Below are 72,089 nucleotides of genomic sequence, written 5' to 3'. Positions count from 1 at the left end.
TTTCCTGAATCAATTATAGTTGGAAAACGAAAACCCCTCGATTTTCAGCGATTATGTTGATTAAGAAATATTACAGTCTAACTGTTTGTTGATTTGCCAGAGCCTATCGAGGATAAATCGGAAGAGGGTTCTGTCCATAGAGGTAATATTAGTAATCTAAACAGAATCCGATTTTGGTTTTGATTTTGAAAAGTTGAAAGAGATTAATTAATCGATTACTTCTTCAGATGCTGTTCTTGCTAGAGTTTCAACAGAGAAGAAAGACGCACTAATCAGAGCATGGGAAGAAAGCGAGAAATCAAAAGCAGAGAACAAGTAAGAACACCACCCAAAAAAAAATACAAAATTTGATCTTTAATTGATTTCATTTTCAACTTGTGAACTTGAATAGAGCTCAACAAAAGCTATCTTCGATTGGAGCATGGGAGAACAGCAAGAAAGCAGACTTAGAAGCTGAACTGAAGAAGATTGAGGTAAAATTTACATCATATCATCGATAATCGATCATGAAATATGTTGAAAGAAAATCGTTTAATTGAAAAGCAATTATGAGCAGGAGAATTTGGAGAAGAAGAAGTCTAAGTATATCGAGAAGATGAAGAACCAGATAGCTCTTCTTCATAAGAAAGCAGAAGAGAAAAGGGCGATGACGGAAGCCAAAAGAGGAGAAGCTCTTTTGAAAGCAGAGGAGACGGCGGCTAAGTGCAGAGCCACCGGAGAAACCCCAAAGAAAGGGTGGTTTTCGAGCTAGATGTTCATGTTTCTCATCGGAATTCAGGTATGCTGGATTTGTAAAGTGGCATTTTCGGGGTTTCTTTTCATCTTTTGTTTTATGTTTTTGTTTTTTTAGATGTGTGGTTATGTGATTTATGTGGCGAAATATTTGTTTAATGCTTCATTATTTGGTGTGTATAGTAATGCAATTATGTGTATATAAACCATTTGTAAAAAAAAAACAAGTTTGAATGTGATTGTTTTATGTTTTAGTTAAATTTTGAAGATATAGACTAAGTGTTTGATGAAATGCTCTAAAAAATGTGTGCTTTTAGAAGTAAATGTCAAAAATTCATGTCACGTAAAAGTCTTATGCTACAAGATTGATGATCAAATTATCCTAATTCTTTCATTGATTCATCCACACATTTATTCATCAGTTGGTTAATACATGTTATTAGATATGAAAGGATAATACATGTCTTGTTTTTGTGGTTGTCGTGACAGGTAACAAAAAACCATAAGTTGGTACACACATGTTTTTAGATATAATAACAAAAAAGTAAATAAATTAAGATAACATAAGGGGCTTATTGTACACACATATGTTTTAGAGATGATAGTAAATAAGTTAAGATAACATGAAGGGTACACGACAAATTTAGTTGGTACATACATGTTCAATAATGGGTGACAAAAAGGAAGTGGTACTTCAAAAAGACTTATGCAATTAAACAAAGAAATCCTAGTCGTTTTGCTTCTCAAAACTCGTAATAACATGTTATATGGACCTCTTAAGAGCATAGTCACTAGCATTCTCTTGTGTAAGATAAAAGAATGCCAAATCCCTTACTCGAGTAGGATGAGTCTTGTGTAGATCCTTAAACACTTTGTCCCTACTTTCTTTGTTTGAAGAAAAGCTATTTCATTTTCCAAAATTGATTTGTTTTTAGTGGCCTTCTTAATCTCCTATGCAGAAAACATCCCCATTTGAGTAATATACTTTTCATGGGCCAACTTCAGTTTGTTATTCTTGGATGTGCACCTAGTTGATGAAAAAAACATTGTGAGATCCAAGAAATGTGTGTGTTTATTATGGCTATGAATGTGATCATATATATATATATATATATATATATATATATATATATATATATATATATATATATATATATATATATATATATATATATATATATTTGTTTATTATATTTATTGTGTGTTAGAATGCACCAATAGAAATTTAGTAAATTAAATAATTAATTAATTAAATAAATATAGATATTAAATGATTTCCATAATTATATATATATATATATATATATATATATATATATATATATATATATATTAAATGATATCCATAATTATAATTCTCTTTTTATGGAAACTAATTAAATCTGTTATTAATGTCAACAATAACATTCTTCCAGAATAAATTCGCATCTTGGTTTTTATATATGAGTTCGTATTTTGTTTAAGGACTCACTCATTTAAAATATAATAAAGTTGCATGAAATATGAAGAATGTGAGTGTATTATACTAGAATATACTCTCATTCTGTTAAAATACACTCTCAATCTTCTAGATATGAATTAATTCTGAAAGAATATTATTGTTGACGTTAATGACGAATTTAATTGGTTTCTATAAAAATTAGTTACAAGTATGGATAGCATTTAATATACATATAATTAATACTAAAATCCTATAGGTGCATTCTAGCACATAATAGATGTGAGAAACATTTGAACCTACCTAAGCTTAGGTATAGAATCTTTTAAACGACGTAGTTTTAAACAAAAAAAATTCAATTTCATTTTCTCTTTGTTTTCTTTGAATAGAATACAATTGAATTAAGTTCAATTATGGAATGAAAAAGATCAATTATATATATTTTTATTGCAAATAATTATTGAAGTTTATAGAGAAAATAAAAAACCAATATTTTTTTAAAGAATATAACTCAAACATTTTGTCTTTCAATTGAAAAATCATATCCAATGATTTTGTGAAAAAATTGATTGAGTTATGACATGTTCTTCTGTCATTAACCAAACAAGAAAAACTTATTGGAAACAAATCATTTCTGGTACTTTGGTTTAGTTTCGATTTCATCTCAAAGTTATGGTTAACTACTAAAGTCAAAGGTTGTTTTATTCATTGTTCATCGATTCCTAATATGACCAACATCTTGTTCAGACAATAATCCTTTGATTTTAACAAATTTTGAATTGCAGTGATTAAGTGAACCAATATTCCTAAAAATTAGTGTTTAGTTCATATTAAGCAAGATTTGATCATTATTAATCCTAATGGTTATAAGAATTAAATTATGCATAGAATGATCATCTAATACTATATACACATTAAATTTCATAACTTTATCAACCTAGTCCAATGTTTTTATCAAACTCTAGTCATAATTACAATTGATGATGGAAAACTATGATTCAAATTAACACATCTGGATTGGTCATCTAAACTCTATTAGTTCAGTAATAGGCAATAAAATAGCGATCTTTAATACATATGGATCTTCAGTCAAACTTAACAAAATAAATTATCCGGTGTTGCCCTCCCTCCTTGAGGTCGAGGGTTCAAGTCTCGTGAGGGACATAGGTGGAGAATTAGGAGTAGTGTAGTGTAGGAGTAGAATAGATTTGCCGTTCCAAAAAAAACCATTTCAACAATTAATCTTCTTTAAACACAAAGCAAAAGGGTTTTTAGAGTCCTAAATCAGAAAGTAAAGGCAATTGGAAAATAATTGGATTACTAATCATGGTCAGAACAGCAAACAAAATGATTCATGTCATGACTCAACTCTCGGATCCTTCCGATCTTCACACCATATCAGCTTAACAGTCCTTCGTCCGCCTTTTAGATCCTAAAAATAGCAGTTCTGAGTTGTATTGTCGCACAAGTTGAAGTGAATTATCATATCTCTCTTTAGGGTTAATTTCCGCATCTATTTATAAATTTCAGCAACACCATGACGTGATAGTGTGTTTGCCACACCGTGGTAACGAGAATCCATATCATACTAAATCTCGTAAATCAACACAAGAACAAAACGTGAAAATATTAGATTCAAGCAAGGCGCGGGGTACTTAGTATGGTGCACTTTTCAGTAGCCTTCTTGATTATTATCCTTTTTCATCATTTTCAGCTCTATTTTCTTCTTCATTCTGCATAACAGCTACATTTTACCTATGATTATCCATTTCAAAGCATATTAAGTATTATATATTTAAAATATAATAAATAATTCAAATATATACATATAATACCCTGAATAGTTAAATAAGGCCATATCAAAATACCCATCACTATTATTTTGATTGTCCCATAGACAAACAAATTTTATTATAATTTCATTCTAATACCACACATGAAAACCTTGTTCACCAACATCACACAGAATAACCGAATTTGAACCTACCAATCATGTCCATCCTCAATCCATATATTTGTGTCTAAATCCTAATTACTTCCCGAACTCTAAATACTCACACTCCACATAAACGTTCTCCACTTATTTTTCAACAATATTCATTTATGCATCCCTTTGAATACATCCCCAAAACATTCCTTATTTTGAAGGTGTTTTTCCCAAGCATACATAAGATAAAATAACATAGAAATAAAAATACAACTTTGAAGTTGTTGGAATTTATAACTTTTTGGAACTTTGCAACTTTGATTTTTGCATTTCTTTATGATTTCTTGATCTTTATACTTTGTAAGCTTTTATTCACTCAATAACTTTTAACAACCATTTTTGTTTTTCAAAACTTTTTTTTTTCACTTTTTCTTATACTCACGTTTTTCTCTTTACTAAAATCCAACAAAAATTATGTGTAAGCTTGGATACTTAACTTCAACATTTATTGTCAAATGATATAGTCTAATTTGTTTTTGCTTCTCCCTGTCAGTGATTGCACACATGACCATCGGTGTTGTCCCATACTACCTCTAGTACTGCCCCAACTTTTCTCCAATTCACTATCGACTCGTATTCATGCGACCAAGAAGAAGAAAAACCCTAACATATTTCTTCCTCATTCGGCTGCCTCCATGGTTATTATCTCCATTTCTAATTTCACTTTGGTCATTTCAATATTAAAACCCTAGTTAGATTCGATTTGACTTCTCTTTCATTGTTATCAATTCTCATAGGAAGTAGAGGAACACTATCTCATGATTAAGTTGGATGACATTCAATGAGGACCCATAAGTTTTCAAATTGAAAGGCTTGACGCTTTTTAAATAACCCAAAGCTTTTTGATTACCTTCTATATGATGGAGATACAGTCCAAAGAGAAGCATGATAGATGAAGGAGATACAGTCCAAAGTAAGAGTGTAGTCCCCTTTGGAAACCTAGAAATGATAGAGAAAGAAGAATATAATCCTGAGATAAGAAGGGAGATGCACATATCAAATCGATTAGTTACTGAACTCCTTCCTTTATGATTTTATCGACTTTGTTGTTTGGTAATTTAAGGTTTCAAATATGTGGCCATATGTTGATGTTGTTCTTGATTTGGATTTACATCAAAGCAAGAGCAACACCAAAATTTGTTGCAGCTTTGCTAAGTAAGGGGAGTTTGAAACATATTATGATTTACTCTAAGCAGGTAGTTGCAACTTTTACTTCAATAATTTTAGGTGCTTTGGTAGATGTTTACTTCAAGTGGATGCCATAGTACACTTCTTATTGCCATATGTTATCCTATAATTATGCTTGATCTTGTGCATGTTGGGTATACAAATGATTATTTATTCCTTTTGCAAACAATTATTTGATAGATCCTCAGGTAATATAACTTATTTAATGAATAATAAATTTACATGTTATTTTAATTCTCAAGTTGTCTTTCTTAATGTTTAAGAATTGGAATTGGTTTTGTGTAATTATGATTAATTACTTTGCATTGCTTTCTGTGGGTGCTATATGTATTGATGCTGTACCAAATGGAAGAGGTTGTCCAGTTTATTACAACACAATAATAGAGAAACCTACTCAGTTTGTGTAAGCATAACCAGAATATATGGATTCCAAAGAAACTTGCTCCAACTATTGGTATTGTTGTAGGTCATGGATGTAGGAATAGGTTTTTGGAAGGTCTACAAGAAAATGTTCTGAGGCTAAAAACTTTTAATGCTAAGCTTTTAATTTTCCCATGATGTGTAAGGAAAACATTATCTGGTGGTATTATGGTCCTTTAGTTGCCTTTCTTTTTGTTTGTTTTTGACATTTTTCCTGCTTATTACTTGTTTTTAGGTTTGGAATCTTGAAAATTTGTAGTGTTTACAAACCTTGGTAACTCATACTTCTATAATGATGCTGGTTCTTTGTTGGTATCAGTTTCTTTTATCATGTTCACTTGACAAAACAATAAAGATTTTGACACCATTTCTTTATAACATGATCTATGAAGAAGAGGATTATGCTTTTTCACCTACAATTATTTATTATGCTTAATTGTGTGTAGGTGTGGGTGGCTACAAATAGTGATAACTTGGAAGTAACTTGTGTGTATCTTATTCTAACTATTATAGGATAAACAATAAGCTATATGCAAGAAATAACAATGTACTCTCATTTATTTAAAAGTACAATGCTCTAATAAGAAATGAACTGAAAGAAGGACCATTTTATGTTTTATTTGTTGAATAATATAGAATCATATTCTCAATATTATAATTGAAATAGAGGCTATATGCAAGAAATTGCGATGTATTTTCATTTACAATGCTCTAATAAGAAAGGAATTGAAAAAAGGATGATTTTAAGTTTATTTGTTGAATAATATTGCATAATGTTCTCACTATTATAATTGAAATGTTATATGAAATTTTTTCACAGGTTGGGTCGACAAAGTTGAGTACACAAATTCTGATATTGATGGAATTATTGAAAAATGGTCGTCTTTTTGTTGTAGGTTTTATGTTTGTATGATATTTTGTATCAACAAACAACCCTTTGTTAACTTTAAAATGTTTGTTAACTAGCATTTGACGTCTAGTGTACAATATATTCGATAACTTGTTTGAGCTGATGTTATTATATGAAATGGATGGTTTTGTTATATATGTATTTATATATATTTCTGTCTTATGTGACAGTAACTGTGTGTCCTCTTTCTTTTGTGTGACTGAAAGTAACCAATGAGCATGATTAAAGACAAAACATGTCACTAAAAGTCATCAATAGTAATGAAAATCGAAAAAATATGTGACTAAAAGTTGGCAGTATTCATGAAAAACGAAAACATTTTTGGTTAATAGTTAATAATAGTCATGACAAACAAAAAAAATATTTTAATTGAAATTAAGCAATAGTCTTGAACACAAAATAACAAGTGACGAAAAGTAACTTATCGTGATGTTTAGCAAAAGTCGATTTAAACAACTACAAAAATTGCTACCGTATAGTAATAGTTTTTACCTCTACTGTCGGTTTGTATGGGTTATAGTCACTACATTTAAACATCACTATAACTTATCATCAATGACGTTACATTTCCTCACACATTGAATGAAAAAAACGTCATAAAATGTCTATATTGACGGGTTTCTAAGTGGCCAAAATGCAGTTTTGTACTAGTGAAAAGTTCATATTTTTGTCTCATGATTTCATTAGAGTCGGGAAGCCACAAATATATTATAACATTTAAGCCTAACAAAACCTTAGAATTCACCCTACGTTATCCCACATAACACTAACAAACTCAATTTCAATGCAATAACATCAAAACAAAATTTTAAATTTTCTAGATTTTCTATTTAGACCAATTTTCAAATCTTAATTTTTTTTCAATCTAGCATATTCACCATTTTAAAATCTAGCATGCTTGTTTTCCTTTATTCGACCCCTACCCCACACTTACTTCAAAAAATGACCGAATTGTATACATAATAAAAATAAAGAACATAAAAGTTAAAATGGAGAAAAAGGAACAGACTCCCTTAGGATAGTAGTCGCGAGATCCAATCCAAATGTAGGTAGGTTACTTCTAAATGTGTGTTGAAGAGATTTTGCTTCTGATTTTGTTGGAAACTACAAACTGGATTTGCTCATTTCTTGTCACAAATAGGAAATTTTAGACCCAACAGAGCCTAAACCCTAACCTAGTACAAGCGAAACCACATTGCATTACTTGTTGCATTGTATCCTCTATATCCTTTAGGGCCTGTTTATAAACTAGTAACTATGTATGTATTGAAAGCTAAGCTAACTTAAGGTAGTATAAATGAACATAAGTTAAAAGATTAAGGGTTTAAACCATAAATAACCCTCATATATGTGTTTTCGCCCAAAGTAATTAAGGGGAAAAAGGGTTTACGGTTGGAAATTGATTCAAGAAAGTGTTCACGGTTTGGATTTAATTCAAAATGGTGTTTTCGGTTTGCCTTGATCCGAAAACACTTGCTTTTAGGATGATAGATCTGAAAACTCATTTCTAGAACATGTTATGTCCGAAAACGCCTCTTTATATATATATATATATATATATATATATATATATATATATATATATATATAATGCATACGTAAACACCCATAATATCTATATATTTTGCTAATTCAGTTTTCCAATACGATATGGTCAGTTACCATCGAAAACTTCAAATCACCTCCTCATATTACTTCCTATTTAAGATATAAGCATTGAGATACTTATTCATTTGTCACTTCCAGAGAACAAAAACCCTCACAAAGTCCTCTCAATATATCAAACCTCTCTTAAACTCAAGATTTACAATTCCTAGAGAGCTTCCTTTTTCAAGTTAATTCCTTAGCATCATTGTAAGTTCTTTCATCATGTGTTTATTCAACAATTTAGCTATTAGTTCACATATTCACACATTAATAAGTGTATAAAACCATTAGAATTACGACATCCTTCTCGTATACTAGCTCGAAGTCACCGCTTTAGCTCGTTATCTAAACCGCGGCCACACACAAGGTAAGTTCATACCCTTACGCTTTTCAATAACCTTTTCCATGTTTTTAGGGGGGAATACAAGTAAAACACAAGAAACTTGTGTTAATATACAAATCATTGTTTTATGTTTTATTACGTTTAAATATCTTTTACGTAAAAATTCCAAATATGTAAACGGTTACATGCAAAATACGTTAAAACAAAACGGGTATCATTGTCAACGAAATAATACATGTTAAACTATAATAGGTATAGTTTGGAAAACATTCACATTATTTTACCCTTTCGGGACCAAGAAACGATTATATAAAAATACGATTATTTTTATATTTATAACTATTACGAAAAATGTAACAATTTTTACATACGAACGCTTTCATTTCAAATATACGTAAACTCGTTGGAAATTTTTGAGACATCGTCTTCGTTATACCTACCAAGGTATACATGAAAGTCCTATTTTATAACCCGAGTCTCCTCCCAGAGATCGTGATACTTGTGTATAGATCTATATGAGATTGATGACCCCGCACCCTGGCTGTTAGCTACAGCACGAGCGACAGGTTATGGGTGACAAATATCAAACATAACAATGCTTGAAGAACGCCGCGACATGCCAATCATTTGTTAGCACGGTTATGAGAACTCACATGATAAACGACAATACATTATTTTAAGTGAAATTAACAATACACTTATTTTAACGTGAAAACACAGGTCTTCAAAGGGTTTTATAAACAAATAAAACTACATGCCATTAACTTAAGTATGGTAATTTACTTACACTTTTCGGTCTTGGTTCATATCAGACTACAGTTCAGTTACAGTTTACAGTTCAGTTACAGTTTACAGTTCAATTTACAGTTCACAGTTCAGTACAATTTACAGTTCAGTTTACAGCTCATAGTTCAGTTTACAGTTTACAATTCAGTTTTATGGAAAATATAGGATTTTCTGGGATAAACATAATCAATTTACAAGTAAACAGTTCATAGTTCAGTTTACAGTTTACAATTTAGTTTTATGGAAAATATAAGATTTTCCGGGATAAATATAATCATTTTACAAGCAAACAGTTCACGATTCAGTTTATAGTTCACAACTCAGTTTTATAGAAAATATTGTATTTTCTGGATAAACTCACTTACATTTTCAAAGAACAAAGAACATACTTTTACATAGCAAATGCTTATGAACTCACCAACTTAAATGTTGATATTTTTTCAAAACTATTTGTATTCTTAGGAAAATATTAGGCAGGTACACACAGAAGGTCCGAGAAGATGGAGCATAGTAGCTTCAAGTCTTTGTTTTGCTATTTACTTTTGGAGTTAATCAAGTTGTGATTCGAATACAATGTAAACACTTTATTATTAATACAATGGTTGTTGTTGATTTGATTACTATTATTCATTGTTATGATATTGTACATGATGTCCTCCGTTGCCGAACGTTTCCGCCGTTCCGGTTTGGGGGTGTGACATTTCTGGACTTTGTGCATGAAATGATTGGCGAAAACATGGAATAACAAAAAAAACGTAAATTTGAGAACCGCAAGGGCGCAGTGCGCTGTATGGTGGGCGTGGTGCGCTTTTCGAATATTGGGAATACTCGTCGCGTAAAAATGTAATGTCATGATGTGGTTGTGCATGGGCTATGGTATGGTTACTAAAAAGTACAATTTTTCGTGAATAAAAATCAACTCTAGTTGTGTCGGCCTAACACTTGTCTTGTATTTTGTATATGTTCTTCATTCTAGTAATGGATTTTAATAAAGCCCCGATTCCTCTCTTGTGTGGGTAAGTGACTCCACACTTATTTGATGTGACACATGTCGTATAATATCTCTCGTGACGAAATTACCCTCGGTCCTAATCGTTGAACTTACTTCCAACATCTTAAGCGTAAAAATTCTGCAATGATCTAAAACATCAAAGTCATAAACATGGAAAATAAAATAAAAACGAACCACACTACATAATTTAAACAAACTAAAACACACCAAAATAAAAGTAACAAAATACCAGTCTAGCAGAGTAAATTCAAAAATAAACTAACAACGATAACAACAGCCACTCATCATCGTCATCAGCACACGTCCCCGATGTCCTAACTACATCGCCATCCTAGGGGAATGGTGGAAAATCAAATCTCTAAATTTGCAAGAACACATAAATAACACTCCCTATCCATTGTACTTTGCTAATCAATTGCTACACCTGTTATGATAGAAATCGCATGTTGATCTTTGCATTTGGGCGATGTTGTGCGGTTGCTGGAGCATGTCTACGTCCCTACTATCTATGTGGCACAAGCTCTAGTGCTAACTGATGTAGTGGATTAAGAGGATCATCAGTTGCAACCCTCCAGATATCATCTAGGCCTTGTTGACTCAAATGCATCTGCTCCAAGGCTCTAAATTCAAAATGTCCGAGGAGTGAGTTGAATCATCCTCCGAGCATCAATATCTTATGAACTACCCAACCTGCTAATAAAATGTCCTCTACATATCTTGCTCCCTATGGACGACCCTGTAGCAATACATGCTAAAAGTAAATGTAGACTGGTCCCCTCAATCTCGAGATGTGCCATCATAGTGAACAGTCGAGTAGAATTCCCAACAATGTTCCTATGAAAATAGTCTCTTGAACTCCAATGATACAATTCCACCCAAGACATGTAAATAAGTCCACCCCGGCATCGACATAATATATCCATGAAAGGTAAGGCTCTAATCACTCTGCCAACCCAAGCTCCTCAGCTAAGCTTCACTGTAATACACGAGGCACACTTATTTTTTTTGGATAATAATTTAACAATATCTATAATATATCGGTTTTAGGTTGATTGATGGATTCGCCTCCAAAAACTAAAGATTTGGATGTCTCGGTCAATTGTGTGGAAATTGCTCGGGATATTGTCTACGAACTCTAGGTCCCATGGATCTTGAAAACAATCAAAAAGTAAACCAAACAGTTTCAAAAATTAGCAAGAAACTAGTATTCTGTTTCCATACGTCTTGTTCTCCACATTTTGAATCGAGACATCCTAAAAGTCCGAAAAACAATAGTTTAATAATTTTCCAGAACACCTAGATAATACCCATCATTTCATATTCAAAAAATATAAAAAACGAATAGTTTTCTGGTTTTCTTTGCGGCGCCGAGCATCAGTTAAGGGCGTTAGGTGCCTAATGAATGTTGATCCCAAATCAACCCAAAATCAATCACTAAATTTGATAACTTGTAACACCCTCGTTCCTAGATGATATGAAGTCTATTAAAAAGATAGACATTGTCCCAATGATCTAAAAACTCTAAAACTTTTACTATAATATCAAAGGGTGCTTTATCGAAAGCGATATAGCTAAAAATATATTGGGAAAATGACTTAAAAGCCCAACGAAGTTTCCAAACCGTTCAAAAAACCCCACTCATGTTTTGTCTGTTCAAAAAAACCCAACAAACTTAACATTTTGTCTAAAAAGCCTAACTAAGTTACATTTTCCTGAAAGTCAAATAAGAGAAATAGATGATGTGACTTATTACCGTATCGATAAAATGACTTGTTAGACCAACGAAGTTTCCAAACCGTTTAAAAAACTCCAATCATGTTTTGACTGTTCAAAAAAAACCTAACGAACTTAAACAAAACAAAATTGAAATTTTCTGAACGGTTTGGAACATTGTTGGACTTTTTAGACAAAAGGTTAAGTTCGTTGGGTTTTTTTGAACAGACAAAACATGATTGAGATTTTTTGAACGGTTTGGAAACTTCGTTGGGCTTTTAAGTCATTTTCCCAAATATATTTAGCTGCATAAGCCTACAAACAAGGGCATTACTTTAACTCGACATAATACTATCTTCCAGCAAGTATCCATCTTCCAAATGTTTATATATGACCTATAGAATCTAATCTTTACTCTCGCTAATCCCCCTCCCTCCCGCCAAATATCTCTTTAACATGGATATATGTTGTTTTAAAAAATAAACGGTCAGGCTTTATACCCGATGAGCTCATGAGTTTATGAAATAATAAAATATTTGAAGTCCATAATCAAATGACTTAAGAGTAAATTTTGGTAACATAAAATACGGCTTAACTTGTAGTTTAAGAAAAACCAATTTCATTATCACCCCTTAGCATGTTCTTGTTATATTACCAGTAGATCACAAACTCATTTCCTCTTCATCCATAACCCTTGGCAAACTTTCTGTTAGAATATCTGGTATATAAACGAAACAACACAAAGCAATTTCATTCACCGTTAGGCTAATTCCAGCATCCCCCGGATACCTCTAGGACTCTAGATTTATGGCTCACAACTATAATCATGATATCATTGTTGATATTATATGTGCGATATCCATGTAGCTTACTTCCCATGGTCGGAAACCTTCGGTAGGATATATGTTGTCAAACATATCTTCTTGTAGCATTTGGGTGACAGCCCCATTCTTTTTAATCAATTGCATTTGGGTGACAGCCTCATTATCTTTAATTAATAACTGCATACAATGGAAATAACATTTATTTCAAATAAAATCTTTTATAGAAACTTTCCCTATATGCGTATTGTTGAATAAATATATTATATCAATATTTTATTACGAGTTCTTTCTTTAAATCATAAAATATTAGGTGTGAGATCCATGTATTACACGGATTGATTTAAAAAAAATTAAACATTAAATTAAAATGTACACAAAAAATATTTTTTAATGTACAACTTTAAAATAAGAAAAGAAAAATATATTTATTGTAATTTACTATCATATATATGATATTTAATACTTTACATATATAAGTATATAACTTTAATTTTAAAAATTGAAACAAATCAAAAATTGACAAGTGGATAATATTTATTTCAAAAATACCACAAAATGACAAGTGTCCAAACTCATGAGAAATTGACATGTGGCAAAAAAAACCTTCATTTATTAAGAAGGATGTCAAAATAATATCAATGATGTCAAATCTTGTGAAGACATATAATTATGATTTTAACGTTCACTTAGTTTGGGATATACAACATGACTCACTTGATAGGCTGATACGATATATATCTCTCATTTTTTAAAAAGTTTTTAATGTGATTTCTCGATCTAAACGGTTAAACACTATGTCAACTGTTACTAACTTGTTATCAACTAACGAGCTAGACGGTTAAACATTGTGTCTAATGTTACCAACTGAATAACCATAAACTATAACATAACTAATAACATTTTTGTTATATAATAACGAATTATTAACTATTTTATATACACATATTCTAATATACAAATAGGTATCAAACAAATAAACATATGTGATAATATAACTAATAATATATTAACTATTAACTATATAATAATATATTTCAAAATAAGATGAAGAGATAAAACGACATCATTAAAATATAACATTGACACCGTTATAAAAATGTTCAAAATTTTAAATTAATAATTGTCGTTTTTAAATCAATGAACTATAAATATAGATACAAAATAAAAAGAAAGTATCAAATTGGTACAAAATGTTTACCTTCAAAACTTCTATAGCTTTAGTCTTCTTTCTTTTACGTTCTCTTATTTCTTTTAATAATTTTTAATAGAAGGTGGTTCGTAGGAATCGTCTATTTATAGCCTAAATTCTTGCATGTCCGTACTTCTAAAAGTTTTAGTCACTTTAATTTTATTTTTAGCACGTATCCTTTGTATAGATTTTGCTCCAGACAAAGATAGTTGATAACAAAGAAAACGTACGGATATTCTCTCTGATCAGCACGAATATATTTCATTTTCATTATTTAGTTCCTTATTTTGATAATATTTATCTATTATCTTTACACATATATTACCATAAGTGCATTCATCTGTCCCCTCTCTCTCTCTCTCTCACATATATATATATATATATATATATATATATATATATATATATATATATATATATATATATATATATATATATATATGTGAGAGAGAGAGAGAGAGGGGACAGATGAATGCACTTATGGTAATGTATGTGTAAAGATAATAGATAAATATTATCAAAATAAGGAACTAAATAATGAATATATATATATATATATATATATATATATATATATATATATATATATATATATATATATATATATATATATATATATATATATATATATAAGTTTAATTGAGAAAAAAAAAAGGTTGAGAATGAGAGAATCATTCTCAACCAATCATTTATCTAACATGTTCAAATTAAAAAAGATGTGCGTGTCCATTTTCATTAAGGGTATCTTTGTAAATTAGCAACTTTTTTTACATAGAACTTGCCTGTTCGTTGTTATCAGTTTTCAATTTGATGATATCTTTAGCTCGTTTGAATCGGATATGAGGAATTCATTATCAAGATTATTTTCTTTATGTAACTCGTTAGCAATTATACGTATTCATTCCATTGATCGTGAAGTTTCGCATCTGTGTTTCAGTTTTATACTTCGTATTCAGTTTCCGATTTGATCAGGTATGTATATCGTTTGAATCGGATAGATCGGAGTTCATTATCAAGATTATTGCCTTTTATAATTTGTTTGGAATTACGCTTATTATCTTCATTTTGGAGTTGTTTCATCGGAGTTCATTATCAAGATTATCAAGTTTTGAATATGTATTGGAGTTATTTCATAAGATTTTTGTTAAGTAGTTTGAGATATTTATTTCGAATCGGAGCTGATTTAATTTTTAATCGGATATATCGTTGTAGTTTTTACGCTCTGTACTGAGAGAGATTGCTTAATTACATCATCCGATCATATATGATTTAAGTTTCTTTCAGATATTTTATACGTTGAGGTGAGATATATTCGAAATTAACCAGGTTTTCATCTTTACGACTTTTTTTGTGAGATATATTCGATATATTCGATATTAAGATTGTTTTTGTTTATTTATATAGATCATTTGGTGTATTATGTTGAATTCTAGTGTTATTGATGGTGATTTGTATTCTTCTATGAGCGAGAGTGAAGAAGAAGGTGTTGAGAACTCATTTTTCAAAGGTATCAGTTATTGAATTATGTTGTTGTTTTTAATTTTGTTGATTATCATTTATTTACATATGAATATGTTGATATGAATAATTGTTGTCTTATTCATATATGAATAAACGTGTGATAATTGTAATTTCGAATTTATTATTTTTTTCGTTTTATTCATATATGAATAAGTTATGTTTTAGTTTATATATTTTTGAATCCTCATGAATTTTATGTATTCATATATGAATGTTTTTTGTTTTATTTATATGAGTTTTATGTATTCATATATATATATATATATATATATATATATATATATATATATATATATATATATATATATATATATATATATATATATATATTATTGTTTTATTCATGCATTATTATTTTAGGTGGTGAATCTTCAAGTTCAGTACATGATGCACAATATTGTGATGATATAATTGGAGAACATGTATATAAGCCATATGTACCTGTTCAACTTATTCCATTTAAGGGTTTAATCTTCAAATCATTAAAGTTGGCTATCAAAATGTATTCTGAGTATGCTGAAATTGGTGGTTTTGATGTTAGACTGAGCACACAGTCAATGTTTGATAACAAGATTATAAAGAAGAAACATGTTATATGTAATCGTGGTGGTAAACAGAAAAAGAAATCTTGTGACACATTAGGTACAAGTGGTGTTAGGAGGAAACAAAATTCAAATTCAAGAGCTATTGTTTGTCAAGAAAAGATTATATTTGAATCTGTGTATGGAACTCCAGATTATAAAGTTTTTCAGTTTGATGAACTTCACAACCATCCACTTGAGAAGAGAGGCAATTTAAAAAAAGCGAGACAAATATCATATTCAGAAAAAGAGTTTATTGTGTGTGCTTCCACATCAAAAATAGGTCCAAGTATGGCTCATAAGTTGAGGGCAAGTTTGAGAGGTGGGTATGAGTTTGTAAAGCCAAAAGTAGTTGACTATAAAAATTTAAGGAGAGATATCAACAGGGTTATTGGTTATAAAGATGCCCAAATGATAGTAAACATAATGAATGACCGTCGAGCTCACTATCCAAATTACTCATTTGAGTTTAATCGTCAAGATGATGTTTTGGACTGTATGTTTTGGGCTGATGAAATGGAGAATGCATATTATGTTGAATTTGGTGATGTTATCTCGTTTGATGCGACTTTCCGAACAAACAAGTAAGTTATTTTATCTACTTTTGTTTATAGCTTATTCATATATGAATATTTTTATATTCACTTATTAATACATCAAAAATTGACTTTAATGAACATTTTTTTGTGTGTTAGGTATCAAATGCTTTTTGTTCCGTTTACTGCTATTGACCATCATAAAAAATCGGTTACTGTTGGATCTGGGTTGCTAAGCAATGAAAGCATTGAGTCTTACTCTTGGTTGCTTAAAGCATTTCTTAAAACTCATGGGAAAGAACCAACACTTGTTTTAACCGATCAAGATGCCACAATAAAACAAGCTGTTGAGAATGTGTTTCGTAATTCAAAGCACCGATTATGTATGTGACATATAATGAAAAAGTTGAAAAAAGGTATTATTTTAATATATTTCAAATATATTACTTATTAGTATATTCATTTATGAATATTGATTGTGATTTTACTTATTATTATTTATTCATTTATGAATATTTTTGTTTTAATACAGATATCATATGATTTATTTACTAACACAGACTTTAGAAAAAGGTTTTCGAAGCTTGTTTGGGACATTAATATCAGTTTTTGAGGTGAAGTGGGGTTTGCTTATGAAGGAATTCAATCTTGAAGACACAAGATGGTTTAAAGACATGTTTACAATACGTGATTCATGGATACCTGGATATTTTAGTGATATTCCAATGTGTGGTTTGATGAAGACTACATCGAGGTCAGAGAGTATGAATTCATTCTTTAATACATACTCAGAAAGTGGGAACTTACTTTTGAATTTCATGATGAATTACGACACTACCATTCAAAAGCAAAGGAATACTCAACGAGAGCTTGATAAGGCATCAAAGAAAGCATCATATAAAATGCAAACACCTCGAGAAATAGAACTGCAAGCATCAAAGGTTTATGCAAGTACATTATTTTTTGAGGTGCAAAAAGAAATATATAAAACATGTTTTTTCTATACATACTCATATGTTGGTATTGAAGATGGTTGGGAAGTTTACATTGTGCAGCACAACAACAGTAAAAGTGATTTTAAAAATGAATTTAAGGTAATTTTACTAGTTTTTTTTTATGAAAAATGTAATAATATTCATATATGAATATCAATATTTATATATGAATATCAATATTCATATATGAATATATGAATATATGAGTGTTGATATAAGTATTCTTATATGAATATAAATGTGTAAATTTTGTTTTTGTATCAGGTTGAAATAAAAGCTGAAGAGAAAGAAATAAATTGCAGTTTGAACATTTTAAGCGTATGAGTGCTTTATGCAGACATGCTTTTACAATAATGATGAGATGTGGTGTTAAAGAAATCCCTGAAAGGTACATTTTGAAGAGATGGAGAAAGGATGTGATATCAAGAAATTATCGTTTTAGTTCTGTTCAATCCGATTCAGGTGATTGTGAGAGTGTAAAGCTAGTCAATGATTCATATTATACTTTTGAATCATGTTTGGATATTGTAAGAGATGACAAAAAGAGATTGGCTTTGTTTGCTGAGAAACAACAAATGTTGTTGAAGGAATTTGATAGTGATTATATTTCTCCTGGATTGAAAAGCAAGACAGATGGTGAAGTCGTATGCAAGCTTTTGGGTGTTACTATTCCTATTCCAGAAGAGATTAATATTCATGTTCCTGAAGTTCAAAGCAATAAAGGTTCTGGAATCAAGAAAAGAATTCCAAGTGCAGGTGAAGTAGCATACAAAAATTCTAAAAAAGAACATAAAATGTGTTCAGGATGTGGAAAACGAGTTCCACACAATTTACGTACTTGTCCAGAAAGAGTTGGAGCTGCTAAATCAACAAAAGACAGTTAGGGATTTTTTAGTTTTTTTTTAATGTTTTTTGGTTTTATTTATTATGAATATATGCAGATAAAAATAATAAACAATAATATTCATGTATGAATAATACACATTTATATTGATATGGTAAATTGATATGTTGATATTTGTTTTTAAATTACTATAAAATAAGTTATATTGATATTGTAAATTATTCATAAATGAATACAAATATGTGAAATTTGTTATACTAATAAATAAGTAATATTCATATCTGAACTTTTTTATGTTAATATTTGAACTTTGTTATACTAACATAATAATTTAAAGTTATTCACAAATGAATATATCATATTCGTATTCATTTATGAATAAATAAAAATAAAGTTTGAAAATATTTGAATATAAAAAAATGACATAAATAAGCAAACTTGTTTCTACTAATAAGTTAGTTATATTCATATCTGAAATTTGTTATATTCATATATGAACTTTGTTATGCTGACATATCACTCCTAATTTAATCATAAATGAATATATCTTATTCATATTCATTAATGAATAAACATAAATAAACTTTGAAAGTATTTAAATATAAAAAAGTGACAGAAATAAGCGAAGTTGTTTCTATTACATAATCATTTAACACAAGATAATAAAAGCTGTTCATAAGCATTTCACAAAATATTAAAACGATGTTCAATAACATTTAACAAACCATTTAAAACTTGTTTCGCAGAATCATCTTACATGTACTTCAAATCCATTCATCTTCAACACAAACTATTCTATAGCATCACACTTCAACATTCTTTCGTCTTCACAAGCAATCATCAATATTCTTTTAACCTTTTTTGAATTGTTTGCATAGCCTTGTATGCATGATCAGTACGCACTTTGAATTCAACTTTTTGATATTTTTCAGCAAGATCCAACACCTTAGCCTTCAACATGTTAATTTCAGAAGTTAGCATTATGTGTGCATATCTTTGCCTGAGCTTCTCTAAAGTAGTTTACTGAACTGCACTTTCTTTATGAAGACCTGGTTTCCACTTTGAGAGTGGTTGTCCCATATAGGTTTCCATATGTCTCATTGCAAAGACCCCATAATCAACTTTGTTTTTAACTGTTCTCCATGACATTTCAAGTCTTTGGGGTTTGATACTTTCTTTTGAGATTGCATTTGCTCTTGGATGGTTTATTTCTTTAAAGTATCTTACAAACAAAATTTTCTGATCATTAAATAAAATAAAAGTTAGATATATAATAAATTGGTTCTTTTATGTTGTTGTGAATTGGGTACATACCAAAGGTTTCAATATTACTCCGTATTTCCCTTCATAATCCCCCTCAACTGCACTATTGTCTAGAATTTTAACTGATGGTTTCTTTAAGTTGAAGACAATCAGAAAAATGTGAGCACTTCTAACAATTGGAAAGAATACCTGTTTTTATGTATATAATGGTAAGTATTTTGTTGATAAAATATATATAAAAAATAATTTAATTAACATACCATGTCAATATCTTTTATGTTCAAGATTTTTTTGTACCCATTGGTACTCTCATGAAAGTTCTCCTTGAATTTTTCATACTTTCTTTCATCAGACAATGTTGAAGTTAGATAAGCAGTTTGTAACCAATATAATCATATGTGAATTTCAGTTGAATATATATAATTATGTTAAAGAATACATCATATTTGTATAATCATATGTGAATTTCAGTTGTAAAAAATATAATATTCATAAATGAGTACATCATATTGGTGTATTCATTTATCAATAAGGAAGGAATTAAGGGTAGAACAAAAACTTACAGAAACTCTAACTTTCAAGAAGAGTCTGTATGGTGAATTTCCAAAATCCCTTTCCAGTTCTTGGTGGTTAAGTAAATCAGACCAAGTGTCTAAAACTTCTCCAAAAATCTCTGTGTTTGCATATGGACTTTCCATAACTGCTCTTTCTGTGATATGACCATATTTTGTCTGGACAACCACATCTCTGCAAATATATAATCAAAATGTCATAGATTATTATCTATATAATAATCATATATGAATCTATATAAAATAAAGTTAATTACGATATATTGCCTTGTAAGTTGAACAACCATTCACAGACAATACTCTCCTGATGTGTTAGTTTGGGTTTTGTGTCTGTTATTCTACATTTGAAAGGTGATTTGAAAGCATCAGCAAACTTCTACTCTCTTGGTTGATCCAGGTCATGCTTTGATGGTCCTACTTCAGTAGGAATTGATATAGAGATTGGATTTGGATTAAGAACATTTTTCTTTGCTAATACGATAACAACCTTCTGATGGTCGTCTTTGATTTGTTTCTTTGTAAGTGGTTTTTTTTGGTGAATATTCATTAGATTTTATACTTGAAGTTTGATCTGAATCTTGACTGAGACCTAGACTAAAGCTTGGATGAGTATCTGCATGCCAGGAGATTTATCATATACATAGTTGTAAGTTAATTATAATATTTGAGTTTATATTTTGAAATGTTTATCCAAATTGTTACCTCCTTTATTTCCTTTTGTCTTGTCAGCTTTTTCTCCTGTCTTGTTTTCATTTTCTGACTTTTTCTTTCCTGAAAGATAAAGAACTTTGATTAAGTAATTCATATGTGAATAAGTAATGTATTCATTTATGAATAAGTAATGCATATCATTATTTATGAATAAGAAATATTAATTTTTTTATAATGTGTTATTTATTTGTGAATAATAAAACTTATTATATTCATTTATTAGTGATTCAACTATTTACCTTTATCTTCTGCATTTCCTTTCTCAGTTTCTGTATGTTTATCTTCACCTCCATCTTTTGTGTTCTTCTCTTCTGTTCCTCCTTTATTTCTATCTTGAGAGTTTTCCTTGCCTGAAACATATACATCATATATGAATATTTTTTATTTTTTATTCATTTATATACTGTATTATTCACTTATGAATAAACAATGTTATTAAAAAAATCAATATAAATATTGTAATACATTTTAAATCATTCATTTACCTGTATCATCTCCCTTTGTTTTTTCAACTTTTGTTCCTTGTTCATGTACACCTTCTGAGTTTTCCTTTTCCACAAGAGTATTAGTTTTACCTGTACTCATTAGTGACCCTGGTCAAAATTTAACAAACAAAATTTGTATTGTGTATTAATATTTTTATGTATTTTTAAAAAATAAAAGTAAGACAAAATTTACCTATATCAATATTATCGAAAATAGTTTTCATTTCAGGGTGATTCCAGATTTCATTTTCTTGACTATTTAAACTTGAAATTCCAATTCCAAGGACATTGTCCACAATGTTGTCAACAACTTTATCCAAGAAATTTTCATTTTCCGTTTGTTGAATAGTCTCTTCATGATTATTTGTTTCCTCAGCATGATCATCTTTTTCCTCTTCATCATTCTCATTTTCATTCCTCTTTCCATCTTTCTCTTTTACTCCAATTTCACATTCTTTTTGATTCTTACCTACATCATTCTTTATTCCTTCATTTGAATCAAGTAAATAATCTACTTCTGGTTGACTTGCATCATTATCACTGTCTTCTTCACCATTTCCCTCTTTATCTTCATTTTCTTTTTGATCATTTGTTTTTTGACCCATTATTGGTGTTAAATTGATTCCTTCAACTCCAGTTTCATTACTTGGAAAATTAAAAAGTGTTGTGCTTTCAGTTTTTTCTTGAAAAATCATATTTGTCATCTTTTCTTTGAAAATTCTAAAACTTTCCTTTTTAAGGAACTTTGTCATCACATCATTAAGCTTTGAATTAAGCTTTTCCTTCATCCTCTCAAAACTATTAATCATTTTTGATATTTTTGATTCGTATGCCTATGTACCAAAAAGAAGTATATGATTACACTACAATAAAAAGACCCTTTTACGACACGCAAAACACGACGCTCTTTGATTTATGTTATGCATTAGAGAGCGACATTAAAAAAGAGTCATCTCTTCAAAAATTTTAAGAATTTAGTTCGCGCATTACTGAGTGCCCTTAAATTAGTGTCTAATCCAAAAAAAACACGGATGGCACCTATAATAAAATGTGCGTCGTCTATGGATGTCGCTTTATAAATTTTAATGGAACGCGCGTTCCATCCCTTAATAACCAGGGGAAAAATGAAATCCTAAAAAATTAAAAACCCCGCCTTCCTTTTTTTCTCCTTTCCCTCTTGCCCTAATTATCGACGCTCAAATGAAAAGGAAAGACTAGACGCAAAGTTGAAATTGAACGGAGAATACAATCTACGATGCAAAGTTGAGAAGGAATGACTCAACAAAATGCGTAATGCTGCGATAATGCTTCTAACTCCTGAGGACAAAGATCCACGAAGAATATTCAAATGCAAAGCTCTCATGAGGAGGATGAAACGGTATGGTTTATTCGATGAACGTTCTTGCCCTCACTTTTGAAAAATTCATTCAACATCGTCTTCTAACCCTCGTCTTCATTGAACACACTATTTATCTTATCAAAAAATTAATGGGACCATTATCTAGGGCTTTTTTCAAGGAGTGCTCCCTGAAACGTTCTCTACCTCGGCTCTTCTCACTTGCAAGCGACCTTAGCTCACCTCTTTCCACCGGAGACCTTAGGCTCACCTCACCTCATCGGAGACTGGAACGACTGCTCAAGTTTCCAAGCCCTAGGGTTGATTAAGGTATGTTTATCATGATCTCGACACACGTCAACAACACCACTACAACTCATTCTCAGTCGTTGACTTACTCTGCTGACCAATGTTCTCCATATCGCCTACTTCTTGCCTTCCCATGGTTCGCTAATCAGATCCGATTCGCCAAAGCTCACGACTCCATGTGAGTTCATCCCTTTGTGTTGTATCTGAAGAAATTAGAAAAGTTTATTATTAATGTTCATGAGAATTACTTGATTTACCTGATTGAAATCACTCTCCATAGACAAATGATTTGAGCACAAAAAAAGTTAATTTGGAAAATTTTTATCTGTTCACTCGTGAACCATGAGAGCAGGTAACCTGTTTGAATAAATGCATATGAGATGTTACTTTTATAATTTCTGATTGTGAGAGAAAAAAAAAAGAAACCTATAGAGCATGTAACCTAGTTTCATATGTAATTTCATTAAGTTATTTAGCATACCCAACTAATTCAGGGTTAAATGTTTGTTTTCATTACTGGTAATCTATTTTTGTTTATGTAAAACATTATCTTTCATTAAGTTAGTTAGTTTCATATGTAATTTCATTAAGTTAATATCATTAAGTTATTTAGCATACCCAACTAATTAAGTTATTTAGCATACCTAACTAATTGAGGGTTAAGTGGGTTGGTCTCCAAATGGCGGCCTAAGGACGAGGTAATCTATTGTTTCCTGCTATCAGACAAGATGTATTCCTGCATCTGTTTGACCTATTAGTTTCCCACTAATACTGATTAGATAAGTAGGGTGACCTGTTATCATGTATGCTTGCCACATAAAGCTGTATTTTGCCATGCTTGAGTTTCTTGCACCAACAGTTATTAATCAAAAAACTTGTAGTGGGTGATTTAGTTTTATTAGTTAGAGTTCACATGGTTATCAAAGTAGTTCGCTTTAGAGATTTGTTGGAGGCTGTTGTTGCTATATGCCAAACCCAACAGCATATTGTTGTTGCTGTGATATACAAATCTTATCATGTTGTTCTTGTAGCAGTGATAATTCATTGCTAATACAACTATGCATTTGAAAACAAATGCTATGTTGGTGTTGGGTGGTTATTGGTAGTGTATTTCTTTATAGTTAGCTCTGAAATGATAATTCATTGCTAATACAACTATGCATTTAGAATTTTTCTCACAATTGTGCCTCTTCTCTTTACCCAATTTTTGACAAAATTAACAAATCTTCAATTTTTGATTGATACATTTAGGGCTATTAGTTGTTTGAATGCGAATTTAGATCATTATCCCCTTCTTGTTTGTCTTTCGTTAATTCAATTGAAACCTGGTGTCAGTGTGGTTGAATTTTTCCTAATGAAGGATAGCTATCTGGGAAGCACGATCAAACTTCTAATTGGAAGCTCTTAGATAATTTTCGTATCTTTCGGATTAATGACATGATCATTGATCACACACATTGATTTTAAATTTATTTCAGTGACAAGCGCTTCAATGTTAATAAACTTGGCAGTTGTATTATCCTTACTTATTGTTCTTCGTTACTTCACATTGGATTATGACATGAAGAGAAAAGTTGCATCATATAACAAAAACCCACCAGCAACCCATGTTTTTTCTGTCAAAAAACCACCCTTAGACCCTACATCCATCTCAAGAAAGTCAGACTGGAGAAAAAAAAAAGTCAACTCTCCAGTTGTTGAAAATGCAATAGATCAAGTCACAAAAACATAGTTTCAGAATGGGTCACTGATCTTTGGTATTCCTGTATTACCCCTGACAAATAAGGTCCAGATGAACTAGTGCTCATTACTTCTTGTAGGTTCTACAGCATCTTATGGATGGGTTCATATCTTTAACAATCAGACATGAGGATCTGAATAGTTCTTTATTTCGTTACATAGTGAGGGAAATGCTTGCTTGTGCAGTAATACGACCAGTTATAAATTTAGCAAATCCCAGGTTTTTATAAATTCGGTTAATTTTTTACTTTTTTTTATTAATCATTTTTCTTGTAGTGTTCTTTATTTCTTTCTTTTATTGGATTTAGGTTTATTAGTGAAAGGATTGAAAATGTGGTTGAAAATTCAGCAAGAAAGCCTGAAAAAGTATCAGCCTGCAGCAAGGTAAGGCGTTGTTTCTTTTTTATTCTACTAAAGTACCAAAATACCCCTGTTATATATATAATTAATTTTTGTTATAAGCTGATCTTAAGGATGCTTATTCATAATTTTTAATAGATCAGACCCAATTCCCTTGGTATATTCATAATTTTTAATAGATCAAAGCACTAGTGGATCATTGTGATACATGTGTAGCCATTTTTTGATCAGGTGTATTCAATTTAAACGATCGTGTTTTCAGAATTAAAACCTTTTTAAAGCCACCTAGTTACCCTTCCCATAATTTATAAACCCAATGAGAATCAGTGCAATCAAATGAGAATCCGTGCATCTTTTTTTTAGTTTAGATCTATTACGCCATCTCTCACCAAAAAAAACTATAATTTGATTTCTAGTTTTCATATATTTGACTTACTCTTTGCATTTCATCCCATCAGGGAACCAAATAGAGCTTTGGTAATGGCTGCAAGTATCATATTTAAAACATAAGATTGACATTTAAGAGTCTTGATCTATTACGACATCTCTCACCAATGTCGGCTGGTACTGGAAAATTAATTATAGAAGTCAATGTTGGCTGGTACTGGAAAATTGGCTGGTCGACTTTAAACAAACACATTATGTAACAGCCCGAAATTGCAGGTATTGTTATATTTATGATTTTGGGTGTTTTAAGGGGGGACTCGGCGAGTTGGGGCCTAGACTCGCCGAGTAGAATCGCGGATCTGGTCGTGGGTTCGCGACTGGACTCGACGAGTCCGGATATGGACTCGGCGAGTCTGCGCTGTTTAGCGAAAATCCTAACCGTTCAGGTTTGGGACGTATATGAGGGACTTTATGGCCGTCATTGTTCACCCTAGCCCTCTGAGAGAAACCCTAATTCGATTGTGAGCAGCTGGAGCAAGGTAGAAGACCATTGTTGATTTTGGAAGTATTGTCTTGCAAAGAAGAGGAGGATTGGTTAAGGGAACAACAAGGGAAGCCACGTTCTGAGGATTGAGGACACAGAGAGCAAGTTATTCAGGTAATATTTCGAATTGCATCCTTCTATGATTGATGTGTATATGGATTTAGGGTTTATTGAACCCTTTTGTGGCTAGATTGAGTATTACCTTAGTCCCCCAAACGATTGAAACTCTGTATTGGGACCTTTGGAGGTCCAGAATGTCCCATGCCTGAGCATTTCGGGAATCAATGGAGGTTTTGGATTGGAATCCTTATGCCTTAGGTCAAAATGTAAATTATGAGTCATGGGGTGTATTATGAGCACCGAAATGAGGACCTTACGTGATGAATCAGTCTAGGAAGGCCAGACCTAGGAATGGTCGGAGCAGTTCTGACCTTAGAAAGCAGTTTGAGCAGTTGCATGGCATGGACTCGCCGAGTCCGATGAACAGACTCGGCGAGTAGCTTGAAGATTAATTGGGACTCGTCGAGTTGTTCTTCAGACTCGGCGAGTTGAGTCGGGGTGGCCCCGCGATTCTTCCAGGAGAAACTCGTCGAGTCAAGGAGGATACTCGACGAGTAGAAAGGGAATCTTAGTGAACTGGTGAGGACGTCTAGACTCGCCGAGTCACCCTAGCACTCGCCGAGTCAGGTCAGGTTGACCGTTGATTGTTGACCAGAGTTGACCTATGTTTGACCTCTTAGGGATAGTCAAACTTAGAAGATAAAAGTGTTAATAAGAGATGTATGATATTATAGGGAGATTATAGCTCGGTGGATCGAGTACGAGTGACTTCGGGATTTGCTAGCTCTCGACATTCACGAGGTGAGTCTTCTCACTATACTGTACCCGGAAGGGTTTGACTGTGTGACCGGAAGGTCAGATATGATATGTGATATGTGTGTTTTATGTGCTATGTATGATATATTTGATATGGGCCGGGAGGCATTTTGTTATGGGCCGGAAGGAGAATATGTTATGGGCCGGAAGGCGTTGTGTTGTGGACCGGAAGGTCGGCGTGGGTAGGACCGGAAGGTTTACCCAGCAGGGACAGAAGTCCCCTGAGACACATGGACCGGAAGGTCAGGGCCTGGAAAGGCGTATGTACGTAAGTTGTATATTGGGGAACTCACTAAGCATTTATGCTTACAGTTGTTATGTATGTGTTTCAGGTACTAGCGAGGACCGTGGGAAGGCGCCGACGTGATCTGTACACACTGAAAGATGTTTTGTGATCTTGGGATTTAGATGATTTGTATTTTGACATGACACTTGAAATGTTTAAGCCTTGTTTTGAATAAAAATACTACATTCTGAAATGAAAAATTTGTTTGAAAATTTACGTTGTTACACATTAGGTGCTATTTCATTTGATTGGATGACAGGAAGTACAATTTGTGTGGCCATTTAGGTGGATTTTTTTATTACCTTTTTATTAGGTTTAGTAAAGTGAGTTGTATCTTCCAACTGATTTGGTTGGTATGCAGGCCTATCTTGATGTTCTCTATCTAGGGGTGTTTTGGGATCGCTAATTCAAAACAAATTTTTAATAATAATAATAATAATAATAATAATAAGTGTTTATTAGCTTATGATGTACCAAACACAACTTAAGAAAAAGTGTTTGGGTTAGCTTTTGTGATGCCAATACACAATAAGCTGATAAGTTAAAATAAAACCACATATCCAAACACTCAAATTAGCTTATTAGCAGTACCTAACCACAAAGAGATGATAAATTAATGAAACAACTTCTCCAAAAGTGCTTCTTTAAGTCAATAAACAGAAGCTGTTACTTGCTTATTGGATGTAGTAAACCGCAATAAGCTAATAAGCACTAAAGCACCTTATAATTATTAGCAATCCTAAATACCCCCTAATCTTGATGTAATCAAATGTATCCACTATAGTTCTTGACCATTCATAAATGACTGATGTGTGTGGATTTCTTTTACTTCAGTTGACTATTAGTAATATCTAATTGGGTTTAGTGCTTTAACAGTCCTATTGCTTGGAGTGGAAAGCTGAATGCCATAGCATGTGCATCTGAGAGTTGTGCATGTATACCAAGGTAATGAAATATTATCTGTATTCCAACCATGTGACATTGGCAGACATACTTTGTGTATTGGACTATTGGTAAAGTTTCAAGTTTTATCATCTAGTTCAGTTTCAGGAGGCATATTAAGATGTGCACACAATTTCATGTTAACCTTCCACAATTTGAAAAAATTTCTTTGTGGTTAATACTTAATACATTTCATTCTAAGATTTATTTTCCTTCTTGTAGTTCTAATGCAAATCCACCATTTTGGATTCCAATACATATTGTGATCCCTGAACGACCTACCGAGTCAACCGTATTCAATGTCATAGCAGGTATTGTGTGTGAAATTCTTTTAGGTGACTTCATTTTCATGTTGGCTTTTACTTCAGTTGACTATTTGTAATATCTAATTGGGTTTAGTACTTTAACCATTCTTTATGTTTGAGCTGAAGTTGTCTTGCCAAGTTCTTTAGGTTGACACACTAACACACTGATATTGATATTGACATGTTTAATGATACTACAGGGAGCAACTAGTTTTGTTAAAGATGCTAGTTGTTGCCAACGTAAACATGAGTGGAGATAGGATATTGCAGTCATAACAAAATGGCTATCTGGGGTGTCTAATGTATGATGCTTATACCCTCTGGTCTTTTGCCTTTTGTTCATACATGGTAAGATAATCAGGTTTCTCTGTCAAATTATATTTTTGCTCCTTATTCTAAGACCATGGTCAGATATATCATTCTGTTTTCTGTGTGTATTTGACTTTTTTAGCACAAGTCGAGTACTGCATGATGTACAATATTATTTAGGAAATTCCCTAAGATTAAAAAGGGTAAATGGTTATGGTGTTTGGCTATTTATTTTTAAAGCATACAACACAAGTAGGGATTGGTTGGCAACTTGGCATGTATCTTTGTTGTGTTTGACAGCTATATAGACAATGATCTTTTGAAAAGCAAATTTGGAATTTTATGTAAGTGTGGGAGCTTATCACATGTGCCCTGTTTTTATCATAATATGACCTTTTTGGAGCTTCTTTTTGCAATGAATATTGATTAGTTCTTTGATTCATTTATATTACTTTTCTTGAAGAAGAAACTCATGGTTTATATATTTTTTACTTGGAACAGTTGCTCATAGGATTTCAACTGTTATAGACAGTGACATGGTCATGGTCCTCTCCTTTGGTATGTATCTTATTCTTCACAAACCCATATATCTAATAAAATGACACAATTACCCTCTACAAAATAGTAAAATTTCATGTATAATAGGTGAAATGATGGAATATGATGCGCCCTCCAAGCTAATGGAGTCGGATTCTTATTTCTCAAAGCTTGTTGTTGAGTACTGGTCCATCTGCAAGACCTGATCCACGGGTAATTTCTTTTCAAGTTAAAAGTCGGATTCTTATTTCTCAAAGCTAATGGTGCCTTTTGTATGTCAATTCAGCAACTTGTCTGCAAATTCTGAAATTAGTATTTGGAATTACAACCTCTTTATGTTTGACTAAAACCTTCTGATTTTGTTGACTTTTTAACTTTGTTTTTGGTTTCATTTATAAAGTATCAAATATCAACAGTTATGTGGTAGTAATCCTTCTTAGGGGGTGTTTGTTGGGCTGCTTCTTTCAATGTCATTAACAACAGTGGTAAGTAAAATCTTACTATTATGAAACTCTTTTGCTTAAACCTATCTTATTTACCTATAGCTGATTACACATTAATTTAATTATGCAGGTTTTGAAGTTTTTGATGGAAAAGAATAGTGTTAATGCTCTTCATAGAAAAGTATGTTGGTATTTTAGGAAATTTGGCTAATAATTTAGTTAATTATATAAAAAATGTTGAAATGTTACATTTGTCTACTATTGGAAAGATTATTTGATGTATTACATTTGTCTACTATTGGAATGCTTATTTGTATGACATTAACTTTTGTGCAATGTATTGTATTTTTGGTATATGGTATTTTATTTTCTATTATGAAACATCAAATGCAAATTTAATATGAAAATCAGTAAATCTATAAATAATTTTTTTTAAAAAAGTTATAATTACGATACGCAAAAATGTGTGTCGTCTTCATTTATGACATGGCCTTTCTTGACAGGGGCTTCCTTGATACGTATTGCATGTCATAAACACGCGCGTCGTAATGTTATGACACGTAAATGCGTGTCGTATTCCTTTATGACATAGCCTTCCTTGATACGCATTGCGTGTCATAACCGCGCGCCGTAAAGGCGCGTCATAAATGCGCGTCGTCTATAGACGACGCGCAAAAGCACGTCGTCTCTCTTTATGATAGGGCCTTCCTTGACGCGCATTTGCGCGTCGTCTGAGCATTTTACGACGCACAATGAGCGTCGTAAAAGGCTGTTTTTCTAGTAGTGTTAGAATTTAATATAATAATTTAATGTAATCATATATTATTAACATATTCAAACTAATTACCTAAACAGAATGATCTTCATCTTTATCAGAATCACTGTCTTCGAGATCTGTATCTCCTTCATCTTGTTCATTAGCAAATTCTTCGTTTAATTCTCCAAGTCCAAATCTACATTTTTCTTGTTCAAATGTCTCTCAATATCTAACCTTCTCTGAACTCCAATAACAAATTGTTGGACGTTTACGTGTTACTGTTAAAGCTTCTGAGTGGATGTTATCAACATAGAACAACTGCACATAAATGATAACTAATTGATATTCATATATGAACAAGTAATATTATTTTTTACTTATTCATATATGAATAAGTAATGTAAAGCATTACGTGTAAACAAATATATTTTTCTTATTCATATATGAATATTTGCTATTAGTTTATGAATAATCAATATTATTAAAAATTAAGTATAAACATTAAAATAACTTACCACCAAGAAAGCTGAAGGTCCAACAAAGATGCTGGTATCTGAGTATGGTATGTATGAGTTTTTGGTTCTGACAAGATAGTCCAAAATATAGTTGCACCAGTCTATGTTGCTGATATCTGTTCTTCTTGAATTATAACTCAAGGGAAACAGGTTGCATCTTCCCATTGATGTTGACTCGCAAAATGTGTTGACAAAAAGAACTAAGAAGTTCAATTTGAAATTGAAATCAGCTTGTGTGGTAGAAACAATAACATTTTTTATTGCACTCAGTCGGATGATTGAATCTTTTTTAAATTGTTGCTTCCATTCATCATAACTTGTATCATCCTTAGGCCATTGATCCAGTTGTGTAAGTTTGGTTCCACCAATTGGTATGCCCAACATGTCATGAACAGACTCTGTTGTTACTTTCAGTTCCTTTCCTTCAATATCTATCACCATTTTCTCAGAATCAAAATTTTGAAGAACATAAAATCCCAACGTCAGTGGTATATCTGTGATTTTCATTTTTAACAAAGCTCCAAAACCCATAGATCTTACAGATTCTTTTTGTTCTTTGCTCATCCCAAGGATTATAGATAGTAATGCCTCTGGTGAACATCTGTTTTTCATTGAGTAAAATTCTCTTACCATTTTTTTTGTCTTTTTTGGTTGGTGACTCCTTTTTTTTTGCCTTCTTCGATGGATGACTACTTTCAAAATCAAAGTCTAAATCTTGTAGTTGTTATTTTTCAGGAGTTTTCCTTTTTGATGGACTTTTTCTGCTTTGATGCTTTATTTTCTTTGGTACTTTTGTTTCTTTTTTATCTGGGAAATGAAAACATATAATATTTGAATAAGTTACTAATATATGAATATGATATATGCTCGTTGATTTATTAATATTTATTTATTACAAAATATAACTAATATATACAACTTTATTCATATATGAATATATTAGATACGATAGGAATTTTGTACCTTTCGCATTTTTCCTCTTCTGCATTGATCTTGTTTCTCTCATTGTTGGTGAATCTTTATCGGAAATGTTAGTGTTCTTACCTTCATTCAATAGTAAGTACAAGATAAATGAGTTTGATATTCATGAATGAATATTTAAATAAAACATATGTATTAATATTCTTTTATTCACATATGAATATGTTTTGTTATATTCATATGTGAATAGAACATATATAAGTCATTCTTGTTGTATTTACATTTGAATAATGTATGTATGGCAGCAAGTTATGTTCTATTCATATGTGAATATAACATACATATTCACGAATGAATATTTGAATAAAACATATGTATTCATATTTTTTTATTCACATATGAATATGTTTTGTTATATTCATATGTGAATAGAACATATGTAAGTCATTCTTGTTGTATTCACATATGAATAATGTATGTATGGCAACAAGCTATATTCTATTCATATGTGAATATAACATACATATTCACGAATGAATATTAGTTTTGCTTGTGTTCAGAAGTAAACAAAACATACTTTATTTAACTTTTTGATTTGTTCTTGGTTTTCATTTATATGTATTCTTCACTGTTGGTGTTGTTTCTGTAAGGGTAAGTAGTTAATATTAGGAAAACATAAGCGAAATGTTAAGTAACCTTTGTATTTTGACATAATAGTTTTGAATAAAGATGAAAAATGAAGAGATGATGTAAAATCATTTATATATCAATTAATACTGGATGATTCTTACAAAAATTTCAAGTAAATAAAGTAATAACGAAGGAGGGTTACGAGAATGAACAAGTATCATAAAAAATTGAAGTAAACAACCTTTTTTGAAGAATGGACAGTGTGAAAACAATGTTTTTAGTTCTAAATCAACTAATAATTATCAAAGATTACATGAAATTTCAGGTAATCAAGTGATAATTTTAGAAATGATTCGAAATCGTTAAAAACTCGAGAAAAAACGCCGATGGTTACCTTTCAATGTCAAGTATCAAGCCTAGTCTTTCCAACATCTTCAACTCTCTCTTCGAGCCGAATACCAGTGTAATTGGTTATTTGTTGACTGCCAGAGAAAGCATCTTCTTCTGCTTGTAATTCGTCATCCAAATCCGAGCCTCTTGAGCAAGAAGTGAAGGAAACCTTTTGATGAAGGGGAGTAAGAACTGGTGTGTTCCGATGGAAGAAAGATATGAAAGAGTTGGAGAGGGTTCTTTTAGCGGAGAAAATTGTGGGGCAAGTGAGGGAGTACATCAATGACATTTTGCAGATGCGCTTCAACCTAATTTTTGTAATATCTGAAGGTGTGGCAATGTCAATTGTGGGGCAAGTGAGGGAGTAAATCGACTCTGACAATGACATTGATCGACTACGATGAATATGATGATAGTGGTGGTCAGCAACTGGAAGGATAAGAAGATGGTGGTGGTCGTCGACGATGAAGACAGGATACATGATGAGGGATACAATATGTCGATGGTTATAAAGAAGAGAAATTAGGTCAACATATATTTATTGTGTTTCCTTAATTGCAAGTGCAGAAAACCAGAAATATCCTTTTTGATTTAATTAATTGTTTAATTATTTGTTAATTTGTGATTGGTGCATTTAGGAACACAATAGTTGCTAGAAACATTTGAACATATATATATATATATATATATATATATATATATATATATATATATATATATATATATATATATATTCTGATAGAAGATCATTCTAGCAAAAAAATATTCTGATAGAATAAAATCGGTTGTTAACAAATTAAGTTAGAATTAAAATTGAATTCATTAAAAAAAATCAGATTTTTAAAATTAGGAGAATTAGTTATCCCTAAAAATCCGAAAATTTCTTTTTATAAATGTAGTTAATTATCCAAAATACCATTTTGTTAAAATTTGTGTGATTATATGGTAGATGTTATCCCATTTTAATATCATACACTCTCAAATCATGTCCATTGATTATATATATATATATATATATATATATATATATATATATATATATATATATAGGGTTAGGTTATTTTTTTTTCACTATCTATTGTGCATGTATGACTGATTCTGTACCAATCATTTTAGTTATTTTAAGAAAGTAATTAATGCATATTACATGTTGAAGATATAATGAATATTAATTACATCTTCAGCATTTAATATACATTAATTATTTTCTTAAAATAACTAAAATGATTGGTCCAGAATCAGTCATACATGCACACAATAGATAGTGAAAACATTTGAACCTAACTCTCTCTCTCTCTCTCTCTCTATATATATATATATATATATATATATATATATATATATATATAGAGAGAGAGAGAGAGAGGGGAAGGATCATTTGAGAACTCAAAGTTTCCCGAGAACCCAAGAACTAAAAGTGGAACGTCGGATCAAGTTTTTGGACGGATTAGATTGATGATGGTATAATTGTAATTATCACTAATCTTAATGGTATGTTAGACTTTTTGAAAAAGATCATAAGGGCATAATGGACATGAAACGTATCAATATTTCAATTTATTAACTAATTATAATTAATTTTAATTGAACCTCTCTCTCTCTCTCTCTCTCTCTCTCTCTCTCTCTCTTCTCTTACGTCTTCTTTCTCTCATTCTCTCTCTTATCTCATCTTCTTCACGCCTCCCTCTCTGGTCGTCGCCTCCGTCCGACGAATGTCTCTGAGGTCGATTTCCACCACTTTCAACACCACACTAAGGATCGAATTAGACGCACTCACTATGGATTGACCGCTAACCTCAATCAGTACCGATTTACGCCACAATCACCACCAATTTCCCCTACAATCGTTGTCTACAAACACCACTTCATAGATTATGAAAACAATGGGGATTAAAAGCGCATGCACGATCTGGAAGTTTGTCTTCGTTCACAACAAACCAGGTACATTACAATCAAATCGATTTCCGACACTTTTGATCAAATTTTTAGTCTCTGATAACTTCTCAAATCGATTTTCTATTGCTTTCAATCGGTTTCCTGTTGGTTTTTACATATCATGTTGATTGTTGATTTGTGATTTACAATTTTGTTTCTTTCAAACAATTTCATATTGACTTTTTCATATCATGTCGATTGTGACTTTTTCATATCATGTAGATTAAAGAGTGGGATCATTTATGCTTTTTTAGTAATTTTTAGTAATTTAGATTAATTTTTAAAGAAAGCCGAAGGTGATTGAACTTCCGATCACATTTTTGAACATGTATTAAGTGATTGGCTTATGATTCATGGAGTTCCTGATCGACGTTCTTTCTCTTCCTGAACCAGTGGGCGATGACGACAATGATGTTTATCATGGGGAAACTTTTGATACTATTCATCTACGTAATTCTGGTGATAAGTTGACAATGAAAGCGATAGTGATGTATCAAATTCATGATATTGTTGATATACTCCAGCCAATGTTTAAATCTGAAGTGACTTTTTTTATTGGTATCTATTCAAACAGGTAATAAATAAAATCAAAAATGGCTCGACTATTTATATGGTACTCTTGTTTCTAATCTTTTGATTTTAACTTTGGTGGATAATTACATTGATTTCATTTTTAGGTTGATAACTACTTGGGTAACGTGATGATTTTCAAGTTTTTATAAAGCCTCAGGTAGATATAAAAAACTAATGTTCAGACCATGATAATCAATTGGCTGCTGCTTTGCTTGCTGATTTGCAAATCAAGATGTTTGAATCTAATGCGATGATTGTCGATATTTTAGTCCATAAATTATCCAGCATAACTGAGGTATCGAAGATTAGCTGCTGTTGGATTTGCATTATTATTAGCAAGTAGTTATTTTTATTTCAAGAAGTTCTATCAATCCTAGTGAGAGAACATATCCAGAATAAATGATCCTGACTGGTATCTCCACAATTAATGTGACGAATTCAATTGCTAGAGGACAAAAGATTCCTTTGTTTTCTGCTGTTGGTCTTCCTCACAATGAGATTGTTGCTCAAATTTGTCGTCAAGCTGGTTTAGTCAAACGATTGAAAAAAACTAGAAACTTGCTTGAGGTATTATTGCATGAAATAGCAATGTACTTTAACTTTTTTTTAATCAATGTGGACAATCTACTTGCCTTTTTTACCCACAGTAGCAATCTACATACATTTCTTTACCCGTAGTAGCAAAATGTAAGTATGTTGCTAGTATATGTGTAGAAAATACATTGTTATTTCTCGTGATTCTTGTTTTTTACTCCAAAGTGAATTTTATGTGATTTTAGCAGTATTAAATACACAAAAGACTGAGAATTTTTGATTTTATAGTCGGGTGGAGAAGAGGACAACTTTGCTATTATTTTTGCAGCCATTGGAGTGAACATTGAGACTGCACAGTTTTTAAAACGCGATTTTGAGGAAATGGCTCCATGGAAAGAGTGACGCTTTTTATAAAGTTATACCTTCAACATAGAAGAAAAGAAATAGAAGGTTTCCTCATATGTGCATGTGGATACTTAGAGAAAATACAAATGCAAGATGGATCATGTTTTTTTTTCCACTAAAATCAACATTTTTGTAGTTTTTAACAGATGACAGAATTTGACATAGTGCGGGTCCCAAAAAAAGATATAGTTTTTTCCGTAATTGAATTAGAATGTACTGTATATGGATTATTGTGTTTGAAGTATGCGATTCACATGTGAATCACTTGTGATTCACATGTAAATTACATATAAATCACATATGAATTACATGTGATTCATATGTAAATCACATGTAATTCACATATGAATTACATTCACAAGTGAATCACGTATGAATTACATATGAATTACATGTGATTCACATGTAAATTTCATATGATTCACATGTAAATCACAAGTGAATCACATGTAAATCACAAGGGAATCACAAGTGAATCATATATGAATTACAAGTGAATCACATATGAATTACATGTGATTCACATGTAAATCACATATGAATTACATGTGATTCACATATGAATTACATGTGATTCACATGTAAATCACATATGAATTACATGTAATTCACATCTGAATTACATGTGATTCACATGTAAATCACATATGAATTACATATGATTCACATATGAATTATATGAATTACATGTAATTCACATATGAATTACATGTGATTCACAGGTAAATCACATATATATTTTTGTGAGTGTTTTTGCATCAATCATTTTTTTTAATTTTCTTGTAGATTTGGAAGAAATTATGGTGAATATTGAAGGGATGAAAAATGATAAATTGAAGAAAATAAGGAAATATTGACACGAAGACATGAAAACGCTTTGAAAACTGTAGCATTTTTTTTATTTTTTATATTTTATTTTTTATCAAATAAAATACTTGTACTATTATGTTTATATATTAATTAATAAAAATGAGAGTTTTTGTGATTTACTTACGAATATTATAGTATAAGAGATATACATATATGCATTTGAAAAAATATGCATATATGCACCTAAAAATATACCTTTTAAAAAAAATGCATTTTTTTTTGAAAAATTGCAGTTTTTTTTAAATACAGTTTTTTTTTTGAAAAAAATGTAACTTTCTTTAAAAAACTTGCAGTGTTTTTTGAAAAAGTTGCAATTTTTATTTAAAAATGCAGTTCTTTAGAAAAATTGTAGTTTTTTTGAAAAAAAAAATGCTGTTTTTTTTTTTTAAAAAAAATTGTAGTTTTTGATAAAACTGCAGTTTCTTAAAAAAATATTTTTTTCAAAAAATCATGTTTTCTATAAAAATTAAAAAACCTGCATTTTAAAAAAACTGAAGAATACTATATATAAAAAAAATCTGAAAATTTGATATATGATGTAAATTTTTAGACATTTATATTAATATAATAAATAACACAAAAAGTTAAGTATTAAATGAGATTGGTAAGATGACGATCAGATCCTTAATAAATTACTTTTGATCCAATGCTCCACTTTTGGTTCTTGGGTTCTCGGGAAAGTATGAGTTCCCAACCAATCTCCATCCTATATATATATATATATATATATATATATATATAGAGAGAGAGAGAGAGAGAGAGAGAGAGAGAAAGAGAGAGAGAGGGAGATTCAATTGAGAAAAAAAGGTTGAGAACGAGAAAATGAAGTTGGACCGCTTTTTTTGAATCTGCCGATGAAGTGTTCCAATGTTTTGGGTCGACAGAACAGATCATCTTCATTTATGAATACATTTATTGATATACAAAATAAGTATTCACATACACACACATACACACATATGCATATATATATATATATATATATATATATATATATATATATATATATATGAATATATATATATATATATATATATATATATATATATATATATATATATATGAATATATGCGAATACGTATATTCGTATATGAATAAGTGATTATTTATATATAAATATGATGGTAGTGGTTGGTGGCAGAGGTGGTGGTGGTGTTTGGTGGTTGGTGGTAGTAGTGGTGGTGGTGGTAGTGGTGGTTGGTGGCGGAAGGAGGTGATGCATTCATATATAAATTACTTACATTTATATTCATACTAGGCGAATGCCCGCGCGTTGCATGGGATATAAAAGACAAAACTGTCAAATTGGTCCTTGTGGTATTCAAAAATCTTTGGATAGGGTCCAAAAAGTTTTTAACTTGCATGGATGGTCCAAAATCAAGAATTTCCTGTAATTTTAGTCCAAGAAATATTGAAAAGACTATTTTGCCCTTCTCATTTTTTTTTTTTATATTTGTTTTAATACCTTATTAATTAAAAAATAAATAAAAGAAAAATAAAAAATATATTTTGGGTCCACCCCACCAGCAGGTTCTCTCTCTCTCTCTCTCTATCTCTTTCTCTCTCTCCATTGTCTTCTTCTTCTCATCCTTTCTTCTTTCATACATAAACAAATACCGATCCACCATCGTCGGCCACCACTCTTAGCCACCACCACCACCATTTATTCTATCTTTACCTCTCTCTTATCTCTCATACATACACACAAAGAAAACAAAAATACAAAAAACACTTTTAAATCCAGAAATAACATCAACCCACATTCAGTAGTAAAACTTTGGATCTGAAGGTGTGATATGTCACCGATGGAGCTCGACGATTCTCAGGAGGTTGGAGATACATCGACCATCCATCTTCCCTCTTTGTTGCCTCCGTCATCGCTTGAAACCCTAAACGGAAACGGATCTGAAACCCTCATTTGCAAATGATTGCTTGAAACCCTAAATGTCGCCGCCATCAGTGAGCTAGAACCCCTAAATGTCGCCGCCATCAGTGAGCTGGAACATCTCCGGAGAAGGAGAAAGACGGGCGGATCAACCATCGTCTTCGTCGAGTTGTAGATCGGAGAGACAATTGTTTTGGAAACGGCCAACGAGTGGGTTTCTTCTCGGCGGCTCATGGGCCTTCTGAGGCGTTGAGGTGGTGGTTGTATGTTCTTGAGTGAGTGATTGTATGTTCTTGAGTGAGTGATGTAGTGATGTTTGACATATTTGGGGTTGATTTACTCTGGTGAAGAGAGGGAGATGATGAGGATGTTTCTGGTAAGGGTTATGGTGGATGACGGTGACTGGCGGTGGAGTTTATCGGTGAAACCGGTGTTGTTGGGTGGACTGGCGGTGGAGTTTATCGGTGAAACCGATGGTGGATGAGTGTGTTCATCATGGATTGTGTTCGTATATGGAGTGTGTGTGTGTGGGTTCTTTCTGGAGAGAGAGAGAGAGAGAGAGAGAGAGAGAGAGAGAGAGAGAGAGTAGGGGTGGGAGTGGGCCCAGTTCTTTCATTTTTAATTTTTAATAAATAAATTATTAAAGAAAATTTAAAAAATACAAAAAAAGAAATAAAAAGGGCAAAACAGTCTTTTCAAGTCCTTCATGGACCAAAACCAAAGGAAATTCTTGATTTTGGATCTTCCATGCAAGTTGAAAACTTTTTGGACCCTATCCAAAGTTTTTTGAATACCACAGGGACCAATTTTATAGTTTTGTCGGATATAAAACAATATTTTAAATTAAAAATAACTAAATCATTGTTATTAACAATTAAATAATAATTTCATAAAAAATATAAAAAATGATTTTTAGTATTGTTATTACGTTGTACTATATTATAGGAGATAAAGTTGGAACTTGAAGTTGTTTGGCATATACAAATATTATCATTATGTAGAACGTATGATAATAGAGACAACTTTTTATCTTAAATAGTAAAAAGAATGTTTTGTGTCATAAATATTACCATAATTATGTAGAACATATGATAATAATGACATCTTTTATAAGGTTAAAACTTTAAATTGTATTACATACAGGGTTGTAAAACTTGGCTAACACAACCAAATACTCGACATGTTACTTAAACTCGGCCTCCAATGGAAGTGAGTTTGCCTAACTCAGTCAGAAGGCACTCAGATCCTTATTAAACTCGATCCAAATCTTAAAGATACGGTCCAAAATCATTTTCGAATTTCTGAAATTTAATTGGTCACTTGTTGACAAAGACAATCTCACCAAAGAATACACTCAACGTCCTACAAAGTTAGATGCAAGGAAGATCTCATGGTTTAGTCCGTTTAAAATATTTCACAATCTTTCCTATGTATAGAAGAGAATACATTCTCTTGTTTACTCTCACGATTAATGTGGGATGAAGACATTTTAATTAAACTCATTTCTTTATTTGCCAATAATTTCATTTTGTTAAATAAAATATTAAATAATAAAAATAAAACGTTATCCAAAAAATTTATTGTTCAATAGTTTAATTTTTCAGTAACCTCATAAGTTGTTATAAAAAATCAAGTTTTTATAAAATAACTTTTTATTAAATCCTAAAATCATAATTTCAGTTAGTTACTTAATATAGAAAGTTTGTTTATATGTATTTTCATGATTCAAAATGTCATTATAAAATGAATTTATTTATAAAATATAATCGAGTATATTTTTCGTGCTTTTGAATCAAAGTGATTTTTCAAACAATTATAATTTTAGTTTTAGGTAGATTTTTTATATTTATATAACATTATGTAACTTATAATATTATTATAAACAATTTGAATAATAATGAGAGTTTCAAATGTATGTGGTGAAAGGAAAATGCTTCATTTATCGGTCCAAATTGATCAAACTCGGACCGATTCAGTTTAATATACCAAAATACATAACGTTTTTTCTATTGAAACCCGGTCTGTATATATTGTGTGTTTTTGAATCAAATTTATTTTTCAAACAATTATAATTTTATGTTTAGGTAACTTATTTATAATATTATTAGAAACAATTTGAAAAATCATGGGAGTTTCAAATGTATGTGCTGAAAGGAAAATGCTTCCTTTATCGGTCCAAATTGATCAAACTCAAACCGATTCAACTCAAAATAGCAAACTACATAACGGTTTTTCAACTGAAACTCTATTTGAACCTAAAAAAATCTTGCTCAAAGCCATTTTCGGGATTCTAAAAATTAAATGGACAATTTCCAATAACGACAATCTCACTAAAGAATACCCTCAACATCCAAAAAAGGTAGGCATAAAGAAGTTCTCATGGTTTGGTCCATTTGAAACATTTCACAACTTTTCTTATTTATAGAAGAGGAAACGTTCTCTTGTTTACTCTCACCATCGATGTGGGATGAAGACATTTTAATAAAACATGCTTTCTTGTTAATTAAACATTATTCAACTTATTTAGTAAAACACCATTTCTCTTGTTTACCTTTTCTTTATTGTTCAATAGTTCCATTTTTCTATAATTTCGTAAGTTGCTATCCAAAAAAGTAAGTTCTTATTGAATAACTTTTTGTTCAATTCTAAAATAATAAATACTGTTAGGTACTTAATATAGAAAGCTTGTTTATATGTATTTTCAAGATTCAAAAGTTCATTATAAAAAGAATTCATTTATAAAATATAATCTGCGTATATATTTCGTGCTTTTGATCAAATCGAATTTTCAAATAATTATAATTTTATTTTTAGGTAGATGTTTTTTTATATTTCTATAACATTATGTAACTTTATTAACATATCATTGGAAAGCAATTTGAAAAATCACGGGAGTTTCAAATGTATGTAGTGAAAAGAAAATGTTTATTTTATGGTCCAAATAGATCAAATGCGGACCGATTCAATTAAATATACCAAACTACATATTTTTTTTCTAGTGAAACCCGGTTTGTATATATTTCGTGCTTTTGAATCAAAGTGATTTTTTAAACAGTTATAATTTTAGGTTTAGGTAGATGATTTTTTATATTTATAAAAAATTATGTAACTTATTTATAAAATTATTAGAAATTATTTGAAAAATCATAGGAGTTTCAAATGTTTGTTGTGAAAGAAAAATGATTCCTTTATCGGTCCAAATTGATCCAGCTCCGGTTCAACTCAATATACCAAACTACATAATTTTTTTTTCTAACTGAAACACGGTTTAAACCTGAAAAAATTCGGTTCAAAACCAATTTTGGAATTCTAAAAGTTAACTAGACACTCGCCAATATAGACGATCTCACCAAATAATACCTTCAAAATCCTACAAAGGTAGGCATGAGGAAGTTCTCATGGTTTGGTCCCTTTGAAACATTTCACAACCTTTCCTATTTATAGAAGAGGAAACATTCTCTTGTTTACTCTCACCATCGATGTGGGATGAAGACATTGTAATAAAACACCCTTTCTTGTTTATAGAACATTATTTAACTTATTTATAATATTATTGTAAAGAAATTAAAAAGTCATGGGAATTCTAAATGAATGTGGTGAAAGGAAGTTAAAAAATGGGGTTTCAAATGTATGAGATTCAAGAAAAAATGCTAGCTTTATAAGTATGTATGATATGAATATTAGCCATCCTCCAACGCGTTGGTACGACAGAACATTTTGCGACAGAAATAAATGATTGGTTGAGAATGATTACATCATTCTCAACATTTTTTTTTTCACAATTGAACTTACCTCTCTCTCTGTTTATATATATATATATATATATATATATATATATATATATATATATATATATATAAGTGTTGTTAATGAGATATATAATAATGTATGTAAATTATTTTATTATTTGAAGTGTTTAAATCATTTATGAATATAATTGTATAGTAATACATAATCGTATTCTTTGCTACTTTAATTTGTGATGATTTACAAATGTAGGGATATATGTAGGGAGAGGTTTAATAGAGAATGAAAAAAGGTTGAGAATTTGAGAACAATTATGCACCAATCATATTATAAAGATAAGAATGTTATTTTTTGTTTAAATTAGATTGTCACGTATTAATATTAAATAATAATGGTCTAAAATCTAGCAATAATGATCATAGTTGTCTAAAATAAAAGAATTAATTTATTTTTGTTTTCTTCTCTTGGTAATAATATAATTTTTTTTTATTAAATTATCTATTAAAATAAAGAAAAACACTTTTTTCGTATATCAATAGATGAATACGTATTCATTCATAAATAAATAAAACACAATATAGATTTATAATTTTACCGAATTGGTTTTTTTTCATATCTTTATAACCTTATATTTATTAATAAATAAAGCATTATTGTTTTAAGAATACAATAATACATTTATACATTTATAACTGTATATGAATAATAAATTCACTAATAGCCGTAATCGAAAAATAATTAAAACACTTCAGGTATGTACATAAAGGGATATTAGAGGTGGCGTACGTGGTACCAAGGTTACAGTGTCAAAATGCGATAATAAATCTGATACATAATAGCCTTTTGTTTATTAATTTCTTCAATTCACAAATCAAGAATTACATCATGTATATATGATACCAAAAATTGATATATACCAAAAAAAAATGAATTAAAGGAAACAAGATAACTATAATCTTTAGGAGATAAGGAGGCTTGATAAGAAAGCAATCAAAAGAATCATGTAGAAGATAGCTAGGATGCTTCTAGGATGATTCTCAACACTCCCTCTAAAGTTGGACTGTGAAGATCATAAACACCCAACTTGTTATATAGAAATTTAAAACGTTCAACTCTCAATGCTTTAGTAAAAATGTCAGGTGGTTCTGATTTAGAACGAATGGGGCATGGCTTTATCTCACAACTGTTAACCTTTCAATGAACAATGAAACAATCCATCTCCACATGTTTTGACCTCTCGTGATAAACATGATTAACTGTAATGTGACGAACTGCTTCACTATCACACATTAATGGTGTAGCTCCCTCTTGCTTAGTATCCAGGTGTTGAGTAGTATCTAGGTCTTCATGAACAAATATCTGGAGAGATAACTGGTAGATTTAACAACCTTCCCACCAATCGATGATACTGTGAAGTGTCAACTTCCGGGCTATCATCATCTTTGTGTAAATGAAGATTATGTTCCATAGAAAACTTGCTAGGTCGTTCTAACTGACAGATATAACAACCTTCCCAGCAACCGACGAGATAGTGAAGCATCAACTTCTGGGTTATCATCATCTTTGTGTAAAAACAGATTCTATTCCATAAGAAACATGCTAGGTCGCCCTCCTTGAATTCCACATTCCTCCAAGATATCAAGTGTGTACTTGTGTTAGCTGATCACAAACCGTTCTAAAGATCGAGCTACATCTATTCCTAGAGAATATTTTAATGCCCCAAATCTTTAATGCTAAGATGCATGTCAAGATAATCTTTCACATCTTCAAGTTTTCAATTATCATTACCCATTATCAAAACATCATCAACATAGATAAAAGGAACGACATGGAATTGATTTCTACTGAATATAAACATGGAGTAATTAGCCTTAGACTGCTTGTATCCATTTTCGATAAGAGCTAGTAAACTTTTAACACTAGTTCCCGGAGGCTTGTTTTAAGCCATAAATTGATTTTTGTAGTTTTCACATCCGACCTTCACTCGACTTCACAAACCCTTAGGGAACCTTCATATATATTTCTTTGTCCAAGTCACCATGCAAGAATGTCTCATGAACAAGCCTTTGTTTTTTTGGAAGCTACAGCTAGAGCACTTCGAATAGTTACTAGTTTAGCAACCGACACAAATGTCTCGAGGAAATTGATCCTTTCAACTTGTGTATACCCTTTTGAAACCATACAGGATTTAAATCGCTCTATATGCCCATTTTATACACCCATTTTGATTCAATAACTTTCTTTCCTAGAGGAAGCTTAGACAAGATCCAAGTCCCATTATCCTTAAGAGCCTTGATTTCTTTACTCATAGCTTCATGCCATATAGGGTTAACTATTTCTTGAGAAGAATTCTTTGGCTCATCACAATATATGATAGCCGCTATGAAAGCATGATGAGATGTTGAGAATTTATTATAAGATACATATTGAGAAATAAGGTTCACCATAGAAGTCGACAAGCCGTGGAGGAATATGAAGTGGGAACGGTAGTCGAGTGCTCAAGAGATTGTGGCAAGTCCATTACAAACTACCTGAAGCATGTAGTTTTTTTCTAACTCTAGTGCTTTGTGGTTTTTCATTTGTTGCTTGTTGTGCATCGACATTATTCTTGGGCTAATTGGTTGTTTCCTGATTTAGACTTTCTTGGATATTAGTTTTATCTTCATTCTCTGTTCCAAGATCAACATCTTCACCTTCATCAAGGTGTTTACTTTTAAGCTCATGTTCAGTATCTTCATGAACATTAGCACGTGTATGGTTTTCCCATAGTTCATTGTCATTATCGATTACTTGTTGGAGTTTTGTTAATAATTCAACGAAACTTATGTCTTCAAAGTCCCTTTTGGTCTCAAAATTGTTTCAAATGGGAAGATGTGTTTGACAAAAGTCACATTTTGACTAGTGTAAACCTTTTCTCCCTTTATATCATAGAATTTGTAGCACTTCTTTCCCATTGGCTAACCCAAAAGGCATATGGTCTCCCTCTTTCACTGAACTTATCTTGCTTTCAAATGTTATCATGGACGTAAGCAAGGCACCCCAAAACATTGAGTTGGTTATAAGTGGGTAATTTTCCAAGAAGTATCTTATGTGGAGTTTTGCTATCAAGAGCTCTAGTGGGTAATCTATTTATGATATAGGCTACAGTTAAAACACAATCACCCCAAAATTAAATGGGCAATGATGTTTGGAATCGTAATGCACGACCCCGTTTCCAATAGATGTTGGTGTTTTCTTTCAACAACACCATTCTGTTTTGGTATGTAGGGGCACAAAGTTTAAAGGAGTATTTCTTGTTCTTAATAGAAATCAAGCATGTGTCTTGATTGAAATTTAGAACCATTAGATGTTCGTATCCTCTTAATTCTTTATAGAATTGTGTTTTACCGATGTTATAAAAGTAAATCAAAAAAATCCTACTTTATATTTGTTTGTCATTAGATAAACCCAAAATCCCCTACTATAATCACCCACAATAGAAAAAAAATAATGTTCTCCATTAAGAGTAGCATGTTTGTATTGACCCCAAATATCAATGTGTGTTAAATCAAAACACTCCATGGATTTATAAAACCTAATGGGAAAATGTAATCTAGTTTGTTTTGCTCGAATGCAAGAATCACAAAGTTGGTTATAGTTACCTACATCTAATTGTTGTATCTTCTTTAAAATTGCTTCAGATGCATGTCCTAATCTTTTGTGCCAAATCATTTACTTACTCAAAACTGCCATTGCCACCTTATCTCTTTTGAATGGTTCCAAATAGTATAAGCCATCTTGTTCTTTACCTGTCCCAATCAGATTCCTCAAACGTAAGTCCTATATTAGACATGAATATGGAAATAAGGTTAAAGAACACTTTACGTCATGAATTAGCCGACTTACAGATATCAAGTTACATTTAAAATTTGGAACATTTAAAGCGTCTTTTAGATCAAATCCATTTGGAAATTAGACATTTCCTACATGTGCAATCGATAAAGATTGACCATTAGGAAAAGTAACAAAAGAAATTTATCTATTTTTAATTGGTTTTAACTAATGTTTGTGAGGAGTGACATGTTCACTGGCTCTCGAGTCAGTGACCTAAGAATCTTGTGTTTTCTTCTTAAATCTTGTGTTTTCTTCTTACCTGTCATGTATGCTTCGAAATATTCTTATAGGTCATGTTGCCTTTTGGTGTGTTTTCAAAAGGTTTAGCTGACTGTATCATCTTTAGGAGGTTGTGATATTCTTATCTAGTGATCATCGATGATCGTGTTTATTGCATGACAGTCACAACTTGTGCTTGCACCTTTTTCTTTACTAGTTGAGTTTTCCCAATGGTGGACTTTGTGTTCCACCATTCAGGATAACCAACTAATTCAAAACATCCATCAATGATGTGCCCTGATTTCAGACAGCGAGAGCACCAACGGTTATCGAATTTTGATACCTTTCCACGATCATCTCATTTTAACTCAGATGTAGATTTTCCAGATTATCATGTACCTCCTCTTCCTGTGGTTTGGAATGCAGATGATACACTGTTGGTGCTACGAGAAGATCCAATGATCCTTTGTTGTTCATCTTGATTAACAAAATTATACGCAGTCCCCAAAGTGGGAACTGGATTGCTACTCAGGATTTGATTTTTAACAACATTGAAATCTTTATTGAGACCCATGAGAAAGTCATACAATCATTCATTTTCTTTTAAGTTAATAATCTCTTTGTTGAGATTGCATTTACATCCTTCACATTTACAACTGGGGATTTGACTCATGGATTAAATTTCGTCCTAAATACTTCTATGTTTCGTGTAATAGGCAGAAACAATCATACCTTCTTGTTGCATAGTGGTCATCATTCTTCTTAGTTCATGTGCCCTAGGAGCATTCTCCTTTCCAAACCTTTTCTTTAGATCGAGCCATATGTCACGAGCAGTGTCAATATATTTAACAATGTTCTTGATTTCTTTCTCCCTAGAACTTACCAGTCATCCTCTGAGCATTGCATTGTATCTTCTCCAATTGGTAAGGGCGACTGAATTTTCTGCTGGCATGGGTAGCGGTCCATCAACGAACCCAATCTTATTCTTAGCAAAGAATACATTCGTCATTTAACTCTCCCAATCGCCATAATTCCCATCACACAATAGATTCTCACCCACAAATTCTTGTCCCGGATGATATGCAGATGTGAGAAAATAAGGAGACGAGATACCAAGACAAATTTTTCACCTGAATTGGAGGGCTTATCACCATCGACCATGATTTAATCAGAAACTAGGTTTCTAGATTCTGGTCTGATGCCATAATAAATCGGATATAAAATACTTTTGTTTATTAATTTCTTCAATTCACAAATCAAGAATTATATCAGGTATATATAATACCGAAAATAGAGATATACCCAAAAAACTAAATAAAAGGAAACAAGAAAACTATAATCTTTTAGGAGATAAGGAGGCTTGATAAGAAAGCAAATCTAGAAGACACCTATGATGATTCTCAACATGCGGCAAAAAGAATATGGCGCCCTTGAAAAGCTGGTACTATTTGTTTTGTTTCTGATAAATCTAATGAATAGATGTTGCTGACGGTAGGTTACAAACTTACAGTGGCGGGTTAGGGTTCCTATGGGCGATAAAGGCTGGTGGTCCTTTGACGCATGATTTTCTAGAAAAAAGAACTTCAATCAAGATGAAGACAATGGTGTAAGAGTTGATCACATGAGGCGTAAGGTGGCTGGTCTTAAAGGTGATGTAAGGGTTTATCGCAAAATATGGTGTGGTCTGAGTGGCAGAATCAGGAATTTTGATATGAGGTACAAACATTGTCAATATATTATATGTAGTTATTCAATATCGGGTATTAAAAAATATGTTATAATCTTTTTAGTTGGGGTACAATAACATGAAACATATTTTTTTATATATATAAAACAATTTTTTGGGGGTACCATAGTACCCCAAACACCTCATCTAGCTCCGTCACTGTATGGTCTTAAATGTGGGTGGTAAGGTTTATGTGTTTTTGGTGGTTGGTATCAATCTTAAGGAGAGAAATTGGTTAAATTTAAATAAATATCAAATATAATTTGCAGGTTTCTAGGAATTAGGTGGATACGCTTATGACTATTTAAAAGTTTTAGAATTTACTTAAATGATCCTGAATTCTTGATTATATATATATATATATATATATATATATATATATATATATATATAGAGAGAGAGAGAGAGAGTTAGGTTCAAATTTTTTTACTATGTATTGTGTGTTTGTATGATTGATTCTGGACCAATCATTTTAGTAATTTTAAGAAAGTAATTAATGCATATTAAATGCTGAAGTTCTAATTAATGATCATTATATCTGTAACATCTAATATGTATTAATTACTTTCTTAAAATAACTAAAATGATTGGTCTAGAATCAATCCTACATGCACACAATAGATAGTTAGAACAATATAACCTAACCCTATATATATATATATATATATATATATATATATATATATATAGAGAGAGAGAGAGAGAGAGAGAGAGAGAGAGGGAGAGAGAGAGAGAGGTAAATATTCTGGTCATAATACCTTGAAAAATAGGTTTTAGCACCGATTATACAAAACTTAAAAAAAGTTACTTTTGACTATGAGTATTATTTTTATTATTAAAATAGAGTGTTTATGAAGTCATCATAACCCTCCATCGACTTGCATATATACATCGAGAATTATATGCATAAACATATACAGTATTACCAATTAACCTATGATGTCATCGTTATGACAATATTAATCACGTAGTCCTTACATATAGAAGAAGTCTTCAATATTAATATCTCCACCATTGAAGTTGAAAAATTCATCAATTATCATTTGGGTACTACGAAACATATCTTCATTTTGATAATTGCTTTCACGGTTAGTAGTCTCAGTGCTTTCTGTGGGTGCTTCATTTGATAGTAGTTCATCCACAAGGGCATCTTGGTAATTTGAGCTGTTGCTAGCCCCACCATTGAATGCCAAACCATTATGTCCATGAAACTCTTCTAGGCTAAGCCAGTCTTCAAATAAAATCTTCGGTAATCTATTGATCTGAGCTTGTGGGATCTGTTGATCCGCTTCAACATATGAACGCTTTGCAGTATCTAATGAATCAATGCTTAGGTTTCTTAACATTGAATTCATAGTGGATGATGATGATTCATTATTTCCTGTGTTTGTATTCTGAGCTTCAAGACTTTCCGATTTTGCTACTCGTTTTTTTAAATAGCAATGCCAGTGATTCTTGATCTCGTTATCAGTTCGGCCAGGTAAATGTTGCGATATTAGAGACCACCTGATCATTAAATAATAATAATGTCCGCTTTTATCACTAAATTCATAATATTTGTTGAAACTTTTTTTTTTTACCAAAAATGAATTATAATTATTGCTTACTTGTTGCCTAAAAGGCCATGAAGGGTGAGGATAGTTTCTTCTTCTTGCATTGAAAATGCGCCTCTCTTTAAACCTGGTCGTAGATAATTAACCCACCTTAATCTACAACTCTTCCCATTCCTTTCTAGACCTGGAATGTGTCGTGTAAACTATTAATTGGTCGGTTCTAGTATCCTTATTATGGTCGAATAAAAGAAATAATATCCAACTTTCATTTATTTCTATATTGTAGTTTTTTTTCCTATTAAAGGCTTACAACCTCATACTTTGAAAACTCTATCCGATTGAATCAATGTCATTCATATACAAAACATTTCATTGCTACTAGTAAATAGATTTTTCAAGGTACAATGCCTTAATAATATTAAAAAACTGAAAGTCATACGCTACATTCATAGAAAATTACCAGCATTGATAGGTATGGCACTCCAGCTACGAAGACCATAGTTCACTATGTAATCTCTTAGCTTTTGATCCTCATCGGGAGACCATAATCCTTTCTTATGCTTCAACTTTGTCTTCTCTAATGCGTTGCACCTCATAACTTGAGAATGAGAAGTAAAATTTTATGGTAATGAATAGTATTATGAACAATTGACTTTAGATGCCCTGGAATTTAAAGAAAACATTCGGCTGTTTATGTATTAAATAAAGATTTTAAATTCTCCTAGCTACCCACCATCACAAGTATTAAAAAGAATTGCATGAAGACTTCAATTACTTTAGAACAACGTGAAACATAACTAGAATCTTTTGGAGATTCTATTATATTACATATGTGTTTATTTCTATTATTCTTTCTTTTCTTATCCTTCCCAAATTGTCACCACCTCCACTTCACCGAAAGTTGATGAGAACGACGCATGCTTCTCGTCTACAAAATCAACATCGAAACTTTAAGTCCAGATTCCTTCATTTTGTTACTGAGACCAATTCGTTTGGTCTTTGGCATTTGATTTCGATACATAGCTGTAATAAATTGATTGTGGCTGTTGTGTTAATGTTGTTAATGGTTACGATTAGAATAGGTAAAAGTAAACATACATTCTGTTGAAATATATAAACATATAGAAACATATCTGTTTTTTTTTGGCTTGTTTTTTAGGTTAAATAGCTGTAGTCGTTGTTTGTTGTCATTTCAACAGGTAGAAGAGCCTGGGCTGTTTTGGTGCTGAGTATGTCTTAAAATTTCATTGAATAATGGTTCTTTTTTTTTTTTGTTGTATTTTGGAAATATGAAAAAAAAGGAAACTACATAGATGGTTGAATGGTTGATGTTATTTTGCATATTTTGCATGGAAGAATGTTTTTTTTTTCTTGGTATTTTTGAAGTACGTAAAATTACTTATGACATATATTGTTGATGCTACATAGATATTAGATAGATATTAGACGATTAATTGTGGTTTTTTGATAGTTTGGACATTTGCATGTGAAACGTTTTAATATTTCTTACTCAATTTAATGATTTTTTTAATCTTTGTTGAGCCGAGCCATGTCGAACATCTCACAAGCCCGAGCAATACAAGCCTTGAGTCCAGTTTGATCCAAGCTTCGAGCTTGAGTATTTAAGTCGAGTCGAACTTTGAGCTTTGTAGTACTCGATTTGACTCTGCTCGTTTACATGCTAGATGAATTTACGACGATCGACTTGCAAGTTCCGAAATAAATAGGAGGATCACCAGACAGTTGACAACAAATTCTTAAAGAACAATTGAACATACATTAATATGCGTTTGGTATGTTCTCATGGATAAATTACTATTGTAAAGAAAAAGATTTAATAGTGCCCCAGCTAGTATAGTTGATGGGCATGATCCTCGTTATCGAAATTTTAATAAGTTCTTGCCACTTGATTTGATTATTTCAACAAAAATGATTAAGATCTTTAGTTGGGTTTAATTGTTTTTCAACCCATTGGGTTTTACGAATATAAAGAAATACGTCTAAGAAATAGTATTCAATTCATTGACAAATAGAGAGAGCCTACAATCGTTATCAATAATCAGCGTATGATTTTCTCAATGTTTTATTTTTAAGTCCAACGTTTTTCAGCTAGCCTTTTTTTATTGCACCATATTAATTAATGCCTTCTTTTTATGTAATACTACATGTGATTTATATTCATATATTTGATTTGACATCCCACTTTCTGGGAATGACAAAATATCAATAAAACCCAACCTAACAATGCGCTAGACAAAAAAAAAAAAAATACATGAGCTTTATGATAGTAAGTGGGTTTGAATTTGAAGTCACAAAATCTAATTGATTTTAAGGTTCTTACTCTTATCTTTAAATATTAATTAAAGAAAATCTTTAATTTACAAATGAAGTAATCATGTCCCTTGATTGTATTTTAATCATATGTTTTTTTACCAATTGCTTATATCATATCTCTAAACTTTTGATCAAACATAATTACAACTACTTATAACATTTTTAAATTCTGTAATTATGTTATCAAAACAAATCATTCCATTTAACTCCAAGACATTAGTTTCTCCGTAAATTTAACCAAAAACATTAATCGCCCGATTTTTTCCTAGTTTCTTCGTCCTCCATGTCATGGTTATGCTACGAGGAAAATTTTATAATCCTAAATCCAGACCCAATAGCTCTCTTTGTATTAGTCCATCAACCATACTTTTGAAGAACTCCTTGTTAGATGCCTCCCACCGTTCTTTGTTCTCTCTATTTCTCACCACCGGTATATGAGCCACCACCTCACCATGTGTCTCCCACTTTATCTCTGCAGGAATGGGGTTCTTTAAAAACTAAGGTTCTAAAAAACTCGTCATGGCTCCACCATGGTGTGCCATGACTCCAAGGCTTGCACCTGACGTCAAGTTTTATCAAATCGCCGCATTAACTCATATATGTGTATAAAAATGAATAGTAGTTGAAAATACATATAAAAGTAAATATTATATAGAAAATTGCCGACTTAAGTCACGCTTTACAAACGTCGTTACTTGCCAAGACTCAAAAAAGTTTGAAGCTTGACATCCGCCAAGTCACGCCTTACGTTATTTAGAATCTTGCTAAAAACCCTTAAAGAACCAACTGTACTTTCTTGAAAACGATCGGTGATTCATGACCCTTCCACTACTTGCTGCATAGTTCTTTTCCATCGATACTCTTTCCCGTTATCAGTAAGTCACAAATCCAATCTAATTTCTTGGTCCCCATTTCTTAGATAAGTTATTACTCGACCTCACACTCGAACCTGAATCTTCACCTTATCACACCACCGTCTCTTAACACAACTTTGCCATACCAGCGACCTTACTAAGGTTATGGAGGATGTTTGATTCCAAAATTGTGGTATTGCAAAGTTCTTTTTCCATCGCTTCTCTTTCCCACCATTAATAAGTCATCGGATCCAATCTAATTTCTTGGTCTTTGTTTTTTAGATAAGTTAGTACTCGACCTCAACCTCAAACCTGATGACCGCTTTCTTATTTTGCCTAGTCATATTCATAACGTCGTTTATTGTTTCTTTTTTTCTAAATACCCGTTTCACATTCTTATGGGTGAAGTTTCTTTCATTTTCTTATTTAAATATCAGATATATGAAGGGCATGAAGATTAAAGGAAGTGTTTTGATGGAAAGAGTACGTTTTCATCATTTTTTAGTAAAAGGCGGAAATATAGTTCGCCTTGGGCTCAATGGCTGTGTGAATTTGAATTTTTTTTTGCACACTTCAAACAATGATTGAACCAAATTTTATGATAAGCAAATTGTGTAACTGAGGCTTTTAGATTCATTTGTGTTCTTGATTTTATAGAGTTTTTTTTTAAAAGTAAGTTTTATGTTTGAACCTTAAATTTTTTTGGGGGATTTTAAATATAGTCATCATATGTATTGTAACTTTTCGATTGCATACAGCGGGCCATGGTGATAAAGTTGCATTAGGAACACATATGATGTACGTTGAGGCAGGGTAGTTGAAGACCTGAAGGTACACAAAAAAATCATCAGAATAAATTAATTTGTTAATTCTTTTTCCCTTCTCCTTTCGTCTCTTTATACTAACTTCTTCATATTCATGCATTTTTTCCTTTAGGTAAAGAAATTATTAGAGGGATATATGATCTACTTTCTTGTAGATCTCAACTACTCCATTTATCATGAATTTAGTACATACCAATCAATATCTAGAATCCATAGATGCTTCACATTTGTTTCGATTTTTGGCTTATTGTTATCCAAAATCTTTCTTTTTTTGTCAGCGGGACCTACTTTTCTGTGGAAAACTTTTTTTCCGAATCGTAATCCCTTGAAAAATTATCACATGTTTCATTCCTATTGATCGACATCTGTTGAAGAATTACAATCAGGCATAAACTCTTAAGTATGAGATTATTGATTGGATGTTATATAAACTAATATTTTCAAGATATTTTTGCATTTTGGATTTGTAGTTGCTATCAAATGTCCGATTCATTTTATTTGTATGGTTGTAATAAATAATCGGTTGATTTGAAGCTCCTTCATTTTTCCGGCTACCAGATGCTATCTAGCAAGGGTATGTCACCATACATCACATGTTATTAAATATTTTCCTTCTTTTCTTACTCTATTGTTCATCTTTATTTGGTTTTGTCATCACATTTCTAAATGTCTGATTCATTTTATGGTAGTTTTGTGTTGCTTAATGTTTTTGTTGTTCCTTATCCGGGCACTGTCCTGCTGGTTTAAAAGATGATATCACAACAGTGATTGATAGTTTTTCATGGTAATGTGTGAAGATGAAGCAATGGAAAAATTGAAAAATCCTTGAATAATAATCTTTTGGTTATCAGGTTTACTAAAAATTTGATTGAATAATGTTTAATCACCTTTTCTCTGTATCACAATACCCAACTATGGGTTGTTTTTTCATCTTTTATACCATGGTATTTATCCCTCAGCCATTCATGGTTCTTTCTATTATCAAGTAGCAACTGGATTTGGTTTAGAAATCACGCGGTAACTTTAATGTAACGCCAGTAGATCAGGGCTAGTCAATTTAGAGACGATAAGCGTCAAAAATAACTTTTTAATAGAAGATTATTTAGGATGAATAATCTTAACTAAGTTGTAGTATATGCTACAAGGATTTCGTACATATAAAGAACGCCGAAATTCGAGTTATAACGAAGAAATTATGACCTGTCGAAGTTTCGCGACAGAACCGGCACGACGCTGAATGACGTAAAAAGTGAATTTACGTTAGAGTGATATTTAGCCTTAGCGATCTAAACGAAACTCGTAGTGTTCGTTAAACCATGAGTGTGCATAAAAAGAACGCCCAAATCTGACTTCGTATGAGGAAGTTATGATTTTTCGAAGTTTCGACTTAGCGGTATGCAGCCCGAATACTCGATTTGAGACCGAACGGTTTTAGCCGAAACAATCTAAATGAGAATCGAAGATCTCATTAATTGTAGTAAAACGATAAAAAGATAGGCGAAAACGGACGTCGGATGAAGAAGTTATGATTTTATAACGGAGTTTTCTTGTCTCGGCCTACTAAAAATAATAATAAAAATAAATTCAAAATTAGCCGACGGAGTCTAAACGAAAGTTGTAGAGCATAGTCTCACCTACGCGGGGATATAAAGAACGTCGAAAACGGAGTTCGTATGAGAAAGATATGAATTTTTGAAGTTTATTAAATATTTTCGAAATTAAATTTAAATATAAATTTTCGATATTATCCAAGGGGGGAGTCACCGGGCTTATCCAAGTTACGCCCAGCGTAACCTAAGATTGCGCCCAGCGTAATTCGAAGTTCCAGACCCTATAAAAGGGAGTCGAGTGCATCCGATTCATTTGCTCATTTCTCTTCTTTCTCTCACGTTTTTGCATCGTTTTTCATGCAAGAAATATCCCGAAGCCCCGGTATCATTCCCGAGCCCCGAAGCAAGTCCTAAGGCCCCGAAGATCCCGAGAAGTGAAATTCCCGAGCCGAAGCTCTGCCCGCGAGGAGCCCGGGTTTTGTGAAGATCTTCCAGATCTACCGAAGAATACTACTTCTACAAGCCGTAGTGCTGTCCGATCATCTTCTAATCAAGTGAGTGTGTAGTTACTTTCTTCTAACACATAAATATGAAGTATTTGCTATGAAATACGTGCTATGTGTTTATATATTATTTGTCTATTTGAGATGGGCGTGGAATTGATGTTTTATACAAGTGTTAAATGATTTAAACTGTGTAAGTATTTATATCTACGAAAATGTTGGGTAGAACTTGGGTAGATGAGATAGTTGGTGACTATGGAGTTAGCGCCTATTGTATAAACCTTGGTGACGATGTGACTTCGTGCCTATTTGATGAACCTTGGCGACTATGGAGTTAGCGCACGTTGAGTAAACCTTGGCGACTATGGAGTTAGCGCTTGTTGAGTAAGCCTTGGCGACTATGGAGTTAGCGCTTGTTAAGTGAACCTTGGTGACTATGGAGTTAGTGCCTGATAGCTATGGATTTAGTACTTGATAAATAAACTTTGGCAGCAATGGATTTCGTGCCAATTCCTTAGGAATAAATGATGAAGGATAGTTGGTTCTTAGGGTAAAACCTTATGAAGATAATGGGGATAGGTAATTGGGTTGATTGTTTGCTGATTAAATATAATAATTATATTAATGTGGGTTGAAAACCCTATATGCTCACCAGGCTCGAAAGTCTGACCCACTCAGTTTTCTTTTCATTACAGGTAATGGCAGAAGGGTATAAGTTGGTGGACTTGACGAGAGATTTTGGATTATAGATCAGTAGTTAAATAACTATTGTAAGGTCTATTTTGTATTATTTATGCTTTTGGTCTGTATCGAACATGACATCCCAAGGTTTTATTATTTAATGAAAATACATTCTCTTTGAGAAATGTTTGGATAAATGGTTATCATATTTTTGTTTTTGGGAACAAATTTCGCAACAGTTTTCTTTAAACGATTACTCTGATTTTAAAAACAAAGCATAAACAAATCGGTCTTTTTTGGCCGTGAAATTGGGGATGTCACAGTTGGTATCAGAGCATTAGTTTAAGCGAACTAGGAATATGGATTTATTTCTAGACTTAAACTTATAATGCTAAGCAATGATTGTGAGTTGAGTGTGTCCATTATATTATAGGTAGTACACCTAAATTGACACAGGCACTAGTTTATTTTAGGAAAATTGCCTAAAATGCTATTATGTGCTAATTGTTATATGTTTGCCATATATGATGTTAATTGTTCGGATCTATGGTCTGTTGCCGACCGGATCTGGAAACCTTATGTGTTTAGGATTCTAAGCGTGCGTCTATGATATTAGAACTAGCATGTAAACGTTTCAGAGTGATAAGGATGATTCGAATATCTATCGTGAATAAGGATCTAATTTCACCTTATTTGGTGTATAGATCAAAAATGGTGAGAACAAGGAGTGGAGTTGGAAATGCTGATGAAAACAGGAATCAAATACCAGTGATTGAACAAATACCTGTTGTAGCAGCAGCACCTGAACCAATGACAATTGCCGGAGTTCAAGTGATGATCCAGGCAATGTTGGATAATCAGATGGAAGAAACCAGACGTCTAATTAGGCAGAATCGCGAAGAATTGTCAATTCAAGTTGAAGAGCCCGAAGTAAATGGAGGGCAGTCTGAAGGAGGAAACTACAGTGGGACCGTTGGTCAAGCCAACCCACTAATAGTTCGCCAAAACAACCAGGATGGAGGAAATGACGGACGTGGATGCAAGTACAAGGATTTCATGGCGTCGAAACCACCATGTCTTTCTGGGAGCCCAACACCGGTGCAAGTCATGGACTGGATCTCTGAAATGGAGACAATGTTTGAAAGTTGCGAGTGTAGCAACAGACAGAAGACCGCTATTGCAATCCCTCTGTTAAAATCTGGAGTACTGAGCTGGTGGAAGTTACTAGCTGGTTCGATGCCCAAGGGGGAAGCTAGCAAGATGTCTTGGGAAGAGTTTGTGGTGCAACTGAAAATGCAATACTGCTCTGAGCAAGATCTTCTGGAAATCAAAAATGAGTTCCATAATCTGAAGAAAGGAAAATTGAGCGTCACTGAATATGCTACGAGCTTTATGGAGAATATGAAGCTTATTCCATACCTAATTCCAACTGAACTTTCCAAAGTCAACAAGTTTTCTAATGGATTACCAGTGGACTTTGGTCCGATAGTCAAGCAAGCAACCACTCTGAAAGCCGCCATCTGGGCAGCCAAGAATGTTGAGACCCAAATAAAAGAAAAGGGTCTGGAAAGAGCTGAAGTGGGAGAAAAAAGGAAGCGTGAAGGATCTTCAATAATCGACAAAGAAAGCAAATTCTCGAAATCTGGGGGAAGAGATGAAGTTAAGTGGTGTGAGAAGTGTAAGAAGAAACACTTTGGGAAATGTAGTGAGGAGATGACTTGCTACAAATGTGGGAAGATAGGGCACTACACCAACAAGTGCGCACCCATCAAGAAGGTGTGCTATAGATGTAACGAAGAAGGGCATATTTCTAAAGACCGCCCAAAGAAAAACACACCTCCACAGCCAAGGGCATTTCACATGTTCCTCAACGAAACAGAAAAGGATGGGAGGATTAAAAGATGAAGACTTCATATTAATATATAAAGTCTGTATCAGGAAGCATAGCATGTTAGAGGCATAGTATAGGGTGAACTTGAACTTTTGAGTAATAGTTTCAAGAATTAATATAAAACCTGGTTTTGTTATCTGATGTGTTGAATGATTATATGATTTGTGTATGGTGACTTGGTTAACTGCGAGACAATGCTTGGGACGAGTATGAGTAGGTGTGAATGGTAGTAGAGATCTATACTACCGGAAGCACAAGACTCGCACTTGGATCAGGGAAAGTCACAAGGTTACCAAGAAGCTAGAAATCGTTTCCGTTTTATTCAAGCGTGTCATTACCATTGTTTCGGTAATGACTAGTAGGATGATGGTTATTCCGACCCTAGTGGTCATATTAAATTGAGTCCGACTACGATGAGAGGTCATCGGGACACGACCCATCGGTTAGTTACAATAGATAAATGAATGTATTTATCCTAAGAAGAAGAAGGAGTCCACAATAAGGATTTATTTTGTAACTTGAAGGTTACGATTTAAAGTCCAACATAGTAAGAAGAGCAGATGCAGGATTGAGCATCAAGGTTATTACTTAGGATGGAGAGATAATTTATGGAGTTAGTATACGAATCCTATTTTGTTGATGATTCCGGGACGTAATCATCCTAAGGGGGAGATAATTGTAACGCCCGTAGATCAGGGCTAGTCAATTTAGAGACGATAAGCGTCAAAAATGACTTTTTAATAGAAGATTATTTAGGATGAATAATCTTAACTAAGTTGTAGTATATGTTACAAGGATTCCGTACATATAAAGAACGCCGAAATCTGAGTTATAACGAAGAAGTTATAACCTGTCGAAGTTTCGCGACAGAACCGGCACGGTGCTGAATGACGTAAAAAGTGAACTTACGTTAGAGTGATACTTAGTCTTAGCGATCTAAACGAAAGTCGTAGAGTTCGTTAAACCATGAGTGTGCATAAAAAGAACACCCAAATCTGACTTCGTATGAGGAAGTTATGATTTTTCGAAGTTTCGACTTAGCGGTATGCAGCCCGAATACTCGATTTGAGACCGAGCGGTTTTAGCCGAAACAATCTAAATGAGAATCGAAGATCTCATTAATTGTAGTAAAACGATAAAAAGATAGGCGAAAACGGACATCGGATGAAGAAGTTATGATTTTATAACGGAGTTTTCTTGTCCCGACCTACTAAAAATAAATAATAAAAATAAATTCAAAATTAGCCGACGGAGTCTAAACGAAAGTTGTAAAGCGTAGTATCACCTACGCGGGGATATAAAGGACGTCGAAAACGGAGTTCGTATGAGAAAGATATGAATTTTTGAAGTTTATTAAATATTTTCGAAATTAAATTTAAATATAAATTTTCGATATTATCCAAGGGGGGAGTCACCGGGCTTATCCAAGTTACGCCCAGCGTAACCTAAGATTGCGCCCAGCGTAATTCGAAGTTCCAGACCCTATAAAAGGGAGTCGAGTGCATCCGATTCATTTGCTCATTTTTCTTCTTTCTCTCACGTTTTTGCATCGTTTTTCATGCAAGAAATATCCCGAAGCCCCGGTATCATTCCCGAGCCCCGAAGCAAGTCCTAAGGCCCCGAAGATCCCGAGAAGTGAAATTCCCGAGCCGAAGCTCTGCCCGCGAGGAGCCCGGGTTTTGTGAAGATCTTCCAGATCTACCGAAGAATACTACTTCTACAAGCCGTAGTGCTGTCCGATCATCTTCTAATCAAGTGAGTGTGTAGTTACTTTCTTCTAACACATAAATATGAAGTATTTGCTATGAAATACGTGCTATGTGTTTATATATTATTTGTCTATTTGAGATGGGCGTGGAATTGATGTTTTATACAAGTGTTAAATGATTTAAACTGTGTAAGTATTTATATCTACGAAAATGTTGGGTAGAACTTGGGTAGATGAGATAGTTGGTGACTATGGAGTTAGCGCCTATTGTATAAACCTTGGTGACGATGTGACTTCGTGCCTATTTGATGAACCTTGGCGACTATGGAGTTAGCGCACGTTGAGTAAACCTTGGCGACTATGGAGTTAGCGCTTGTTGAGTAAGCCTTGGCGACTATGGAGTTAGCACTTGTTAAGTGAACCTTGGTGACTATGGAGTTAGCGCCTGATAGCTATGGATTTAGTACTTGATAAATAAACTTTGGCAGCAATGGATTTCGTGCCAATTCCTTAGGAATAAATGATGAAGGATAGTTGGTTCTTAGGGTAAAACCCTAAGAAGATAATGGGGATGGGTAATTGGGTTGATTGTTTGCTGATTAAATATAATAATTATATTAATGTGGGTTGAAAACCATATATGCTCACCACGCTCCCAAGCCTGACCCACTCAGTTTTCTTTTCATTACAGGTAATGGCACAAGGGTATAAGTTGGTGGACTCACAAGAGATTTTGGATTATAGATCAGTAGTTAAATAACTATTGTAAGATCTATTTTATATTGTTTATGCTTTTGGTCTGTATCGAACATGACATCCCAAGGTTTTCTTATTTAATGAAAATACATTCTCTTTGAGAAACGTTTGGATAAATGGTTATCATATTTTTGTTTTTGGGAACAAATTCCGCAACAGTTTTCTTTAAACGATTACTCTGATTTTAAAAACAAAGCATAAACAAATCGGTCTTTTCTGGCCGTGAAATTGGGGATGTCACATTTAAATCCTTTCTCTACTTTTGTTTTCCAACTTTATTTATCAACATTTGCAATTTTGGATCGTTGCTAACACTTTACATGTCGCCTATTAACAATTTTAATTTTTGAAAAATGGCTAAGTTACATGATGATGAGATGTGGCATTGTTCCCGATTTTTGGGTATATCCAGCCATGAAGGTTGCTTAGTTGGCCAAATGCCATATTAAGATTTTTTAAGCATTCAGGTGTTGTTTTTTTTAATGTCAACAAGAAAAAGCTTGGGTTTAGTTCTAATTTTTTATGGTATTATGTGTGCAGTTACTATATCTTGGATTTAGGTTCATCAAGAGACGTTATGTTATATTTCTTTCCTGATGTAGTTTATTTTCGTCATTTTTGTTTGTATTTTTGATTTATTGTGGAACTCAAACGTGTTAAGTGCTAATAAAAAGGTTTGTTTTTGTATGTCCTTGATGGCAGTTGAAGCTTGATACTTCAAAGAAGAGTGAACCTCCATGTTTTTCCTATCAATTCAATAAGACCTTACATTACTGAAACATTCCTAAAGTCTAGGTGTGTCACAATTAGTATTTTAAGGCTAGAAAATTTTTGTCCATGTGTAATTAACCTTTGATATATCTTGTAACCCTAAGTGTGAGGTTATACATGTTATTAATTCAAAAACGACAATTCAAATCAAAACTCATCTGTGCAAGCTGTCAACCAAATTCATTACGCTGCATTCACCCAACCTTGAGCTTGAAACCCTAACTTCCTGGTTCAAACCTCTTATTGGACCTGAAATTCTCTTATTGGGCCTAATGGGCCGGTAACCCATCAAATTGGTTCTTTTGGGCCAAAAACCCTTATTTGGCTCCTAATTGGATCCACATTCATTAAGCAATAGTATTTTGGGCCATAAGACCTTTCATGGGCCTTATTGGGCCGAAAATCATTTATTTAATCTCATTGGGCCAAAAACCCATCCCCTTTTATCTTTTGGGCCGTAAACTCATATGTGGGCCCACATGGATCGAAAATCCCTAATGGGCCAATACAATATCAATTACACATAAATTTAATCCCAATGTCTTTTTCTTTCCTTCCCTCTCTAATTCTCGACCCAAATATATGTTAAAAAAAGAGAAAAGGTTGTATTAATTCTAATGGTGCCACATACTTTTTGCATGGAGGACATCCATGCAAAATGTCAACCAAATATCTAGATCAATAGGTGATTAACCTTTAAGTAGAGACCTAAACTTCTATCTCTCTCTTCTCTTCTTATTCTCAGCCATAGATCCTAACCCCCACCACTCTCACTTTTCACTCCAACTCACTTACAACTCCCTTACTCTCCCTCAAACTCAAAGGAAATTCCCTCGTCCTTTCCCTATAATTTTTGTGTGTGTGTGTGTACTTAAGAAGGTTCTTCAAACTCACATACTAGGTAAGTTACTTCACACTTAAGTTGATTAACTCCATCTATGCCAAGATCTTTCCTCAAAACAACATCATTCTCGTGTTTATGCTCCTAGAATCATCTTGTTTTCAAAGATCTTCCCAAAGAAGCTTCCAAGGTTGAAAACACCTCCACCTTCTTTCATTTCTTCATCAAAACCGATCCATCACCCATGGTGAGCTTCACACCCCCTTGTTTTCGGTTTTACTATGTTTTGGGGGAGAATACAAGTTGGTTTTGAGTTAGATCTAAGTATTTATGCATGCTTGTGTGTATTTCATGATGTGTTGTGCAAATATGTTATGAATCTATGTTAAACCCTCATAAAATTGATATATTTCCAAGTCCTGAAGATCTTAGGAAAATATGTTACTTTATGTAACTCATTATGTTGTTGAAAATATAAAACATGTTAAAGGATACTTTAAAACAAAAGAAAACCTAATGAGAGGCCATTTTTGACAAATAAACAAAAAGTGAGCCTTTTTGTGACAACTCACGGTTTTGAGATGACCAAAAGAGTCATTTTTGGATAAAAATGGGTTTTTAAGACATTCAAGGTTTTAAAGGGGTCAAAATAGTCATTTTTTATAAAAAAGGACTTATTATGACACTTACGGTTTTATATGGGTCAAAAGTGTTATTTTTGACAAAATGGGCTTATTTTGGGCCTTCACGGTTTTAATGGGCTAAAATGGTCATTTTTCATAAAAAAGGGTCGTATATGGAAATTCACGGTTTCATGGGCTTTGAAATGTAAATTTTTGGCCTTAATGTACTTAAAATGTCATTTTTTTTAATCAAAATGGGCCTTATTTACAAACATTTGGTTTTTAATGGGCTAAAAATGTCATTTGAAATGAAAATGGGCCTTTGTTGTAGATTTCGGTTTTAGTGGGCCAAATAATTAAAATTTGACAAAATTTGGCCTTTTATGTCACTTTGGTAGTAATTGAGCCAAAACAAGCATTATAATAACAAACGGGCTAATTACGTCATTTTCACTTTATTTGGGCCTTAAATACCTATTTACATGTTTATTGGGCCTTAAATACCTATTTACATGTTTATTGGTCCTTAAATACCTATTTACATGCTTATTGGCCTTGTGTTCTCATTACATGTTATTTGGGCCTAATAGACCCACTGAGTTTCTTATTGGGCCTCACGACACAGTTTATGTTAATCGGGCCGATAACAAATGACACTTTGATAAAAACAAATAGTATTTTCATCACCAATGTTTTGTAATCAAATGCATACTCGAAACATTATTTTAAAACAGTAAACAATGTGATACACTGTTCGCATAAATTTAGTTAAGGTTCTTGTGAGACGGCCTTTCATTCGTACCTACCTAGTGTACAACCTTAAGTCCTGTAGTTATAACCAGAGTCTCCTGGAGGGAGAGCGAGAGTTTGTGTATAGATCTATACGGGGTTGACAGCACCGCACCTGAGTTGTTCACTACAGCTAGACTAGGTCAGTCTAGGGTGACAAATGTCTTACCTTAAACAAGTTGATGCATGAAAAACGTCATGATAGGCAAATCAGTCATATCAAACATAGTTATAACGACTCACATAGAGATTAACGAACACTGTAAAATTTACGAAATACATATACTTTAATGCTGATACAAAACCATACAAACACCATTTTTCGGTCTTAGGGTTTTAAGACTACAACACTTTTACAAGAAAAAAATATCGGATTTTCTGGGAAAATACATTATACATTACATTTTACTTACAATAGAAAATATATGATTTTCTAGAACTCTCCCTTTATACATTTTCAAAAATATGTACAAGATTTGAAACAAAACTCTCAAACCATTTTTACGGAAAATATCAGATTTTCTGGTATTTACAAATGATACAAAACTTTTTATACAAACATACTTATGAACTCTCCAATATTATATATGTTGACGTTTTAAAAATAACATGTATTATCAGGGACTTGTTAAACTACAAGAAAAAGAGCCTTTTACGACGCGCAAACCACGACGCTCATTGATCTATGTTATGCAAAAGAGATCGACATTAAAAAAGTGTCATCTCTTCAAAAAATTTAAGGATTTAGGTCACGCATTATTGCGTGCCCTTAATTTAGTGTTATAAGAAAAAAAATTAAAAACACGGAGGGCACCGTATCTTAAACGCGCGTCATCTGTGAGTGTCGCTTTATAATTTTAATGAACGCGTGTTCGTTTAGTAGATAGGGGGAAATGAAATCCCCAAAATTTTGAAACCCGCCTTGTTCTTTTCTACCTTTTTTCTATCTTTCATCTTCACAATCGATTCTCTCCTCTCCAATCCGCTTCTCCCCTACTCCTGACCTTACTTGTTAATTGTTGTGACAACCCGAAATTTCCATTGTACGAACCTCATCTATTCAATAGAAGCTAGTTCAGTTTCTGTGATCTTCAAGCTTGTCCGAACAAGTTTGTGTACATTAGGGTTTATGTTTTAGATGATATCAGGAGAGTGGATACTCCTGGTTTTGTGAAACTTGGGCATTTCAAGTTTCATACCGTTACAGTCCAATATCAGGAATGAAAATATTTTCTGCCAAAATATTCCAGGACTATAAATAGTTTTCTGAATTAAATTAATTCATTATTCACAATTCCAAATAGAGAAAAGCCATATTCTCTCTGACGGATCTTCGGGTTTTCATCCCATATTGTGAGTCTACTTTTCTAAGTGTGTTTCAATACTTGTTAGATGCTCATTAACACAAATTACATGTCTAGATATCAAGATCCGGGAGTTTACCGCCCAAGAACGTTCTTGGGGAGTAAACTCCAAAATGGAACATTATGGCTTCCTAGTCCCGATCCCTTGATAGACAACTTGTTTAGGAGTTAGGGTATGACATTTATGGATCAAAAAGCAACCAAGAAACATAAGTTCTAGGAGTTTACGGCCAAGGAACTCCCTTGGGCCGTAAACCCCTTTGCAAGGGCTTAAATGCCCTAAAACTTTCCCCAAATGCTTAAGGAACTTAACCACTAGTGCTTGTGCTTGTTTAGAACATCAAAAGGCCATAAAAACCATAAGTTTCTAGGAGTTTACGGCCAAGGAACTCCCTTGGGCCGTAAACCCCTTTTTGTGGGACAAAAATCATTCCAAGCTACCCTTAAGCCTTTAGACAATTTACCTTGCACCTTTGGGACTAGAATGGAGAGTAGAACACATCTAAACCAATCCTTGAAAGGAGTTTATGGCCAAGGAACATGACTTGGGCCGTAAACTCCAAGTGAAGGCACCAAAGTGTGCCTCTTGTCCCCATTAGCCTTAGATAAAATCATGGATGCCATTCTTGATGTTTAAGTGCCTCAAATCAATTAAATTCCTAGAGTTTACGGCCGTAAACTCTAAGGTGAAGGACCTTAGGCCGTAAACTCCCATATGGAGTGTTCTAAAGCCTTAAACTACTTCATGCATTATTCCAATAAAGATAGGAGTGTTCTAGATGCAAGATAACACCACAAAACACCCCAAAAACACCATTTGAGGAGTTCACGGCCATAAACCTATGAGTTTACGGCCGTAAACTCCAGGGTGTGGGGTTTGTTGGATGGTGAGCTCCTATACAAGGCCCTTTGATGTTTCAAACCCTTTTGCCTTGTCCCGTAGCAACTTAGATACAACCATTTGAACCCTAAACACTCATAAAAGTGTTTAAATGTTTTCTAAGTGTCTTAACTTATTTATTTAAGTTATTATTTGTCTAATTAGTTATATATATGCTTATTATATGATAACTAGGCTCGTGCGTGTAAACCAGTCTCCGTTTGTCACCTAGCACGGTAGCCGACACTGCAATTCAAACGACTCACCACAAGTGAGTTCATACCCCTTGAATCAACCTTTGAAATGATTTTAAATGTTTTATAACACTTTATGGGGGGGGGGGGAATACAAGTCAAATACTTATAAGTTATTGCTTCAATCACATGTGATTGCATTTAATCACATGTGATTAATAACTAGGAAAACAACGATTTTTACCACTGTTCAAACTGTTTTTCAAACTGCTTTACTATTGAAATGGTTTACAAACTGTTTTACTATCCAAACTTATTTATAGACTGTGATTCAACAAATGCTTCTTATACTTAAACTGTTTTATCAACTTATGCCTTCAAAATGTTTTATAGATCGACATCAAGTCGATCTTCTCTTGAAATTATATTACTGCTTCAAATGTTTTATGAAAACTTATTTATGCTTTTATATATCCAATTGCATGCCCATATATGTATAGATATATAAATAATGTTTAAAGGGCTTAGGAAGGCCATCCGCCCTATTTCCTTTTCCTCGATTTGGATGTGGTCTGGTGGGACTTCGGGTGACCATCCGAAGGTCGTTTCCATATTACTTATATATCATATATACATGTATAGACATAAAAGTACGTCCATATTCATATTCTTCAGTACATCATTAGCTGGTTACCATCGGGGTAACGCAGGATCATACATATACAGAAATACTAGAAACAATACATATACAGATATACTAGAAACAATACATATACAAATATACTAGAAACAATACATATACAGATATACTAGAAACAATACATATACAGATATACTAGAAACAATACATATACAGATATACGAGAAACAATACATATACAGAAATACGAGAAACAATACATATATACAGATATACGAGAAACAATACATATACATAAATACGTAATAATTGTGATCCACTGTATCGGGCATGCCTTAAATGTCATGGCCCGAGTTGTAGCCAGAATTCTCTTGGAGGGAGAGCGTGAGTTTGCGTATAGATCTATACTGGATTGACTATCCTACACCTTGCTGCTAGCTACAGCCGGACCTGCAGGTCTGCGGGTGCCAAACGTCATTTCTTTTATTACGACCATTCATTATGTCGTTGTTACCAGTCGATAGCATGGTGCAATTTATCACATTACGCCTTAATATAAATCCGGTTTAAGGTAGTAGTATTTAGTACAGCAGTAGTCTTAATATACAAAGCTACAGTACTACAATGATTTACCCATTACATATTTTAGTGATAACCTCACTTAAGCATTAATGTACAAACTATATTTTTAACAAATGATAGTTATATTTGGGTAATCACACACTTTTACAACAGAAAAGTTTACAAAACAGCCTAGCCTTGGTAGAAGGTTACTTTTATAGAAAATATAGGATTTTCTGAGTGATTCAAACTTTTACAAACACTTTCAAACATTTACTTACATTTTTACAAACTTATACATTGAGACAGGTTCAAACGTTTTTACAAGAAACATTGACACTAAAATACTTATGAACTCACCAGCTTAATGCTGATAAACTCTTTCAAAATAACTTGTATTCTCAGGTCATCAGTAGACAGGTACCGAGGCCAGCTTTTGAGAAGATGGAGTGCATTCAAGACTCATCTCATATTATTTTGTTATACATTATTTTTGGTGTCTATAACTGTACAGAACACTTGTATTAAAATTATATATTTAATGCAATGGATGATGTTGTTTGCTTATTTACATTTACTGTGTTGTGATACTATACATGACGTCCTCCGCCCCAGAACGTTTCCGCCGTTCTTGGTTTTGGGGTGTGACAGATTGGTATCAGAGCGTTGTTTATAGTGAATCAAGTATATCAACCCATAAAAGATATACTAATCTATAAACCCAAAAGGGACTAAAACACTCTGACCAAGAGTCTATACTTTAAATAATAAAATATTTAATTAAGTATACTAGTCTACATTCATACTAAAATCAGTGTCACAATGACAAGAACAAAAGTATTACGATTGTTGAATATCACAAGTGAGCTCGGGGATGTATGGTCAGTCCTTGGAATGGCATAGCCTGATCAACTATGCTGGTCCTAGGAGTGATTAGCATATGCCCTAGAATGGTTGTGATATGTTAACAAGTCTAAAAACTTACCAACAATACCACAAGAAGATCAGTAGAACTTAAACTTAAAATACTATAGGAGTATTTTGTGCTATTAGTTACACGTATACTATATTCTTATACCTCTCTTCTCGCGTAGATCTAAATGGATGGATTTCATCATGGTGACCCGTACTTCCCCAATGAAGGCAATGCCGGGTGGATCGATGAAGAGCCTGAAGATGAGCATCCAATCCCTTTGGATGATCACCTCGCAGAAGGCTTTTCGGATGGATCAGACTCCGAGCCTGAAGTTAACAACCTACCGCTAATAGGTCAAGCCCCGAACAACAACCCTCGACCAGCGTTTCTAGGTCCTACACCCATGTGGGCAAACAATCTGAATCGCTGGAGTGATGAGCAGGGTCAGCCCTTACCATATTTTGGGGACCGAACCTTTTACAATGTTAGCGATGGTGGCTCTGCTGACAGAGCTCTATCGGTAATCATCCGCAGGATAGCTCGTAATGACGAGCAAGGTCGAGCAGCCATCGACCGGGTCATGGAAGTTGATGCCAACTCAGGTGTCAACACCGTCCGCATTCGCCGTCTTGAAGAAGACATGGAACGGACCCGGAGAACCAACGAAACTCTGCAGCAACAGCTGGCTGCCTCCCGTGCTGAAGTCTTAGAACTTCGAGCTCGTCAAAGAGCTCAGGACCGACACCTTCAAGAGGTGTTTCGCCAAGTGTCCGACCTCAGGGATCGCCCGAGGAATTCCCATCGCCATTAGATGATGTCTAGTACATCTCTGTCTTTTGATTTAGGAATAGCCTTGAACCTATGTGCTATAAGTAGCACTTATCTGTAAAATATTCCTAACTTTCGGTACTCTAATTAGGAAACTAGGACTGTCAGTATTGTCCTTATGGTATGATGTAAGACCTACTGTTAGGTCGATTTTTCCTTGAACTTGTTACATCAGTAATACCCGTACTATTGAAATCTATATAATCTGTGGGAAAAATTTGTACACTTGTGTATTCCTACTAATATTTCTTATTATGATTTCTAACACTCATTCAACTGTTGGGCTATGGGTAATTAGTCCATGGGTCACTCCCACATTGCTTACAATTTGATTCTTAACATCCTTCTGGTCTTTATTAACTTATAGCTTAAGGATGCCTCCTCGCAAGACTCCCAGGAATAGGAATAATCCTGTACCTCCACCGCCTCCACCACCTGCAGTCATCGATACTGCAGCCCTGAATGCTGCCGTAGCTGCAGCAGTGGCAACTGCCATGGCTCAGTATCACTCGTCTGATGCTAGCAGAGGTGGAACCCCGGTGGAATCTATTCCGATCGAAATCCCTGTGCGCTCAAGGGAGTGCTCTTACAAGGATTTCACAAACTGCAAGCCGAAGCCTTTCTATGGCACCAGCGGAGTCATTGCTCTCTCGCAATGGTTCGAGAAGACGGAATCAGTCTTCGAAATCTGTTCGTGCCCTGCAGCATTCAAAGTGAAATATGCCGCATGCACCTTCGAGGATAAAGCCCTAACGTGGTGGAACGGCCACGTCAAAGCCCTAACTCTCGTCGTGGCTAACGACATGGGCTGGGCAACAATGAAGGACCTCATGACTGAGGAGTACTGCCCTAGGGGCGAAGTCCAGAAGTTGGAACATGAACTCTGGAATCTAACAATGAAGAGCACCAACGTGATCGCTTACACTGCCCGCTTTAGCGAACTGGTGGCCCTATGCCCCAATATGGTTCCCACTGAGGGGAAAAAGATTGAACGGTATGTATGGGGGCTAGTTCCTCCGTACCAGGGGAATGTCTTAGCATCCAACCCTGCTACCTTCGACAGTGCTAAGCGATTGGCACAAAGACTTATTGACCATGGAGTCAAGACCCCTGCAGCCACAACCACCCTAGCCATCCCAGAACCCTCCAAACCCGCTGGCAACAAGCGGAAGTTTTGGGATTAGAAGAAGAAGCAGCGTGCTTCAAAGAAACATCAAATCGTAGCAGTACATGCTGCGGTAGCCCCCACTGCTGTTACTGCTCCGGGGAAGCAGTATGCTGGAAGTTTGCCGAAGTGCAATAAATGCAACTTCCACCACAACGGCGCCTGCCATGAAATGCAGTGTACTAACTGCCACAGGAAAGGACACACCGTCCGATTCTGTAGGTTCCCGGCGCAACCGATCTCCCAAGTTCCTGGCTCTGGCGTGAGCCCAACTTGCTATGGATGTGGCGAAACAGGCCACTTTAAAAGGGACTGCCCTAAGGCGAGGAATACTGGAGGAGCAGGGAGGGTACTAGCAATAGGCCACGGGGAAGCAGTTGCTGACCCTACAGTGGTGACTGGTACGTTCCTCCTTGATAACTCCTATGCATGCATTCTGTTCGATAGTGGAGCGGAGCGAAGCTTCGTAAACCACAAATTTGCTCGCATGCTTAAGCAACAACCACACGCACTTAATGAACAATTCACAGTAGAAATGGCCAATGGGAAAACTGAAAGTACTAATAACATATACTTAGGTTGTCTTCTAACCTTAGATAACCATTCATTCCCAATTGACCTTATGCCGGTCTCGATAAAAAGTTTCGACGTTATTATCGGCATGGATTGGTTAAGTCTTCAACGCGCTGAAATCATGTGCTACGAGAAAGCAGTCCGACTAAACCTCCCGTCTAACGAAACGCTTATAGTCTACGGCGAAAAACCGGGTGCGAGTCTTCGCATAATATCTAGTATTCAAGCACAGAAATAT

General features: G+C 33.0%; 4 protein-coding genes across 4 annotated transcripts in view; 3 read left to right on the top strand and 1 right to left on the bottom strand.

The window, feature by feature from the left end:
• LOC111901723 (remorin) overlaps window positions 1-992 on the top strand; it is a 1,403-nt gene extending 411 nt beyond the window's left edge. Inside the window, exons 2-5 of the mRNA XM_023897605.2 lie at window positions 101-142; window positions 228-315; window positions 392-473; window positions 557-992. Of these exons, the coding sequence (XP_023753373.1) occupies window positions 101-142; window positions 228-315; window positions 392-473; window positions 557-751 (407 nt within the window). The 3' untranslated portion in view covers window positions 752-992. The remainder of the gene's footprint in view (window positions 1-100; window positions 143-227; window positions 316-391; window positions 474-556) is intronic.
• A 13,665-nt stretch (window positions 993-14,657) lies between these two features.
• On the top strand, window positions 14,658-18,146 carry LOC111901656 (protein FAR1-RELATED SEQUENCE 5-like). The gene is made up of 8 exons (XM_052767719.1): window positions 14,658-14,672; window positions 15,075-15,161; window positions 15,594-15,696; window positions 16,071-16,875; window positions 16,987-17,189; window positions 17,234-17,243; window positions 17,360-17,768; window positions 18,087-18,146. Exons 1-8 carry the CDS (start codon window positions 14,658-14,660, stop codon window positions 18,144-18,146), a joined length of 1,692 nt encoding a protein of 563 aa, XP_052623679.1.
• A 29-nt stretch (window positions 18,147-18,175) lies between these two features.
• LOC111901655 (uncharacterized) lies at window positions 18,176-18,706 on the top strand. The gene has a single exon (XM_023897541.1). The coding sequence runs from the start codon at window positions 18,176-18,178 to the stop codon at window positions 18,704-18,706; it is 531 nt and encodes a 176-aa protein (XP_023753309.1).
• A 31,320-nt stretch (window positions 18,707-50,026) lies between these two features.
• LOC111901653 (transcription factor LAF1) lies at window positions 50,027-51,201 on the bottom strand. The gene is made up of 3 exons (XM_023897539.1): window positions 51,066-51,201; window positions 50,660-50,789; window positions 50,027-50,558 (listed from the first exon to the last, which is right to left on the bottom strand). Exons 1-3 carry the CDS (start codon window positions 51,199-51,201, stop codon window positions 50,027-50,029), a joined length of 798 nt encoding a protein of 265 aa, XP_023753307.1.
• Between the last annotated feature and the right edge of the window lie 20,888 nt (window positions 51,202-72,089).

Source organism: Lactuca sativa, chromosome 9, assembly GCF_002870075.4.
Source record: "Lactuca sativa cultivar Salinas chromosome 9, Lsat_Salinas_v11, whole genome shotgun sequence".
Classification (NCBI taxonomy): Eukaryota; Viridiplantae; Streptophyta; class Magnoliopsida; order Asterales; family Asteraceae; genus Lactuca; species Lactuca sativa.
This window is presented reverse-complemented; position numbering and strand designations above follow the sequence as displayed.

What these genes read in the sequence shown, in the direction of transcription:
- LOC111901656 (XM_052767719.1), top strand. An exon ending in TCAGTTTCCGATTTGATCAG is followed by an intron (nt 15,162 to 15,593) that starts GTATGTATATCG and finishes TTATTTATATAG; the next exon opens with ATCATTTGGTGTATTATGTT. An exon ending in TAGAACTGCAAGCATCAAAG is followed by an intron (nt 17,769 to 18,086) that starts GTTTATGCAAGT and finishes TTTTTGTATCAG; the next exon opens with GTTGAAATAAAAGCTGAAGA.
- LOC111901655 (XM_023897541.1), top strand. Translation starts at nt 18,176, where the DNA reads ATGATGAGATGTGGTGTTAAAGAAATCCCTGAAAGGTACATTTTGAAG.
- LOC111901653 (XM_023897539.1), bottom strand. Translation starts at nt 51,201, where the DNA reads ATGAGGTGCAACGCATTAGAGAAGACAAAGTTGAAGCATAAGAAAGGA. An exon ending in TGCCATACCTATCAATGCTG is followed by an intron (nt 50,790 to 51,065) that starts GTAATTTTCTAT and finishes GACACATTCCAG; the next exon opens with GTCTAGAAAGGAATGGGAAG. An exon ending in CATGGCCTTTTAGGCAACAA is followed by an intron (nt 50,559 to 50,659) that starts GTAAGCAATAAT and finishes TTTAATGATCAG; the next exon opens with GTGGTCTCTAATATCGCAAC.